A 72,089-nucleotide genomic window follows, 5' to 3' on the forward strand; every position below is an offset into this window, starting at 1 on the left:
CCGATACACTGGCCACAGCCTTTCTGCGAAAACCCGTGGGGGTTCTCCAGTTAGCTGCACAGTCCCTTCCACACGGAGGAATGGATTACCTTCATCCACTCCCAGAACCTCCAGGACCTCATCCCTGAGTTCCACATACCCTTTCTGTCCCCTCTTGCTCCCTGCTGAGAGGCACTGAAGGATTGTGCTATCCAGGGAGAATAGCAACTTCTTCGCCTGCTCAAGATCATCACAATCACTGACAGTGGCTGTCTCTTCTACCTCCCTGAAATGAACTGAGGGATCTCCCTTCTCGGTGAGTTTTGGAAGGTGGCTCACCATCGCCCTGAGTTGTTGGGCACCGTGGGGCAGCACGATCTGGTTCATGTGGGGTCCGTCCGCGCCATTGGCGGTGGTGGGACCATACCTCTGGTGCCGAGTGGGACACGTTGGTGCCGGCTCCGGCTGTACTACCAGGGGTTGTTCCTCCTCCTGTTCCACCTCGGCTTCCTTTTCTTCCACCACCCCTCCTTCGGGCCAAACCTCACTATAGCTCGGCGGTGCTGCGGGCTCAGTGGCTGGCGCCACAACTACTTTGCATGGAATCGGGGTTTTGGATTCCTTCAAAAAGTCTATTTGATTTGCTTTTGTGCTTACGAGGCATACCATGCCTTTTGCATTAACCAAGGCCGTTCTTAGGTCTTCTATCGTCTTTTGGCAGGGGCCATGGTCTGCGCTCTCAAACCCATGCTCGACGGCCAGCTTGTAAGCTGCCTTAACCTCTACTATTCTCTCCTCCTGCGCTCTTAGCTGTTGTGCAAGGCGGGCGTTTTTCTCCCATATCCTCGCTTCATGAATCTTTGCCTCAGTAACCTGGCATTCCAGGTATTCTATTCTAGCCTGATGTTGGCTGGCTACAACTTGGCGTTCCTGATTCAGCACTTGAAGCGCTGTGATGAGTTTTTCCCCACCCATGGCCTTTTCCTCTATCTCTGAAGCCTGGGTTTTGATCTTGGCTGCCTGCGCTGCAACGACTTTGTCCAAAATCTGGACTTGTCTTTTGTAGCACATCAGCCACACTGCCTTCTCGACTGACTTCTTATGTTCTTTGCTCTCTGTCCACCTGATGGCTGCGTCTACCGAACGCCCATCCTGTAACAGATCGGAAATCCACTGCTAAGTGAGATTTACCTTTCCAAAGACATAATCCGCTATCCACCCATCCATAACATTTCGTCCATTCAAACCTGGGTCTAATACATTGCAAGCCTGCTGCCAGTGTCCTGTCGCGGTCGCCATTTTCTGTAAGGGGTTCTTAGATCGCAGAGGTCTCTCTCTCTCTCCAGAAGCCTCTCTCTCTTGCACAGTAAGCTTTTGAGTGGTTCGACCCACTCCCCCTTCGATTCGATACCCTGGACTTTGAGGCAGGAACTACAATGCAGAGAATACTCTATAGACCAGGTCATAGTTAATATGTTTTAAACTACTTTGGGATGGCCGGCAACGGCCATCTCTGGTCTGGAATGACCCTGTATTGTTTTTAATGTCCTCTTGATGTCTTTAACTGTTCTTGATGTTCCCCCTATGAATTTGAAACTGTTTTCCTTTGGGTAAACATCCAGATGGCATTTATCTACAGGCCGATCTGACTGGATCTGCATCCAATCCATATCGATGTGGTTCTGCCTGGTTTCGTTTTCTCCGAAATGGCCTTCCAGAACTTACTGTGGGCTGAATCCACAAAGGCTGTCTGGGGACTGCAGGAACCATTTTAAAGTGTCCCAAAAAGCTGGTCACGGGGTCTGGTGGCCATTTTGTATGCCCCTTTTTCTGGGCTTCTTTTAAAACAGTCTTTAAAATTAAGGCCTCTTCTGCCAATAGACCCTTATAGGACAATGTTCAAATTTTGCGAATCTTACAAGGTGCTGTATTGAGCAAAGTGCACTGTATTAAAGGTGTGTTACACTAGTTAAAGGTGCTGTATTGAAGTAAAACCACTAAGCAAAAAGAGTGCTGCAGTAAACGATAAATGAACTGTGTTAAGCAAAAGTGCTGTACCAGGCATAGGTGTGTTGTATCGATTATTTTTAAGATTGTTTCTTTCTTTTGTTTCAATAAATACTGGTCTGTTTTGCACCCGAACCACGAGTCACATTTTTCTGTCTACATCGTTACCGAATAAGTCCGGCGGTCAGAACCAGGAATAGGGGAGCGCTTCGAAACCGCACGGGGGTCCCTGGAGCAGCTCAGAGGCTTCTGACTGGCCAGAGACAATAACCATAACCCCAACCCCGCTTGTGTTAATTCCTACAGGGGCTAAAGCTACCCCTGCACTCCCTTGGGTCCTGACCCTACCTCTGACTGCTGCCGTGGGTCTGGACCCATATGGGTCCCAGAAAGTGCCTGCGCGGGCACCCTCCTTGGCGAGCATGTCCGACTGCTGTTTGCCTTGACTGCGGGGTTCTGTGGAGGAATGGGCCTTCACCTTGTGAATGAAAACCTCCCCTTCCTCCCCCACTGCTGCCGGGATTTTCTCCAGCAGGGGTTTTACTGTGAGGGGTCTCCCATCGGCAGAGGTGTATCCGCGGCGGGACCAGATGGCCAGGTACTCTTTACACGAATTGCACATAAACATGCTGTCCGAGCAAATCGTGTATGGGGTAGGGAAGATTTCGGGGTGTGTAACGACGTACACTACCGCGGACAGTTCAGCCTGCTGGGCGCTCATGGTGCTGGGGAGCTTAATTGCCAGGGCAATGTTTGCCGCTGGGTCGTAAACTCCATACCCCGTGAGACGCTTGCCAGCAGATACCGTGCTGGACCCCTTTAATGGAACACCGGTGGGCTGTTCCAGGATATACCAGGTTGGCTGTGAGCTTTGGCTCACAGGGCCCTTCAACTTAAGATCCATCTGTGAGAGGAGCAGGGTCCAGTGGGCAATGCGGGCACTGCTCACTGTTCCATCCTTGATCCTCCCATCCAGAAGCATCTGGGTGGGTGTGTGATGGGTGAGGAGTGTGATGAGAGAGGTGCCTGTGAAGATCTGTGATCTCTTCACAGCCCAATGTGTGGCCAAGAGGTGCCGCTTACAGTTGGAGTAGCTCCTATCCACATCCGTGCGTATCCTGAAGGAGTAGACCACTGGCCTTAGCCTGCCATGCCGCTCTTGGAGCAGCACAGCACTCAGGCTTTCCCCGCTGGCTGCTACCTCCAGGAAAAACTCTTTCCCCTATCTATGGCCCCTGGAGCTTGTGCGGACTGCAAGTCCTTCTTGAGCCTGACAAATGCTGCCTGGCAGCCCTCATCCCAAACCCATTCCACTCCCTTGTGTAGGAGTCGGAGCAGAGGGGCTGCTGTGGCTGCATAATCTTCAATGAAGTCTCTGCAGTACCCGGTTAGCCCTAAAAATGACCTCACACCCGTGACCGTGTTGAGGACTGGTAACTCTTGTACCGCTTCTCTCCTAGCCTTATCTATGGCCCTTTCTTCAGCGCGTACGGTCAGGCCTAGGAATTTCACCTCCTGCTGGCCGATCTGCGCTTTCTTGGGGTTTATCTTAAAACCCTTTTGCCCGAGCAGCTCCAGCAGTTCGGCAAATAGTGGGCCATGCTCCTCTCGAATCGGTGAACAGAAGCAGGTCATCCACATAATGTACCAACTGTCTGGGCTGACTGAAATCCTTTAAACTGTTTGCCATGCACTGATGGAAAATGCTGGGGCTGTTATGAAAGCCCTGAGGCAAACAGTTCCACGTGTACTGTTGCCCTTTAAATATAAAGGCAAACTTGTACTGATCCTCCCTCCTTAAAGGGCAGGACCAAAACCTGTTGGAAATATCCAGCACCGTGAAAGTGGTCGCAGATACTGAGATACTTCCACATACCGTGGGTGCACAGGCTGGGATGTTACTGTTGAGCACTCGATAGTCCACCGTGGCCCTCCAGGAATTGTTCCGCTTTCTAACCGGCCACAGTGGAGAGTTTACGTAGGTGGCTATCGGTCTCAGAACCCCCTGCTGTCCAAAGAAGGACATGGCTGCTTCCACGTCTGGCTCTGCTTCCCTGGGGAAGTTGTACTGTTTCTGTGGTCGGGCCATGGGGCCCCCATCAACGCTGACCTCAAACCCGTTGACCCTCCCGCAGTCGTGTTTGTGTGTGGCAAATGTGGCTAGGTGGGCTTGCACAAATGCCTGGAACTCCTTTGGGGTATTACTGACCATGAGCTTGAGGTTATAACCGTCTTTGGGCTTCATGGTGCACAGGGCCCCTTCCCTTCCTTTCCCTGGGATTATTACTACCTCGCCGTCCTTTCCTGTACTTGCCCCCCATAGGCAATGATTTCTTAAATCGACCAGGATCCCGTGGCCTACAATAAAGTCAGCTCCCAGGACCCCTCTTCCACCTTCCACTTCCCATTTCATCAGGACACAGGTCCACTTAGAGTGGAGCGGTCCTAAACGAATGGAGAGCGGGATAGAAAAGGAACCGGCCTGTTCTTTGCCTGTGAATCCCGACAGACTGTATGGGACGCCGTTAGATAGAGGTGAGGTGGTAGGGTTAGCTGAATGGACTACGGTGCAAGATGCCCCTGTGTCCAACAGATAGGTCCCCTTCACCTTTTCCACCTCCATCTCCACGAGGGGTCTTTTCCAGTCATCGTATCGAAGGGAACACAGGTAAACAGGCTGCACTGGCTCTAGTCATGGCTGTGGATTGGATGGGGCTGATGGGGTCAGAGCACCGGTAGCGGCTGCTACTCTCCCGTGGCCAGTCAATAAGGATCTCATGGTGTCCAAGAATGACTTGACCGCTGCGGGAGGGATTCCCGCCTCCGGCTTTTGGGCTGGGGCTGTGGAATTCTTTCCCTTGTTGTCTTTCCAAGGGTTTTTGCACTCCTTCCGCCAATGACCATCCTTCCCACACCCGTAACAATTTGTCTTTGTGTTGGCGGGCTGGGAGCACAACGGGGTAGTTATTATATTTTAAACTGTTCTTGGATGGCCGGTAATGGGCCATCTCTGGTCTGGAATGACCTTCATTGTTTCTAATGTCCTGGTGATGTCATTAACGGGTCCTTGATGCTCTTCTCATGAATATGAAACTGTTCCCTTTTGTCTGGGTAAGCATTTAGATGGCCTTTATCTGCAGGCCGATCTTGACTGGATCTGCATCCAATCTATATGTATATGTGGGTGTCCGGTTTCGTTCTCTCAAAAACGGCTTCCAGAACTTACTGTGGGCTGAACCCACAAAGCTGTCTGAGGACTGCAGGAACCATTTTAAAGTGTCCCAATAAGTTGGTCACGGGGTCTGGCAGGCATTTTGAATGCCCCTTTTTCCTGGGCTTCTTTTAAAACAGTCTTTAAAATCATGGCCTCTTCTGCCATTCGACCCTTTATAATATAAAGTTCAATTTTGCGAATCCTACACTCCCCCCTGATGATACTGTAACTTGCTTGAAGTATCATAATTCTGGGTGAGCAACATTTTCTGACTTTCCATAATCAAACCATCCCCAGTATTTACCTATCTTTGACCCCACGACACATGCACTTCCCATTTCAGAAAAACCTAGAGTACATTAAGCATCTATAGATGGCAATACTTCAGATGTGAAATTTGACATACTCACTTCCAGGCGTGGAGGGGGGCCTAATATCCTTACATCACCTGGTGCATACACACTATCTTTTAATAATAACACATCTAATAAACTTCAAGAATAAAAATAAAGTACCCGCACAAAAAATCAAATACACATGAATACATATCAAAATAATACAGAGGAGGGAGGGAAAACTTTAACTTTATACAGAGCAGCAAAAATCTAAACGGGTGTCTCTTCTTCTACCCGCACATAATGCTCTCTCCATTCCCCTCTGTTCTCATACTTTTGCGAATGTTTGACCTTTTTACAGTGTACAAACAGTAAATAAACTACAATGATAACCTGGCACACTACAAGAATGTGGGAGGCTATCCTAATCCAAGAAGGGACTTCTATATTAGTGAACAGCTCCCACCACGGTGGAGTCACTATATCCAATATGCCTGCCCCTATCTCTAAAGTCTTCTGCTCCAGTGTATAGAAATGTTTCTGTGAAACAACAACGGCTTTTAATATCTTGGTGAGGTGTTCAGGGAGAGGGGGAATGAGATATCCAAAATGTGCAACGAATCACGATAGATCGGTGAAATTCTCTTTAACAGTGATGTGAACAGTGGAAGGTTCAGGAATGGGGACAATTCGCTCTTGGGCCACTTGAACTTCTGCCCTGGGCTTGAAACAGAAGCTGCTGTCATTAACCGGACACCAACCATGCTGTCCATGTTGGTAGTGGGGCGCTGCAGTGGTGACACAGTATGTCCCACCTCCTATATATGCCACCTGCGGGGGCACATGATCTTGTGCCATTGCCTCCATGGTGCAATTTATAGGCTTCGCGCCAGCAGTTCTGAACCCGCACTGTGGTTTTGAATGGTCATTCAAGTGCTGGGGACACAGGATGATGTGTGATCCCCGGCTCCGGCACCGCGAGAGGTCGGTACCCGTCATTGCATGATCCCATCGAATGACGTAAGGTGGGACCCCTGTGTAGCGAATGTGCGCAACCCCTGAATGACTCCAATGTTCTCCACCCTGTATACCGGGGTCGGTTTAGCTTTCTTTCCCATCACCGGCATTCTTACCACTATACCCATAATGGTGTAGTTAGACCGTCCACAGTCCACTGGGACTGGGTAGGCTTCTGAAGCTAGTCTGAGCTGGCACGGGCTCAATGCATTCTCAAAAGGGTGGAGGGCTGGGAGGTGCTTGTTGCTGATCCAGGAGGGGACTAAACCTTGTTTCAAATCCTCCAGGTTACTGCGGCCCTCGCCCAGTAACCACGCCCCGTATAGCACACAAGCTTCGTTCTGCGCAGCCTGATCGGATGCATTCCGATCCTCCCTGATGAGAGCATTTACCATTCTGGCGTGTTTCTCCAGCTCAGCTATAATTTCTTTTAAGTGTAGTGTCATGGCCTGGTCCTCATGTAACTCAGCACCCACTATCTTATTCTCATCCATCAGTATCTTTCTTAACTGTGTTTTCAAACCATTGATTTGGGTTTGCAGCTCCATATCATCCAGTGTGTTGATGACGGAAGTTTCTGTATTAAAAGCTGTGAAAATATCATTTACTGCACCCCTTCTTTGCCTCCCTATCCTGTCCAAGACCTCATGTGGTGTGGTGTGGTGTACAATTCGGCTCTGTCGACATCGGCAAAGTCGAATTCATAAAACTGTCTGAACATGTTTGTTAACAGGACCTGGTACAATTTTTCCGTTTCCTTGGGGCACCACTCAGGTAAGCGCACCTCGGTGAGGTTTAAAATCACTGAAGCCACCGCGTAGTGTATCCCTTGGTACAGCACCTGACCTGTGGGTAATAATACCAATTCGTTCCTGGGTCCCTTGGTAGTGGTGGGGCACCCTTCCTTGCGGGCTTTGGCTACCGGAATCGTGGGCAGGGGTTTGCGGGGGCAGGTGATGAGTTCAGTGGTGTTTACTGGGATCTCAGAGTATGGGACTCCGCACACCCATGAACTGACGTCCCACCTCATTCCTCTCCCAGCACCTTGCCACTGCCTTTGGAAAAAGATGGAGACGCCTGTGGGGCAAGCGCGTTCTGAACCCCACATACAGATGTAGATCCCCTCATCTGGTTCCCACCATTTGTCCCAGCAGACACTCAACCCCCCATGAGTCCTCGTAATAGTCCGATGGGTGTTGTTACCCAATCTCTCCCACTCGACCGTGGAGTTCTTCATGGTGCTGCTCAACTTGCACAGCCACCACCAGCGATTCAAAGGTACATGTCCATTGCAAACCAGGCAAATCTTCTTCCCGACGGTCACACTTATTCTGGGTGCAATGATCCGCACCCCGGGGCACATCAGAGATGTCTCTCTGTATGCAAACCCCGTCTGGCTGGAGTATTCAGTAGAGTTCGACCACAGCCAGCCTGGCCATTTTCCTTCATGGAAGTAGGCAGCAGTCTCTTCAGCGTCCCGCGGGTCGGTTCCGTCGATCGCGATGGAGCCTCTGTTGCCAGAGCACTCATAGATCGTGGAGTCCTTGGTGCGGCCCCGATAGGCCCAGCTCCACCCGATTACCATGACCACGATGAGAATTCCTCTCGTCATCTTTTTGGTTCCTGTAACAAAATTAAACGATACAGCCAGGCTCCCGAGAGATTCTGGCTGAGGTGAAGGCATGATCGGGTCTTTCAACCTCAATCCAAAACAACACACATACTGGGCAGATTCCAAAACTACTTAACACTACTCACTTTAATATTTACACAACTTAAACTTAAAACTTAAACTTATGTACAGCGCCGCCCGTCCCCGGGCGGCTTGCCTAATCCCTGATTGGACTGCAGCTTGCCACTCCCTGTGGTGGGGCTGCAGTGACCTGTGGCTTGGGTTCCTCGCAGCCTTTTGCTGTCAACTGGGGACTGCGTTCTGCCAGGGGTTTCCCTAGCCTGCATTTGCTGACGGTGGGGGAATCGGGCCAGGGCTTCCTTGGCTGGGGCGCCCGAGGCGACCTGCGAGGGGGTGCCTTTGGTGAGGCTCCCATAGTGAGTGGACCTTTGGGTGGGACCTTGGCTCTCACAGACCGTGGCTCCTCCACGACTGCCGGCTTCGGCTCCCTTCCCTCAGGCTCTGCCCCTTTGGGATTTGGGTCTGTGGCAGACAACTCCTCCTCACCTGTCCCTACAGGTGGAGGATCTCTTCCCCCAATTTCTACCTCCCGCAAACTTGAGTCGAGGACGGGATCTCCGTCTTCTGACTCCACCTCCTCCAGAATCGTATCAAGGGTGTGGCCCAGCTGTTCGGGCTCCTCGGCTCTGATAGCGTTCGGATCAGGGGGAGGGCCTTGATCTTCGGGCTCCTCCTCGTCCGAGTCCCAGGCCATTGGGGAAACCTTCCACGTGGGCGGGACAGTTTCTCCCCTCAAGCAGGCTGCTGTTCCAGCTTGTGTGGCCTGTGACTCATCGCACGCCTCAGGCTGAGGATCTTTACCCTCAGACAGGCTTCGGTTGCTGGCTCTTTTGCACCCGGCTTAAACAGTTTGCACTGACTGATGAGAAACCATTTCTTGCGCCGGGGTGTTTTTACTGTGCGAGTGGCGGGGACCAGTGAGCCTTGCACTGATTCCTGTCCACCCCGGTCTATGGTTCCCTCTCCAGCGCGGATGGTCAGACCCAAGAATTTTACTTCTCGCCGGCTGACCCGTGCTTTCGGTGGGTTCGCCTTGACTTCCCCTACTCCTTGTTCCCCCATACCCGCTCCCCAGAGACAGTGATTTCTCAGATCCACGAGGATCCCGTGTGCTACCAAAAAATCGGCCCCAAGGACCCCTATTCCACTTCCCACCTCCCACTTCATTAGCGTACACTTCCACATGGTGCGAAGTGGTCCTAAACGAATGGAGAGGGGAATGGAATATGCGCCAGCCTGTTCTTCGCCTGTGAAGCCTGATAGAAGATAGGGAACCCCGGTGGACAGAGGTGAGGTGACAGGGTCATCTGTATGGATCACGGTGCACGATGCCCCCGTATCCAACAGATAGAGCCCCTTTACCTCCTCCACTTCCATCTCCACGAGGGGTCGCCTCCATACATCATATCGCAGAGCACACAAGTAGACAGGCTGCGCCGGCTCTAGTCATTTGGGCACAGCCGTCAGGGTTTCGGGAATGACAAGACCAGTAGCGACGGCTATCTTCCCCTGCGCGATCATCAGAGACCGCATTGTCTCTATGATTGATTCTATTGCAGCGGGATCCATAGCCGCACCAGCTCCCTTAGCTGAGACAGGAGCTATGGCTTGGGTTTGGGCTGGTGCTGGGGCGGCGGTCTGGGCTTGGGCTTGGGCTGCGGGAAATTTTCCCTTATTATCCTTCCACGGATTTCTACAGTCCTTGCCCCAATGTCCATCCTTCCCACACCCGTAGCAATTGAGCTTGGCTTGGGCAGGGCGATTCCCCTCCTGACGCCACTCCTTCTTTCTTGGGGCTGCGGGTTTTGCCTCATGCACCTTTCCCTTCTGGGGAGGTGTTTCCTGACCTCTACAATTCTTATACGCAACGTTGAGCTGGCGGAGCACCGTCTCCTCCGTGACACCGGGACCTTGGGGATCAAACCAAGATCTGGCTAGGGTCCGTATCTGCGGCAAGCTGTTGTTAACCAAGCAATGGAGCCAATGAACCCACTGTTCGCCGCTCATTGCAACCCGTTCAGGCACACCCGGACAACTGCGTCGATACACTGGCCACAGCCTTTCTGCGAAAACCCGTGGGGGTTCTCCAGATAGCTGCACGGTCCCTTCCGCACGGTCGAACGGACTACCGTCATCCACTCCCATTACTTCTAAAACTTCCTCCCTGAGACCCACATACCCTTTCCGTCCCCTCTTACTCTCATCTGAGAGGCACTGAAGGATTGTGCAATCCAGGGAGAAGAGCAACATTTTCGCCTTGTCTTGATCGTCACAGTCATTAATGGCGGCTGTCTCCTCTATCTCCCTGAAATGAACTGAGGGATCTCCCTTTACTGTGAGTCTTGGGAGGTGGGCCACCATGGATCTTATTTGTTGGGCACTGTAGGGCACCACGAGCTGGTTCAGGTGGGGTCCGTCATCGCCGTTTGCGGCGTTGGGACCGAACCTCTGGTGCTGAGCAGGACACATTGGTGCCGATCCCAGCTTTGCTACCAGTGGCTGTTCTTCCTCACATTCCACCTCGGCTACCTCCTCTTTTACCACCCCCGTGTTTTTCCGGCCAAGCCTCACTATAGCTCGGCGGTGCTGAGGGCTCGGTGGCTGGTGCCACAATTACTTCGGCTGGAAACGGCTGTTTCGATTCCTTTAAAAACTCTATGTGACTGGCATTTGGGCTGATGAGATACACCATGCCTTTTGCCTTAACCAGGGCCGTTCTTAGGTCCTCTATGGTCTTTTGGCAGAGGCCGTGGTCTATGGTCTCAAACCTGTGCTCGAGGGCTAGCTTTTAAGCTGCCTTATCCTCCACTACTCTCTCCTCCTGCGCTCTTAGCTGTTGTGCGAGGCGGGCGTTTTTCTCCCGTATCCTCATTTCATTGATCTTTGCCTCAGTAACCTGGCACTCCAGGTACTCTATCCTAGCCTGATGTTGACTAGCTACCACTTGGCGTTCCTGATTCAGCGCGTGAAGTGCTGTGATGAGTTTTTCCCCACCCATGGCCTTTTCCTCTATCTCTGCTGCCTGGGTTGTGATCCTGGCTGCCTGTGCTGCAACGACTCTGTCCAAAATCTGGACCTGTTTCTTGTAGCACGTCAGCCACACTGCCTTCTCCACTGACTTCTTATGCTCTTTGCTCTCTGTCCATCTGTTGGCTGCGTCCACCGGACGCCCATCCAGTAAGAGATTGGAAATCCACTGCTTAGTGAGATTTACCTTGCCAAAGGCATAATCCGCTATCCTCTCATCCATACCATTTCGTCGATTCAAACTTGGATCTAGTACATTGCAATCCTGCTGCCAGAGTCCTGCCGCGGTCGTCATTTTCTGTAAGGGGTTTTAGATCGCAGAGGTTTCTCTCTCTAGAGGCCTCTTTCTCTTGCACAGTAAAACCGTGAGTGGTTCGACCCACTCGCCCCTTAGATCCTGTACTCTGGACTTTGGGGCAGGAACTACAATGTAGAGAAAACTCTTATAGACCAAGTTTGATGAAACAAAATGGAATTTTATTGCATAATGTAAAACAAATCAAATGCAAGCAAATAAGAGGGTACATGGGAGGGAAAAACACAAACAAATCATAACAACACAATACTAACTAAGGCAAATACAGGCATATTGTACTCTACAAAGATCATCATGAAATGGGGAAACACACGGAACATCGAGGGACAACAACTCATGTTAATTATACCCAAAAATGACCACCCCCTTTAACCTATCTAGATCCGATTATGAAGGGCCAGAAACATGCTCACCAGTCCAATGGGAAAAGTATAGAGTTTTGAAGTCTTGTGTTTTGATCCTTTCAGGCGTCCTGTCTCCACGTGGTTAGTGGAGCCCCAGCGAGCTGTGCCACATCCCTCTCCTGAGGTGGGGGTCGGGGACAGCTGGACACCGGCTGGCCTGGATGTCAGCGGGGTCGGGGATCATCTGCTCGACCCCGGTCAGAGGAGCCTCGGGCCGGCCCCCATAGTTTCTTCAGTTTTTTGTTGTCTCTTCTCCCGAGCCGGAGTGGGTTGATGGCCTCCCGTTTCGTCAACAGCCCAGGGTTGGTCGATGATCTCCCGATGTTTTACCCCGAGGCGGGACGCCGGCTCGAACCGTCTTCTTCTCCTTCTTCTAGTGATGACGCCACTGATATGATGGTAACACCACTGTTACTGCCGAATTGGAGCCTGAACGGACCCAGTGATATACAGGGTCGACGTATACCCAACTTCGACTTATAGAGCAATAAACTCAGACGACTGCGGACCTTGCTGGAATGTGCGAGTACACTTTTATTTACAGAGCACTCTGGGAGAAGTGCTATACACCCCCTTGGTGCAATCACCAGCTTCTCAGCTTTACAATAGCAGCCGCGCTCCTTTTATACAATTTAAAAACAGGAAAGATACCATATTACATTAATTCCTTGGCCAATCTGGTACTTTAGCATCCTTTAACTTTGGCCAATCTGATACCTTAGCAACCCTTAATCACATTCTGTCAAAAACAAGTTGATTATATTATTATACCGTTAGCAAACAACTTAATTATATTACTGTTCTGTACAAGTGACATCACACGTTTGGTGTAAGCAGATCAAGTCAGCTGTCTGTTATGCCAGTGTCCGCAAAATGTCAATGAATGTCAAGTATTTCAGCAGGCACTACGGTGCCATTTTAAAATTTCCTCCAACAGCCCCTCCTTTTGGTCCTGGAGCACGATCCTCTTGCTCCCAGATGACCATCGTTCTTCGTTTCTTCACAGGGTTGGTTTACAACCACTGACTCATCTCATGAGAACCGGCTGTTCTGGCCACGTCATCATACGTTACGGGGTTACGGGGATAGGGCTTGGGTGGGATGGCTGTCGGTGTAGGGACCGGGTGCTAGGGTTTGGATGATCAGCCATGATCTCGTTGAATGGCGGAGCAGGCTCGAAGGGCCGAATGGCCTACTCCTGCTCCTATCTTCTATGTTTCTATGTTTCTTCTTCACCCATATTTCTGGGCAGGAGGTCGGTGTTTTCTTCGACAGAAGCTACTGGCAGCACAGCTTTCACAGCAGTTTGACAGCACATTTTAATGATACTCAATGCACAGCACAGCAGTATACATATCACAACCATGATCAATATCATTTGCACTAGCCAAGCACCCCAGCCTGATCCTCCCAGTAACCAATCAAACCATCCGCCTCCAATATTGGATTGATGGAGCAAAGCTACTTGTTTTTGAATATGGTCCGCTAGGTTGGTAATATTTTCAGAACTGTCTGGGATGTATGTACAGCATTCTGCTCCGATCATGGCACGTGTACCTCCCTGTGCAGCTAGTAGGTAATCTAGTGCCATTCTATTTTGTAGGGTGACAGTTCTTAGGGCTACCATTTCGGCACTCATCTCTCTCAGGGATTCAGCCATGTCATTGGCTACTCCCTCAATTATGGTTGCCAATAACCATATTTCTTGAGAAGTAAACACTATTCCAGCCGTGGGGAACATAGCTCCTAGTACCACCTGCCAGGTGGGAAGTTCTCTTTTAGTACGACTATGCTTGTGGTGGTCTTTCAATTCCTTTATGTGGTGTATATATGGTACTACATACCCCAAATAGCATGATCCTGCCCAATTCTCTGGTAGCCAGGGGTATGCTCTATGACCGCATATGAAGTATGTCCCATTATAGGCTGTCATTATCTGTCCCGGTTGTTCGGGGTTTATGTTGGCGCGGAAGACGGTAAAACCCATCTGGTTGTCAGTATTTGTTTGCCTGGTCCCATTCCATGGTTTATTATTGGTCAAATTCATCAAATTGGTGGTATTGAACCACCAGCTTTCCATGGAATTTCCTGCATTATATGTGGTAAAATTTTGTATACAATGACTTTTCCCCACATCAATTCTGATCCCTTCAGTCTGTTCTGTACTGCGCTCCCAACATATCTCCCCAATCGGCTGGCCCTTTCCTGACGTATTGGTAAGAACTAAAAAGGGGGGTTCTTTCGTATAATTAAATGTTGGCTTATACCATTCTTTAAAATTTTCTAACGAATATCCTCCCCCCCGGAACTCATTCCTTAGGCTAGTCCATTTCTGTTCCCAAGTTTTTCCGAAGGTGGATAAAGTGGTATTTTTCTGTTTTGTATGATTTCTATTAATTATCCATTCTGCCATATCTGTGAGGTTCAAGGGTATTGGTCGCAAGGGTATCCCTCCTTTCGCATGAGTGGGAGTATGGCTACATACCCAACAGGCATCTATCACACTCCGTTTGGCATACTTATATGACATATATAAAAACGTATTTACATGCAATCCCCGTTTTCTATGCGGTCCTGTCGCCGCATCTCCCGTGACAATACGTATCAACGCAACTATACACAGTAACTTATACATGTTTTTGATGCAATATTCTTCTTCCAGTTATTGCCGAAGGGGTCTCCCTTTTTTCTCTGTGGAACAGATTCAGAACAGTGGGGGTAATTATTCACATTCATGTCCTTTATATAACTTCAACTGAGTCCAATGTTTCCATATGCCCTATCCCCTTATGTCCAGACAGGCACAGGTGTCCCCACTGATTATGATCTCATAGGGTCCGCTCCATTTTGGCGCGAACCCCGGTTTGCCAGGTAGATTTCTTACCATGACCCGCGCTCTGGCGGGGGGAACATCCGGGAGCGTGTTAAGTTCTAGCTCCTTGTCCCTTTCCCGCTGTTGGTCACGGATATTTTTATGCATCTCCTTTAATTGAGTGCTGAGTTCCAAAACGTATCGTTTTAATTTATCTTTTAGGGGACCTACATCGGCCCCACCTGTTATGATGCCTTCGGGTAATTGCATCGCCCTTCCTGTCATTAGTTCATAAGGGGTAAGGCCAGTCGTTCGGTTTGTAGTGGCCCGAAGTTTCATCAGGATGATGGGCAGCACTTCAGTCCATGTTTTTCCCGATGTTTGCATCGCCTTGGCCAATGCATTTTTAAGGGTACGGTTTTTATGACACTACCAGTAAAGTAAGTGCCTTGATCGGAGTCGATTTGAAGGGGCACTCCCCATCGGGGAATTACTTCTTCTGCTAGGATTCTGGCAACCGTCAGGGCGGTGCAGTTCCGTGTTGGAAAAGCCTCCACCCATCGAGTGAATTGGTCTATGATTACCAGGCAGTATGTTTTACCATGGGACGGGGGTAGAGGGCCGGTAAAATCAATTTGCAAATGTTCCCATGGGCCTCGCGGCCTGGGTTGATGTCCCATATTAACCTTTATTGGCCTGCCTGGATTGTACTGTGCACACATAACACACCGGTGGCAGTGTTTAGCAATATCTCTTCCCATCCCTTTCCACCACCATTCTGTACCGAGACTTCCTGTCATTGCCTCTCATCCTGAGTGAGAGAGCCCGTGGTGAATTTCCAACAGAGTGTTTTGTATGCACTCTGGGGCCATCACCTTATCATCCTTTCGCCAGATATTATCGCTTCCTCGTATAGCACCTTGTTTCTCCCACGTACCTTTCTCAACATCTGGTGTGTCCTCGTGCAGTTCTTCAATACTTATCTCATCTCCTGGGTTACTTATGCTAGCCACTGGTGTGTCGCTAATCTCCTCTTGTTCTAACACGAATTGTGCAGCTTTGTCCACTGCTTGGTTCCCCTTTCACTAGCCGCTGTATGGGTTCTGCTATTTTAGCGAACCCTGGGATAAAATTTCTACGATAATTAAAGAGGCCGAATACCTTCCTTACTCCCCTCACTGTTACGGGCCTGGGCATACTCTGGACAGCGTCCTTTCTGTCCGGTGGAATTTATTTAAGTCCCTGGGAGATAAGGTGTCCCAGATACAATACCTGGGTTTTTCCTATCTGTGCCTTTTTGGGGCTCACCTTTAGGCCAGCCATCTCCAATGTTTTTAATACTAGGTACAGGGTCGTCTGGTGCCCTTCTTTCGTTTCCGAAGCTATAAGTATGTCATCAATGTTGTGTATGTACCTTTAAGGGAATAACTGGTCTCAGACTGCAGTACCGGCAGTGACCACCCCTGTATAAAAGACCCTAGCAGGCTTCTGTAGTTTCAGTTTCCAGGTTGTCTCCATTCAGTTAAGACTATTTATAATCAATTCCTGCAGTACGTGTCTCAATTATACACGGACATAATACTGGCAACGAGTAAGAAACGAATTTGCCTGCAACTCGGCAGCACCTCAGACGACGTTATTGAAGGTCGAAGCCAGAGGAAAGAAAAAATAATAATCCAAAGAAACTCGAGAAACGGGCGTCGACCGTGGGCAACCGCCCTCCAAATCATCGAATTGAAAAGTGCAGGAGAGACTGTCGAGAGCCAGGCTTGGTCTCCAGTCTGTGGTATCCCAGCTAATCGGGCTGGTGGCAGGTAGTGCACTGATCCTTCCTGGGCTGCGGCGGGCTAGAGCTCGATCGGGTGGCTCTGCAACGGGGCCGGGCAGCGAGTCGGGAAGCAAAGAGAGAGAGAGAGGGTGGAGCACACAGGGCGTGGCTGGTGCTTCGCAGCCGGGCAGCGTTCGGACCTAAAAAGAGGAAGGGAAGTGTCCCAGAGGGTCTGCTCCATGACGGGAATGGTTCTTCAATTAACGGAGCAAATATTGAAGCGCGATAGAAAAATAAAAATACCGTGGAAAGTGGCGTTGGCAGCGGCGGGAAAGCACGGGAGGCGCCATCTTAACTTGGCGGGGAAGAAGTAAAAGTGGGGAGGCGTAATTTTGATCCATTGGGGACGAAGGCAAAGCGCGGGAGGCGCCATCATAGATTTTCAAGATGCCAAAGACTGGCGATATCACTGCCTTCGATAATGCAATAGAAGACTGGACCACGTATGTGGAAAGAGTCGAGGTATATTGCGAGGCAAACGAAATAGCCGATGAGAAAAAGGCATCGGTATTGCTAAATTTAATGGGCGCAAGAACGTACGGCCTATTGCGGGACCTGATTACTCCAGCCAAACCGAAGGCGAAGAGTTTTAACGAAATTGTTGCTATCCTACAGGAACACCTAAATCCTACACTGCTGCTGATAGCAGAAAGATTTAAATTCCACAGGAGAAATCAGCATAAAAATGAGAGCAATGCTGATTACCTTACGGAACTACGCAAGCTATCAAAGCACTGCCAGTTCGGAGCAGGACTGGCAGATACCTTACGGGACAAATTTGTCTGTGGACTCCTGAGTGAAGGAACCCAGAAGAGGTTACTCTCAGAGAAAAAGCTGACGCTAGATAAGGCTTTCAGCATGGCAGTATCGTACGAAGCAGCAGCAAGGGGAGCTGCGGAAATACAACAAAAGCCACAGGAATACGGCACCCACGAAATGACACGGGGATTTGCAAAATGTTATCGCTGCGGCAGAACAAACCATGACCAGAAGGACTGCTGGTCCAAGGACAAAATATGCAGGCAATGCGGAAAGATGGGACACATTGCATGAGTTTGCAGGTCTGGGAAGAAGACCAACGACAACAAAAAGGCTACTAAGGAACCGTACAGGAAAGTACAAAAGATGACGGACAGTAGTTCCGAAGACCAGATGAGCGATAGTGAATCCGGGAACAAGAGACTAAGCTGTCTCAAACTTCACAACGTAATCGCAAAAGAGGATCACCGAACCATTTGGGTCACCCTCACGACAGCAGGGTCCCAAGTCAAAATGGAATTGGATACAGGATCAACTCTAACCATCATGAATCGACGAGACTACGAGCGGCTATTCTCACACATACCCTTGGCAGAGACATCCACTGTCTTGAGGATGTATACGGGGCAAAAAGTATACCCCAGAGGAAAAATAAGGGTGCCTGTCGAATACAACGGCAAGAAAATACGGAAATTGTATCTCTACATTCTGCAAGATGGTGGACCACCGTTATTGGGACGTGAATGCATCAGAAAGATAAGTTTAGGCTGGCACTCCATTCAGGCACTGACGGTGGCTATAAAAAGGATGACGACGTCACTCCTGGACGATTGTCAACAATCTTAGCTGGCGCCAAAGAGGTATTTCAACAAGAACTGGGCACTCTTAAAGGCGCAACCGCCTCGATAAAAATAGAGGAGAATGCAATTCCCAAGTTTTTCAAAGCAAGACCGGTACCATATGCAATTCGCCCAGCCGTCGAGGCAGAGCTGGAGAATCTGGAGAAGGCAGGCGTGTTATCTAAGGTAGACTGGAGTGAGTGGGCGACACCCATCGTTCCTGTCATGAAGAAAACGTTAAACAATAAGTCTGAGGAGCCAAGGAAGGTTCGCATCTGTGGGGACTTCAAGGTGATGGTGAACCCAGTCCTTCACAAAGTACAATATCCTCTTCCAAGGATAGAAGATATCTTCGCATCACTATCTGGAGGGAAGCGTTTTACAAAAATTAACCTAGTACAAGCATATTTGCAGATGGAGGTTGAAGAATCCTCTAGGAAGTATCTCACGATAAACACTCACAAAGGTCTTTACCAGTATAATCGACTGGTATTCGGAGTAGCGTCAGCTCCGGCGATATGGCAAAGAGCGATGGAACAAGTCCTGCAAGGGATTCCGGGGACTCAGTGATACTTGGACGACATCCTAGTGACAGGTGAAGATGACAGTGAACACCTTGCCAACCTAGAGCAGGTGCTCAGTAGACTACATGAACATGGGCTACGAGCCAATCGCCCTAAGTGCGAGTTTTTTAAGAAACAGATATCGTATTGTGGCCACGTGATTGATGAAGAGGGGTTGCATAAGTCCCCTGACAAAATTGAAGTGGTAGTTAAGGCTCCAGCGCCTGAAAATGTGTCACAACTGAGGTCATTCCTCAGACTGGTGAATTACTACCATAAGTTTTTGCTGAATTTGTCCACAATTCTGCATCCACTGAACGCCCTACTACGAACGGGAGTAGCATGGAAATGGAGCGATGAATGTAAGTGGGCCTTTCAGAAGAGTAAGAACCTAATCTCTTCAAGAGAAGTATTGGCTCAATACAACCCATCACTACCAATAAGACTGGCGTGTGATTCGTCTCCCTACGGTGTTGGGGCGGTACTGTCACATAAATTCCTTGATGGTTCAGAGAGGCCAATAGCTTTTGCGTCACGCTCGTTAACTTCAGCCGAGCATAACTGCGCCCAGATTGACAGAGAGGCCCTCAGCCTGGTGTGGGGGGTGAAGAAGTTCAATCACTACCTGCACGGTCAGAAATTTACTCTACTAACTGATCATCAACCTCTCGTCTCCATTTTCAACCCTCAGAAGGGCGTACTGATAATGACGGCACAACGGCTACAGAGGTGGTCCCTTTTCCTAGGGGCACACCAATATGACATCGAGTACAAAGGAACTAAACAGCATGGGAATGCTGATGGATTGTCGCGCCTACCGTTGCCGACAGTGGAAGAAGAACTGGCAGTGGATCCAGTGGAGATATTCCACTCGACTATAGTCGAATGTCTCCCTGTGACGAATGCAAACATAGAAAAGGAAACACGAAATGACCCGACACTCTCCTGGGTCTATGATTTAATGGTGAAGGGATGGCCCGCACATGGCGAACCATTGCTGCCAGCATTCTCGCCGAGAAGAGAACAGCTGTCAGTGTGCAGAGGAACCTTGATGTGTGGATCCAGAGTAGTAATTCCATCCAAATTGAAGGATAGAGTGCTCAATGAGCTTCATGAGGGTCATCTGGGAGGGGTAAAAATGAAGAACTTAGCCAGAGCGTTTGTGTGGTGGCCGGGAATCGATAGAGAAATCGAAGAGATGACCAAGAGCTGTACAGGATGCCAGAAGGTCCAAAACGCCCCACCACAAGCCCCTCTACATCCATGGGAGTGGCCCTCATCTCCATGGCAAAGAGTGCACATTGATTTTGCTGGTCCCTTTATGGACTCGATGTTTTTAATTGCGGTGGATGCACATTCAATGTGGCTAGAGGTAATAAAAATGTCCTCAACCACCACAGAAAAAACTATCACAGTCTTACGAACCATATTCGCCAAGAATGGGCTGCCTGAACAGATTTGCTCTGACAATGGACCACAGTTTGTGTCTGAAGAGTTCCGGAGGTTCTTAAAGAACAATGGTGTTAAGCATTACACATCCGCCCCATATCATCCAGCCACTAATGGATTGGCCGAGAGGTTTGTTCAAACATTCAAGAAGGCTATCAAGGCAATGTGTAATGAAGATATACCCCTACAACACAAGGTGGATAACTTCTTGTTTGCCTACCAGAATGCGACACATGCGGTTACCAACCAAACTCCAGCCATGATGTTCTTCAATCGAAGACTACGATGCCGCTTGGATTTGGTTAAGCCAAACGTCAGAAGAGATGTGGAGAACAGGCAGTTTCAGAATATGAATGAAAGGCCGACCAGGAGTTTTAAGATAGGTCAGCCAGTTTTGGCCCGGGACTACCGCACAGAGAAATGGCAGCCAGGAACGATCTGTACACGGCAAGGACCTCTAATGTATACTGTGGACGTTGGAGAGAGCATTGTAAGACGCCATGCTGACCAGATTCTAGAGTCACTGGAAAACGTCAACTCCACACCACGATCTGATACACCTGGCGATGAAACCGAAGTACCAATTGCATCTACCGCAGAATCGGTGATATTGGAAACAGACGAACCAAACAACGACATTGATCCCGACGCAACCTTGCCAGAAGAACCTGATATCCCAAAGAGGCGTTATCCAGACAGAATCAGGAAGCCTCCTCAAAGACTGAACTTATAATTGCTTAACTTCAACTAATGTATCAAGCAACCGTAATTGTAATTAGTTATTATTTAGTTGTTAAATGAATGTTATGTACTGTTTATCTAAAAGGGGAGGAATTGTTGTGTATGTACCTTTAAGGGAATAACTGGTCTCAGACTGCAGTACCGGCAGTGACCACCCCTGTATAAAAGGCCCTAGCAGGCTTCTGTAGTTTCAGTTTCCAGGTTGTCTCCATTCAGTAAAGACTTGTTATAATCAACTCCTGCAGTCCGTGTCTCAATTATACACGGACATAATACTCAACATACTGGAGAATCGTACTCCCGCTGGGCAGTTCTACCCTTTTTAAGATGTTGCTCATGACTCGTTGAAAGATAGCCGGGCTATTGTGAAACCCCTGTGGGAGCCGGGTCCAGGTATACTGTTTGTCCCCTACCGTAAACGCAAATTTTTCCTGTGATTCTGGGTCCAAGGGTATGGCCCAGAATCCGTTGGCTATGTCCAGGACCGTGAAGATTTGGTGTTCTGGGGCTAGACCGTTTAAGATGGTTGAGGGGCTGGCGATGATAGGGTATAACCTAGGGGTGACCTTGTTGAGGGCAGTGTAATCTATAGTTAACCTATAGCTTCCGTCAGATTTTCCTACTGGCCATGTAGGGGAATTGATGGTACTTGTTGTTTCTCTCAGGATGCCTTTCTCTACAAGTCCTTTTACTATGTCTATGACTGCCTTTCTTGCCTCGGTTTTTATGGGGTACTGGCGGTCTGCCTTATGTTCTGGTCCAGGGATCTTGATAGGGTCAATACCAGCTTTTCCTGTGTCTAGTTTTGTTTCTGCCCAAACTCCAGGGACGGAGGCGCAAATGGCCCCGTAATCACCTGTATCTAATTGTCAGTTTCTTTTGGTTACTGTGGCTACTCCAATCGTGCCGGTATTATTTGCGAGTCATCCTACCTTTGCTATGTGGCCGTCTGCTTTTGGCCACATTAGTTTTCCCTTGCCACAATCGATTAATATTTCGTATTCTTTCATAAGATCATTACCCATTATTGTGCCCTCGTTATTTTTACATACGTAGAATCTTATCGGGATGTAAAGATTGTCTATTTCTACCATTTGGGTGGTACTTAGGAAGGCGGGCACCTTGGTGCCACCGATCCCAGTTAAATATATCATCTTACTGGTTGTAGGGAGGGGAAGGTCGGTTACGGATATTGACGCTCCCGTGTCCACTAGCATTTCACACTGTTGGCCCCCTACTAGTGCAGACACAGAAATCCTACCCTCCTTTTTGCTTTTTACGGGGGCCGCTGGATGTCACTTATTCTGTTGCTGTTGTTTATACTCCTGCCACTCCCTGTAGTCTTCGGTGGACATTGTATTTTGCCCGCTAGTTGGCCGGCCATGTTTGCTATAACAAGTGGCTTCCAAGTGTCCCCTTTTTCCACAATAGTTACATTGTCTCTCATTCTTTTTGCCCTTGCATTCTTTTGCAAAGTGACCCATCTTTCCACAATTATGGCATGGTCCCTTTTTAGGTCTTGCTCCAGTTTCCAATTGGCCGACCGCTGCTATTTTTTCTTGTTTAACTTTTGTCACTATCTCATCCTTCATCCCGTTTCCGTCTATTTCACATGCCCATTCTACCAGGTCATTATAATTTCTTGCGGTCACTACTCCCATTTTTATGATTGTTTGGTGTGCCGGTGATAAGTCATCCTTAAATGCTTGTATAAATGCCGGATCTGTCCTGACTGCGTTTGGTTGGCCCGAACTTTCCTGGTAAACACTAAATAGTCGCTCGCCATATTCTGAGGCCCCTTCTCCCTTTTGTTGTTTAGTCACTGTAATTTTACTCCAATTAGTGGGGGAGTCACCTAAAACCCGTTGGACTTCAGTTTTAAAGAGAACAAAGGGTGCCTGTTGGGCGTCTACTTTGGCAGTGAGGGCTATTGCATGTGTCCAGCGTCCCCCACTGTAATCCCTTGCGGCTGCGGCGGTGCCCGCACCGGGATTGCCCGCCACAAGTCGCCACCTGTCCGCCGGACAGGCTGCCCGAACTAACTGATGGATGTCTCTTAGATGTAACTGATGCCCCACCCAAACGGTGTTGAGTTCTGCCCAAAACTTTGCGTTCAGGCTACGGGTCTGGAGTTTTCCCAGGACTGTCATGATTTGTTGTCTCTCCCTGGGGGTAAAGGGTTTATAACTCCCTGTTGGTGCAGCAGCGGTTCCACCCTGGGTTACTGGGGCCATGTCGACACTTTCGACCTTTTCCTCAAACATGGGAGCCGTTGGATCTAGTGTCTCGTATGGGGGAAGGGAAGTAGTATCCGTCCAACCATTCATTCGTCCGCCCTCACATGTAGCCCTCTTTTCTAAATCCTTAATTACCTTATCTTGGCAAGTTATCTTTGTTTCGAGAGTTTTAATGTCCTGTGTTTTATCTTTAACAATTTTCTTAATTACATTTACTTGTTCTATCAGTCCTGACAATTGGTGTACTAGTTACACGCCTGCCTTTTTAGTTTTATCCTTTTTCTGTTTACTCAGCCAATTTCTCTGAAGTTCTAATGTCTGTGATACGTCCCATCCGTCCTTCTGCATTTTTTAAATTAGTGAATGCCTGTCTGTCATATAAGAATCGATGAGGGAGCCCGGGGGCCCCCTCTTAATCTCCTTAACTGACATCAGTAGTCCACCGACCTTTCGTCTTTGTCTGGAGTCACGTTTTTGAAAGCCCCCTATCCTTTTCTTCTAAGAATACCCGGGCGTTTTAACGTACTCGAAACGGCGTTCTCAGAGGTCTGGGTTTCTCTGTCTTTCAAGAGTGCCCGGACGTGTAACGTTTTACCCCGCTCCACAAGTTCCAAACATCAGTCTGTTAGTCCCGAATAAGACCTGAGGATTAAAATTTTGTCAATACAGATACGAGTATAAGTTCATCACAGACAAATCTCAAGTGTAGTCCCACACTCCACTAGTCCACTTACTTATTCTTTGATCACTCAGCGTCCTTATACTTGATCAGAGTACTAAAACACCGGTGACCCTGCTCGCAGCGCCAATTTGTTACCGCCGAATTGGAGCCTGAACGGACCCAGTGATATACAGGGTCGACGTATACCCAACTTCGACTTATAGAGCAATAAACTCAGACTACTGCGGACCTTGCTGGAATGTGCGAGTGCACTTTTATTTACAGAGCGCTCTGGGAGAAGTGCTATTACACCCCCTTGGTGCAATCGCCAGCTTCTCAGCTTTACAATAGCAGCCGCGCTCCTTTTATACAATTTAAAAACAGGAAAGATACCATATTACATTAATTCCTTGGCCAATCTGGTACTTTAGCATCCTTTAACTTTGGCCAATCTGATACCTTAGCAACCCTTAATCACATTCTGTCAAAAACAAGTTGATTATATTATTATACCGTTAGCAAACAACTTAATTATATTACTGTTCTGTACAAGTGACATCACACGTTTGGTGTAAGCAGATCAAGTCAGCTGTCTGTTATGCCAGTGTCCGCAAAATGTCAGTGAATGTCAAGTATTTCAGCAGGCACTACGGTGCCATTTTAAAATTTCCTCCAACACCACGATGACTGCTTTTTCTTTCTGCCCCTGGGTTCCCACATATACTTCTCATCAGAAGCCCTTATCTCGCGCCAAATCAGGTTAGTCTTTTGTTTTAATTTTGGTGGGCTGGGAGCACAACGGGGTAGTTAGTATATTTTAAACTGTTCTTGGATGGCCAGCAATGGGCCATCTCTGGTCTGGAATGACCTTCATTGTTTCTAATGTCCTGGTGATGTCCTTAACGGGTCCTTGATGCTCTTCTCATCAATATGAAACTGTTCCCTTTTGTCTGGGTAAACATTTAGATGGCCTTTATCTGCAGGCTGATCGTGACTGGATCTGCATCCAATCTATATGCATATGTGGGTGTCTGGTTTCGTTCTCTCAGAAACGGCTTCCAGAACTTACTGTGGGCTGAATCCACAAAGCTGTCTGAGGACTGCAGGAACCATTTTAAAGTGTCCCAATAAGTTGGTCACGGGGTCTGGCAGCCATTTTGAATGCCCCTTTTTCCTGGGCTTCTTTTAAAACAGTCTTTAAAATCATGGCCTCTTCTGCCATTCGACCCTTTATAATATAAAGTTCAATTTTGTGAATCCTACATCCCTTCCTGATGCCACTCTTTCCTACCTTGTCCGGTTTTACCTCATGCACCTTCCCCTTGGGTGGGTGTGCATCGGTTCCCCTACCGTTCTTATAGGCTAGGGTCAACTGTCTGATCACCGTAAGTTCGGTGGTCTGGGGAATCTTGGGGTCGAACCAGACTTCCGCCTTGGCCCGGACCTGTGGCATGCTGTTTGCCACCAGGCAACGGAGCCAGTGGGCCAGTGGATCCCCGTTCAGGAATGCCCAGTTGGGTGCCCCCGGACAGGCACTCCGGTACTCCGGCCATAACCTGTCCGCGAAGGCTTGCGGGGTTTCCCCTGCAAGCTGCAACGTCTTCCCCACACGGGAGAAAGGACTTCCCTCATTCAACCCCATGGCCTCCAGAACTTCATCCCTGAGCTCCTCATACCTGCACTGCCCCTGCTTACACTCCCCAGAGAGGGATTGGAGGAGCCTACTCTCCAGGGAGAATAGAAGCATTTTGGCCTGCTCAGCGCCATCGCAGTCATTGACGCTGGCTGCCTGCTCTAATTCCCTGAAGTGGATCAAGGGGTCCCCTTTTTCGGAGAGCTTTGGGATATGGCTCACCATAGCATTAAGCTGTTGGGTGCTATAGGGTAATATGAATTGGTTTTGGAGGGGTTCCTCATCATCGCCATTGACGGGTGGGCTGAAACTCCGATGCCGGGCTGGGCACATCGGTCCCGGCTCCGGCCTCTCTGCCAGGGGTTGCTCCACCTCCGCTCCCACCTCGGGCTCCACCCCCCCTTGCTGCCAGACCTCGCTGAAACCTGGCGCTACGGGTGGTGGTCGTGAGACCTCCTGGTCCTCAACTGGGTCGTCCCTAGGCACTACCAGTGATGTTTGAACTGTCCTCCCCTCGTTCCCCATAAAATCCACCTGGCCTGCCTTCGGGCTTATGAGGCACACCATGCCTTTTGCCTTCCTCAAGGCCAGGCTCAGATTTTCTATCTGCTCCTTGCAGGGGCCATGATCTGCATCTTCAAACCCATGTTCACTCGCTAGCTTGTAAGCTGCCTATACCTCTTTCACTTTCCCCTCCTGCTCTCTAACTTGCCTTGCTAGGCGGGCGTTCTTTTCCCGCAACATTAACTCATTACCCTTGGCTTCGGTGACTTGGCACTGTAGGTATTCCAACTGGGCCTTGTGTTCTCCCATTAAAAGCAACCTCTCCTGATTCAGGGCCTGCAATGCTACCAGTAACTTTTCCCCTGCTAGAGCCTTATCCTGGATCTCCAGGGCTGACTCCTTTAACCTGGCTGCCTGTGCTGCAACGAGCCTGTCCAAAAGCTGGACCTGCTTTTTGAAATTCCATCAGCCAGACTGTCTTCTCTAAGGACATCTTGTGTTCCCTCCCCTCTGTCCACTTAGCTGCCGCATCTACCGGACGCCCAGCCCTTAACAGAGTGGTGATCCGCTTCTTTGTGATATTCACCTTGCTAAACACATAATCAGAAATCCTTTCCTCCATCATGGTTTGCTCATCCGAACCATTGTCTGCTGTATCGTACCCCTGTTGCCGGAGTCCTGCCATGGTTGCCATTTCTGTAGGGGGTGGTGTGTGCCCAGTCAGCTTTGCCTCTGACTCTCCTTTGAGCAGTTCGAATCGCTCCCACACCCCTTGGTTCTAGACACCGGACTTAGGTACAGGCGGCGATACAGAAAAACGAGTAGACAAGTGGTTTGGTGTAAGAAAACCAAAATTTTATTAAAAGCAGAATAAAATAATCTTATGAAAATTACTGGTATGAAAAATACAGACGTAAAAAATTACACTTATATGGGAATGGGGAACACATGGCACATTGAGGGAAAACAACTACATTAAACAATCTGCTTATCCTTATCCCACCCCCTATACCATACTAGATTAAGCTATGCAGGGCCAGGAATTCATGCTCACCGATCCAAAACCTGTTGCTTAAACGGTTGTGAGTTTTGAGGTCCGCTCCCGCTGTCCTTTGGGATACCCCGTCACCACATGGTCTCAGGGCGCGGCGCTGAAGTTGTTGATGTGAAGCACCCTCCCTTTTCCTCAGCTACCGTCGTCGTCTCATCGCGATGGGTTTTCTTCTTCTTCTCCCTCGGGTGGTCGTCGGCGGTAATGTTACGGTTGGGGGTCGATTGGCGGTCTTTATCGTCTAAAAGGTTTTACTACCCATGCTTGGAATGCTAGTTTATTCATCACAGGCGCTGCCACCCACTCTTCGAACGCCAGCTTATTCGTACTGTCCACGCATGCAACGCCAACTTATTCACCAAACGCCAGCTTATAACTAGGCGTTTGGTTTTTCCCAATGCGTCTTTCGCTGCCCTTCTCTGCTTTTAACGGTTTACCTTCTTCTTCATCTCATCTCGTCTCGTCTGCCCGTTTATGGCCTGTGTGTCCTGTGTGGTTTTGAACTCGGGTCTCGTTCTCCTCCCGCGCTTGGCCCCGGTGTAATGGGCGTGCTTGGTTGTTCAGCGGCGCGGGGAGCGAGAAGAGAGCCCGCCACGAGGCCAGAGCGCGAGTACGAGCGGCAGCAGGCCAAAAGCCAAACAATGAGAGGCCAGAGCAAGAGAGCTAAGCGCCCGATTACCACTGATGGGCCTACAATTATACCCATTCTTCAACTCCTTATCTGCGTGCCAAATCAGGTCAGTCCATTGTTTAACTTTTGGCGGGCTTGTTTAAATGAATGCAGCCATTTACTTTAACGACTTTTGGAATGGTTGTCTCCGGGTCTAATGGCCCTGATGTCCTGGTTGTTTGTCCCCATCCTGACTTGATGGCTACTGTGAGCTGTTACCGATTAAATATGCAGAAACCTAATGGCCTCGATTCTAGGCCCATTCTAGCTTGAACTATTTCAAGTGGAATGAATGCGTATTCTGTGTTTACTTTGCCTGGCTGGCTCCAGCGAGTCCTTTTTCACAGGTTCCTGCATATTAAGTTTTGTCTCTGGGCCTGCCTGTCTGCAGAACCCTGCTTTAAAAATCCTGTCGGTTTTGGTCACGAGGTTACAGAAGCCATTTTGGGTACCCTGTTTTTAATAATTTGTCCAAACAGGGTCCCCTGATCCATAATTTCGGGGAATGTAGGAATTTTGAGAACCCTACACAGGGTAGATGCAGAGAGGATGTTTCCCTTTGTTGTCGAATCTAGAACTAGCGAGCATAGTTTCAGAATAAGGTGTTGCCCATTTAAAACGGAGGTGAGGAGGAATTTCTTCTCTCAGGGGGTCATGAATCTGTGGAATTCTCTGCCTCAGAGGACTGTGGAGGCTGGGTCATTGAATATATTTAAGGTGGTGATAGACTGATTTTTGAACAATAAGGGAGTCAAGGGTTCTGGGGAGCGGGCAGGGAAGTGGAGTTGAGGCCAAGATCAGATCAGCCATGATCTTATTGAATGGCGAAGAAGGCTCGAGGGGCCAAATGGCCTACTCCTGCTCCTAGTTCTTATGTTGTTATGAAATAGTGGTCCTATAGAATCATAAGAAATAGGCTTCTCTAGTTAAGTGAAATTCTTCAGCAGTCTGCCTGAGCTGATACAGAATAATTCTAATCATGTTTGATACGGGTTTTCACAATGGCTCGTTATGAGGCCAAGGACGTAACGTAGAAACAGGCCTTTGTGTAGGCATGACTGGGCCTGATAAGAGGTTGGGGAAGGAGCCTCATGATCTGCATATCTAAAACAAACTGTCTGGGAGAAGGCAGCAAGATGTCCATACAAGAGGTAAGCGAAGGACTAATCTTACAGGACTGGTTCCTAGGTTAGGATGGATCTGCCTTGGGTATCTATTCCCCTATAATTGAACAATGGAATGGGTAAATGTAATTAAACGAATGATTAACATGAGGTATCCACCAGCCACTAAAATAACGTATATAAACGAGTAGTCGAGAAGGGAAGAAAGGGACAGACGACAGAGAGCTCCCCGAGGTGGAACTATGCTAACTTCGGCTTAACACCTCAGCCAGCTTGAGAGACGACCGAAGAAGAAGAGATCATTACCGCAGGCTGCAAAGATCAAGTCACCCTGCCTCATCTGTCTGTCTGTCCGATCTGGGCCCGGTAAATCGTTCTCACCTGTTACCGGTCTTATGTTGACGGGTGTCTATCCTGATTATGTGTTGTATTTGAACTGACACTCCTCAATAAACCGCTTGTGATTCCTCGGCCCTTTTGGGTAATCTGTGACCCTTGACTTACACTAAGCAACTGCAACACATGCCTCATGAACAAATTGCAACAACATGAGAGGGCACTGCAATTTTTCCAAATGACAGGATTCCCCAAAGTATAGAGTGTAATTGACTGCACTCATATGGCCACATGGGCTCTTGCACACAAGAGCTGCACATTTGGAAATTAGAAGGATTACCAATTCAGCAATATTCAGTTAACCTATGACCATCAGCACAGGACAATGCAGGTCAATGTTTGTTTCACAGACAGCAATCATGATGCCTTTATTTTAACCATCATACACCAATTATTTGACCAGCAAAACAGAGTGCAAGGTGGTTCCTAAGAGAACAGATAGCCTTTTGAACCCTAGCTCATGACTCCATTTACAGTTGCTGAGCACAGATACAATGAGGTGCATGCAGCTACCAGATTGATTATTGAATCAGATGCCATTAGCATCTTGAAGCAGTGCTTTAGGTTCCTCGACAGGAAGAGATGTTCTACAATATGGCCTGATCAAAGTCTTCAGGATCATCATGACTGCTGCATCTTCCACAACCTTGTGATTTAATTGGCATAACTATGGAGAACCCAGAGGAGGATGACTACTAACCTCAGCAAGACCAAGTTAAACAGGAAGCAGCTCCTCAAGTTGAAGCCCACAAGCAGGCTGCGAGAGCTGCACAGCAAGGCCTCATTGACACCTTTCCTAAACCCTTCAACTACCCATTACAGCAACAGTACTAACTCCAACTTCATCATGCCATGACCAAGTAAATTTGCACATATATTGCCTTTGGTTCCAATGCAACTTCCAAGGATTTCATTCTTGTCAACTGCTAATTTATTATCCAACACCATAGCAATAACACTGGACACATTTGAACTTCAATGCAATCAAATTTTTATGCACTAAAAGTGATGTCTGTGGGCTTAGTGTTTATCACTCTGTTGCTTTCCTTTAGTGACACTGTACGGCATATATATCCTAACTCATTGCTACTTCAAGGTGTTTTACTGAGGCTGGAGTGAGAGAAGTAGCTGGGTGTTATGTGTCAGTAAGACTCTCTTGGAGTGACGTGGCCAAAATACATTCTTGAGCTAGCCCAGCTACTGACACCACTGCAATTGTAGCTGTGGGGGCTGTTTGGCCCTGCACATTTTCTGTCACATCTGGACATTTGAGTGGGGTGGCATGAGGGGCTGAATGTGTTATTGTCCAGAGAGACAGCACCTTGATCTGTGTCAAACCCAACTATACCCTTAATACTTAGCATTTCCTCATTATGCATACTATTCTTCAAGACTGCAGTCATGATGGCACTCATAAGATCTGTGAAGATCTAATATGACTTGATTAATGGCTCTCTGAGTGTAATCCCCAAGTGTGTAAAAACCAGGACAGAGCTCATTCCATAATGCAGCTCTAGGCCTCTATAGCAGCAGTCAGACTATTCACAAGAGGTGCTACGACCAGCATTAGGGCCTCTGCTGCTGGGAGTTCTACTGCAGATGTCTGTGGAGTTGTCACAGATTCCATGGTGGCCTTCAGTTCTGCAAATCTGTCCATGTTCTATGATCCAATCACATCCTATCCTCTGCTTATTGTGGTGTCCTGAAGAACGTAAATGGTATTAGTCATTTGGCAACTTTTCTCTGGATTATACCTATCCCACAAACAATAACAATTTTTAAATATGTATATTATATTTGTACAGAAAATATGTTCAGTTAATTTTGACCATTGTAAGCAGTCACATTTACATGGGATAACCCTTTCACCCACAAACATGTGGTAAAGTTATGTATGGGAGGTCAAAATTTATATTTTTGTAGATCATTTTATGTGGATGCTCCATTATTAAGATGGCAGTGCCATTCCTTTACAAAGAAAAACATGTTACCCACTCTTCCTTTTGTAATATCTCTGATTTTGACTAAATAAGGACATTTAACATGACATTACATAATGGTGTAAGTGTAACTGCGCTTTTCACTTTTGGTTTTACAATTATAATTTAGCACTTAATTCTATATACAAAAGAAACTCCTTTAAAGAATGAATGGTAGCAATTCCAGTGAAAGACCTAGGTAAACTGTATTGGAATGAACAATCTTTAATAAATGTTTCTTCCGCAAATTTTCTTCAAATTGTAACATTTTTCAAAATTAAGGAACAAAGCTTAGCATCACAGACTATTTTTCTGTTGGGAATATTAAGGTCATTCAGCCCCTCAAGCCCGTTTTGCCATTCAATGAGATCATAGCTGATCTGTATCCTAACTCCATCCACCCGTCTTGGCTCCATATTCGTTAATACCCTTGGATAGCAAAAATCTAGCGATCTCAGTTTTAAAATTATTAATTGAGCTAGCATCTACTGCTTTTTGTGGGAGAGAGTTCCACACTTCTACCATCCTTTATATGAAGAAGTGTTTCCTAATTTCTCTCCTGAATGGCCTGGCTCTGATTTTTGGTCATGTCCCCTTGTCCTAGACTCCCCCACCAGATGAAAAAGTTTCTCCCAATCTACCTTGCGAATTCCTTTCATAGAAACATAGAAGATAGGAGCAGGAGTAGGCCATTCAGCCCCTCGAGCCTGCTCCGCCATTCAACGCGATCATGGCTGCTCATTCAAGTTCAGTACCCGGTCCCTGCTTTCTCCCCATACCCCTTGATCCCCCGAGCCTTAAGAAATATATCCAACTCCTTCTTGAATACATTTAATGTATTGGCCTCTACTGCCTTCTGAGGGAGAGAATTCCACAGGTTCACCACTCTCTGGGTGAAGAAATACCTCCTCATTTCTGTCCTAAAAGGCCTACCCCTTATCCTTAGACTGTGACCCCTGGTTCTGGACTCCCCGACCATCGGGAACATCCTTCCAGCATCTAGTCTCTCTAGTCCTGTTAGAATGTTATAAGTTTCAATGAGATCCCCTCTCATTCTTGTAAACTCCAGCGAGTACAAGCCCAATCGACCCAATCTCTCCTCATACGTCATTCCTGCCATCCCAGGTATCAGCCTGGTGAATCTTCGCTGAACTCCTTCCATGGCAAGAATATCCTTCCTCAGATAAGGCAAACAAAACTGCACACAATACTCAAGATGTGGTCTCACCAAGGCCCTGTACAACTGCAGTAAGACATCCTTGTTCCTGTACTCGAACCCTCTCGCTACGAAGGCCAACATGCCATTTGCCTTCTTAACCGCCTACTGCACCTGCATGCTTACCTTCAGCGACTGGTGCACAAGGACACCCAGGTCTCGTTGCACTTCCCCTTCTCCCAATCTATTGCCATTCAGATAATAATCTGCCTTCCTGTTTTTGCCACCAAAGTGGATAACCTCACATTTATCCACGTTATATTGCATCTGCCATGCTTCTGCCCAATCACCCAACCTGTCCAAATCATCCTGTAGTTTCTTGGCATCCTCCTCACAGCACACACGCCCACCCAGCTTTGTGTCGTCTGCAAATTTGGAGATATTACTTCTAGTTCCCTTTTCTAGATCATTAATATATATTGTGAATAGCTGGGGTCCAAGGACTGATCCCTGCGGTACCCCACTAGTCACTGCCTGCCACTCAGAAAAAGACCCATTTATTTCAACTCTTTGCTTTCTATCTGCCAACCAGTTCTCTATCCAAGTCAATACCTTGCTCCCAATCCCATGTGCCTTAACTTTACATGCTAATCTCTTATGCGGGACCTTATCAAAAGCCTTCTGAAAGTCCAAATACACCACATCCACTGGTTCTCCCTTATCTATTTTACTAGTTACATCCTCAAAAAATTCCAGTAGATTAGTCAAGCATGATTTACCTTTTGTAAATCCATGGTGACTTTGTCCGATCCTGTCACTGTTTTCCAAGTGCTCTGCTATTACATCTTTTATAATGGACTCTAGCATTTCCCCACTACTGATGTAAGGCTTACCGGTCTGTAATTCCCCGTTTTCTCTCTATCACCTTTTTTGAATAGTGGGGTAACATTAGCTACCCTCCAATCCATGGGTACTGTTCCAGATTCCATCGAATGTTGGAAGATGATAAGCAATGCATCTACTATTTCTAGGGCTACTTCCTTAAGTACCCTAGGATGTAGATTATCAGGCCCTGGGGATTTATCGGCTTTCAATCCCATCAATTTCCCTAACACCATTTCCCTACAAATACTGATTTCTTTCCGTTCCTCCCTTTCATCAGACCCTATGTTCCCTGACATCTCTGGGAGGTTATTTGTGTCCTCCTTTGTGAAGACAGAACCAAAATATGTATTTAATTGGTCAGCCATTTCTTTGTTCCCCATTATAAATTCCCCTGATTCTGACTGCAAGGGACCTACACTTGACTTCATCAATCTTTTTCTCTTCACATACCTATAAAAGCTTTTACAGTCAGTTTTTATGGTCCCTGCAAGCTTATTCTCATATTCTATTTTCCCTTTTTTAATTAATCCCTTTTTCCTCCTTTGTTGATTCCTAAACTGCTCCCAATCCTCTGGATTGCTGCTTTTTCTGGCCAATTTATATGCCCTCTCCTTGGATCTTATGCTATCCCTAATTTCAAAATCCAAAGGCCTAGAAATTCAGTTGTTTGCGCCAGCTGCTAGCGTCTTAGGAGGAGGAGAAGTGGGGCGCTAAGCGGCTAGCGCCCGGGCACGGCGCGATCTGCGCCTCTCAGGAACTTCACTTAAGATTTGGCGGCGGCGCAAAACCTTTGCGCGTGCTCAGCTGCGTGCGCAGATCCTGACGTCATTTCATGGTGCAACGCCCTTTGTGCGCCCCGAACCGGAAATTCAGTGGTGCCGGCCTATTGTGCGCCTGGCGCCCCTAGCGACTGGTAAAAGGGAACAGTTCCCAGTTGCTGCGGGGTGTGGGGGGTGCTAATTAAAGGGGACTCCTCCTGCAGTATAAATGGCAGCCATTTTGCACCACTCCTTCTTTGTGAGAGACGGATCTTTGGAGAGAGACAAATGTAGAGAGCTTTCTGGTTTGGCTCAACACTCGCACAGGTACTTGTGGCTTCAGGCCACAGCTTTGCACTTGTCTTTAACTTCAGTGTCATAGCATTGATTAGAAACATATAATGGGGGCTACAATGGATGAAAATGTTGGGTTTCTCCATTGCATTCAAAGGGCTCAGAGACGCCGTGAGAGAGTGCCAGTCATGGCCAGACGGAGTAGGGCCAACAGGCGTCGGCAAAGGAGGCCTTACCCACCCAGGGTATACCGCCAGCAGTTCTCATATCTGAACATGTCTGAGGAGCAGTGTGTTCGGAGGCTGCGATTCAGAAGGGCGGTGGTCACTGAGATCTGCCACCTGCTTCACGGAGATCTGCAGCCACAGCTGAGGAGCAGGATGTCTCTGTCGGTGGCAGTGAAGGTGACGGTGGCTCTCAACTTCTATGCCACCGGCTCCTTCCAATCCGCTACTGGGGACATTTCCAATATCTCCCAGTTTGCGGTACATTGCTGCATCCGGCAGGTGACCAATGCCCTTTTCAGAAGGAGACGTCAGTTCATCTCCTTCCCCATGACCGTTGACAAGCAGTAAGAGCGCGCAATGGGCTTTGCAGCATTAGCAGGCTTCCCCATGGTGCAGGGTGCCATTGACTGCACGCATGTGGCTTTGCGGGCACCTCTAGAGAATGCCGAGGATTACCGCAACTGGAAGGGCTACCATTCGCTCAACATGCAGTTGGTGTGTGACCACAGGCAGCACATCCTAGCTGTCAATGCCCACTTTCCAGGCAGCAGCCACGATGCCTTCATCCTGCACCAGACTTCTGTGGCAGACATGTTCGAGGCCCAGCCTCGCCCACGAGGATGGCTTCTCGGGGACAAAGGCTATCCTTTGTGCACCTGGCTGATGACCCCGCTCCGTGCGCCTAGCACCCCTGCTGAAGAAGGATACAATGACAGCCATCAAGCAACTAGGGACATCATTGAGCAAACAATCGGTGTGCTGAAGCAACAGTTCCGCTATCTGGATTGTTCCGGGGGAACCCTACAGTACTCGCCTGAGCGAATCTCCCATTTCGTTGTTGTGTGCTGCATGCTGCACAACCTGGCTATCCGCAGGACTCAGCCACTGCCAGCAGACATTGGAGGACCACCAGAGGAGGAGGAGGAGGAGGACCAGCACAGGGGGGAGGCAGAAAGTCGGCGGCTTATTGCAAGCCGGTTCTAAGCCCCCTCTCAGTGAATGGCTTGTGCCAATGGCAGAAGATGAATGTAGCCACTCCACAAGCCCTCAGCCGAGCAGGGCAACCAGGACTTCCAAAAGAAAGCATGGACAGTGCGATTTAAGAACATTTTTTACTGTGATACCTCTGTGCCCTTCCCACATGACAATCTAATGGAGAGAAACCCCCCCCCATAAACAAAAATACACCAGTCTCGGCATTTACAAGTAAAACAAATATACCAGTCTCGGCCTTTAAATATGAAACAAATACAGCAGTCTCGGCCTTTATAAGTAAAACAAATATACCCGTCTCGGCCTTTAAATATGAGACAAATACAGCAGTCTCGGCCTTTATAAGTAAAACAAATATACCAGTCTCGGCCTTTAAATATGAGACAAATACAGCAGTCTCGGCCTTTATATATGGAACAAATACACCAGTCTCGGCCTTTATATATAAAACAAAACATTTGGCCACACCCTCTACTTTTTCCCCTGCGAGGGTGATCCATTTCGCTTCCGTGACTGGCCCCTACCCACCCTGCAGCTCCTCCTCAATGGGACCCCAGTGGCTGCAGCAAGGCTGGGAGAAGGCTGCTGAGGGTCAGATGGTGAGACGGCAGATGCCCTTGGGGGTCGGCCTGGACCAGCCCTGGGCCTGGAGGGGCCTGCTGCTGACTGCTCCAACTCTGCTTGGGCGGCAGCAGTCTGTCCAACAGCTGGTGGCAGCTGCAATGGAAGAGTGACAGTGTTGGCTGCAGGAATGCTGCCAACCTGACAGATCACAGGCACTCCCTGGTCGGCTAATACATTGGCATGCGCACGGGCCAGCACTGCAGCATGCGCAGCAATCTGCTGAGGCACAGACTGCTGGGCTGCTGTGGCACGGCGAGTGCCCCGGCGATGCCTGGCTGATCCAGTGAGTGTGGCAGCAGTTAGTGCCCGTGTGGCCCTGGTCTGTGTCTGCATGACAGCAGCCAGTGAATGCATTGCACGACTGAGCACTTGGCTAGAAGCCGCCTGTGAAGCAGCGAAGTCCTGCTGACTCCTAGCCTGTGCTGTCGCGACGTCCTGCAGACTCCTGGCCTGTGCTGCACTGAATTGTTGCAGACTCCTGGCCTGTGCGGCACTGAATTGTTGCAGACTCCTGGCCTGTGCTGCCGCTACGTCCTGCAGACTCCTGGCCTGTGCTGCCCCGAATTCCTGCACACTCCTTGCCAGTGACTCTATGGAGTCAGGCATCCTTGCCACTGCAGCCATGAGCTCAGTGTGCCTGCACTCAGCCTGGGCGCCCATTTCCGCTAGGAGCCGCACCTCCTCTGCGCTCACCGTAGCAGGACTGGAGGCCGCACTCACCCTCCGGGTAGAAGGCCGCTGAGCTTCCCCACCCCTCCCGCGTTGCTGCAGCCCGCTGGTCCCCGGAGCTTCACTATCCTCTGACCCTTCCCCCCTGCTCCCCTCCAGGGAAGATGTGTCACCATCATGGCCATGGGCTGCCTCGGCTGAGGGTGTCCCTGATGGGCTGGCTTCCTCTTCCTCCTCCTCTATGTTTGACTCGGACACAGTGCCAGCTTGAGGGGCCGCCTCCTCACCTGGCGAGTCACCATCTGAAAGCAGGGAGGCACAAGAGTTGCTTTAGAGTGAGGGCAGGGCGGCAGCAAGGGAGGCATGAGTGCTGCTGTGCACTGCATTGGTTCGATAGTGGCAAAGGATGCTGGTGTAAGGCGCAAGTGGAAAGGGAGAGGTCAAAAGGTGATGACCTTACCATTGGTGCCCAGAACAGGGTCAGCATCTCCAGTGGTGACGGGGCCACTCAGCCGGCCTGCCATGATCCGCTCCACTCATTGCTCGAGGTCGCTCAGCTGTTTCAGGTCAGGACGGCCTCCCCCGGTCTGTCGCTGCTGTCTTCTGTTATGTGCCAGCTTGGCCTGCAAGAGAAAGGACAGCCTCTAAGTACAGTGTCAAGCCCTGATCTTGCCCGCACTGCCTCCCATGGTCGATTAGCCCTGACAGTGTCAAGCCCTGATCTTGCCCGCACTGCCTCCCATGGTCGAATAGCCCTGACAGTGTCTAAAGTCCTGAATGCACAAGTGCTTTTCATGACAGTCCCATAGCTGCTGGATGAGGGCTGGCCATTAGGGCTTTCAGACCCGTTTGGCCATAAAGTGAGGTGCACATGCAGGGATGAGGAGGATACTGGAAAGGGTACTCACCCTGACAACCCGAGTGAGGTCGTTGAATTTTTCCCGGCATTGGGTTGGTGTCCTGCCAACCACGCTGTTGGATGTGACCCTGTTCGTCACATCCCTCCATGCTTTCTGATATTCGGCGGGCAGCGGCCTCCTGCCACCCTCAGGGAAGAGGATATGGCGCCTGCGGTCCACTGCGCCAACCAGCAGCCTCAGGTCACCCTCGCCAAAGCGCTGCGCTCTCTCCCTGGCCTTCTCCTTTCTCCTGGGCATGGAGCTGTTCCAGAAGCAGTGTTCAGGCCTTGACTTAGGGCTGCAGTGTGCAGGGCGTGGCAGCCAAGCAATTCCACCCTCCCCCTTTAAGTGCTGACTGTCTGCCCTCAATGAGCAACTTGCCGCACCTGCGCTGCGCCCGCCTTCGGTGTTTGCGCGCCGGATCGCCGGCTTAGCGCCTAATGATAGTCATGCATCGCCTGCTTTAGCGCAGCAGCAACCTCTTGGGGCGATGCAACTGAATATCGGCGAAGGTGGCGCTAAGTTGCGCCGGGCACAAAAGTTAGCGAACGCCATGCTGTAGCGCCCCAAACGTGGCTATACTGAATTTCTAGTCCAAAAAGCCTTAATTAAATCAACCCTTTACCTTCTGTATTCCAGGAATGCAAGCCTAATTTATGCAACCTTTCCTCATAATTTAACCCTTGGTGCCCTAGTAATATTCTGGTGAATGCCAATATATGCTTTCGAAAGTGTCAGTCCAGAACTGTACACAATGCTCCAAATGTGGTCTAACCAAGGCTTTGTATGGCTGTAGCAAAACTTCCTCTCCTTTATATTCTAGTCCTCTTGATATAAAGGTTAACATTCCATTAGCCTTTTTGATTATTTTTTATACCTGACCACTAGGTTTTAGCGATCTGGATACATGGACCCCTAAATCTCTTTGGACCTCCACTGTTCCTAGTTTTTCACTATTTAAAAAATTCTCAGATCTATCTTATTTGGTCCAAAATGGATAACCTCACACTTACCTGCGTTCAAATCCATCTGCCACAGTTTTGCCCATTCATTGACTCCATCAATGTCTCTGTAATTTTTGCTCCCGTCTACACTACTTATTATGTCACCAATCTTTGTGTAATCGGCAAACTTGGACACGTGGCTCTCTATTGTGTAATCTGTCATTGATAAATATAGTGAATAATTGAGTACCCCAGGACAGATCATTGTGGGACACCACTAGTCACTTCCTTCCAATTCGAGTACGTACCCATTATCCCTGTCTTCGACCGCCTAACCAATCACCTAACCACGTCAATAATTTGCCCTCAATTCTATGAGTTTTCATTTTAGCTAACAGTCTCTTATTGGAATTTTATCGAATGCGAGTATTAATTGAATTAATGAAGACTCTCCTTATTTGCATACAGGAATTCATCGCAATTCTGTTTTTGTTTTATTGAGTGGACAATGACATAAATGTTCACACTATTGTTTTATGAAATTGAAGTCATCATAGTGAAACTCTTAAGTGCATGGGACTAGAGTTCTACCATTTGTGATTTGGAAAAATTATGTTCCAACTCCCCATTGAAACTTTATTTTCAAGAAAGTTTTTTCTATAATTGAATAGAGCTGGGGTTCATTTCCTGGCAGGCTGCAATCCACAATGCTAAATTTAAGTGAAGTAGAATAAAATCCTCACTTTTCAAACCATCTTAGAGCTGGTACATTAAACTCTGTGACAAACAATGAAATTATAGTAAAAATATAATATTACTAGAGGTGGTGAAGGGTGGCAGAGGCCTCAATTGTGGCTTTCAAAAGGGAATTGGATAAGTACCTGAAGGAAAAACATTTGCAGGGCTATGGGGAAAGGTCAGGGGAGTGGGACTAGCTGAAGTGCTCTTGCAGCAAACTGGTGAATGGCCTCCTTCTGTGCTGTAATGATTCTACGATTCTATGATAGAGCTGTATGTGTTCTTAAGGTTTTACTTTGTTCTCTGCTAAGTGAATTGTCAAGATCGTCAACTGTAGACAGAAGTGAGAGTTAGTTAACACGACAGCAATAACATTAAAGAATTTTAGACCTTGAAATATGTTCTTTTATAATTCATCTTAAAAAGTAAGTTAAAGTTGTCACCGAAATTATTTCCTAAAATATATAAGAAAGAGTGGTGAGAGAGGGAAACCAGGGAATTATAGACCATTTAGCCTAACATCTGTTGTCAGAAAATTACTATAGTCTATCATTAAGTATAGAGTGACTGAACACCTGGAAAAAATTTCAGCTGATCAGAAAGGGCCAGCATGGATTTGTAAAGGGTAAAATAATTAAAGTTTTTTACAGGGCTAAAATTAAACACCTTTTTTAAAAGTATTTTTACATTATAAATGGGTGAAAAATTTTTTTTTTTTACTTTTTTAAACTCTTATGCTGGTAAGATTTTTAAGTGATTGCAGCGGGCGGAGATTCTGCAGAAAGCGGAACTCTCCACCCGCAGAGGCCCTTCTCCAGGGCAGGCGTGCGACCTGTCAAGAGGATTCTTGACAGATCAGAAGTGCTGGTTTTCAGCACATGCACTTCGCATGCCTGAAACCGGCACTTGCGAGGTCCCTACGGGTGTGTATACAGCTCGTACACACCCGTAGGCATCGGAAAATACTGGCCAGAGAGTGAGGATAATGGGCAGGATGTGATGAGTTGTGTCCTGCAAGGATCTGTGATGGGGCCTCAACTATTCACTGTATCTATTAATGACTTAGATGACAGGATAGAGAGCCACATATCCAAGTTTGCCAATGACACAAAGATAGGCGGCGTTGTAAGCAGTAGAGATGGAAGCATAAAATTACAAAGAGATAATAATAGATTAAGTGAATGGGCAAAACTGACAAATGGGTTTCAATATAGGCAAATATGAGGTCAGCAGTGGAGTTCTAAAGAGACTTAGGGGTCCACATGTCATAGACAGGTACAAAAACTAATCAAAAAAGCTAATGAATTGTTAGCCATTATATCTAGAGGACTAGAGTACAAGGGTTTAGAAGTCATGCTATAGCTATACAAAGCCCTGGTTATACCACACCTGAGTACTGTGTTCAGTTCTGGGCACCACACCATAGGAAGGATATATTGGCCGTGGAGGGAGTGCAGTGTAGATTTAGTAGACTGATAACCTGGACTCCAAGGGTTAAATTACGAGTAGAGATTACACAAACTAGGGTTATATTCCCTGGAATTTAGAAGATTAAGTGGTGATTTGATCAAAGTTTTCAAGATATTAAGGGGAACAGAAAGGGTAGATAGAGAGAAACTATTTCCGCTGGTTAGGGATTCTAAGACTAGGGGGGCATAGTCTAAAAATTAGAGCCAGACCTTTCAGGAGTGAAATTAAGAAACACTTCTACACACAAAGGGTGGGAGAAGTTTGGAACACTCTTGGGCAAACAGCAATTGATGTGAGATCAATTGTTAACTTTAAAGCTGAGATTGATAGATTTCTGTTAACCAGAGGTATTAAGGGATAGGGGGCAAAGGCGGGTCTATGGAGTTAGGTCACAGATCAGCCATGAACTCATTGGATGGCGGAGCAGGCTCGAGGGGCTAAATGGCCTACTCCTGTTCCTATGTTCCTAAGTGCTATAAAAGTAGTGTGTCATTTCCAGACAAGAAATTATTTAAATTCGATGCATGACACTGCTCTTAAGTCACTTGTGGCTTTGCTGCTTTTGAGGTATTCAGTTAGCATTCCTTGTGGAATATAAATCATATCCATATTTCATGGCGGGCCATGATACATCCTTTATCCAAGTGCATGTAATTTTTTGGTCCTAGTATATTTGGAAAGCTTGCTACATAGTAGCATTCTTGTTCGACTCAGCTTGCTGTGTATCTGCCTGTGAGAAGCTGTTAAACTGGGATTTTCTGCAAAATGCTACAATTTTGGTCATAAATGGTTGGTTAATTCTGATTGTATCAGTGATCTGTATTTGAATCATTTCTCCGGAAAAAAAATTAAAGCAGCTAATTCATCCGGAAGTAGTTTAATAGGAAAATGTCAGTGATTTTTAAATTCTAAGTATTCTGTCAATAAATCAGCAATTTCTAAAATTAATGGATCTTAAACAAAAATACTCTGGAATTGACACCTGCATTTTTGGATATTATCAGTGCACAACAGGCATCAACACAATCTACATAAAGCTGCTTAGACTTGGCTGCTTTTAAGGAGTTCTTGAAAAGTAGTGGTTTGTTGATTTGTTCGTCAAATAGTTTAGCTGTCTTTGCTATTCACTTCACTCCTCAGTAGTCATCAACTAGGTGGTCTCTCAACCATTAAATCTATTTCAAGAGAGACAGCAGGCCTATCCCACCATTATTATTTCCCCTAACAATACAGCAGTGGTCAATAATATACAGGTCAACTGGGATATACAGGAGAATTTAAGTTGTCAGTAAGGAACGTAATATTTCATTAAGCATGGATAGTGTCTCACTGTGGATTTGTGTCTGATTTCTATTGACTTCAAGCCTTTTCTTACAAATAGAAAAGTTTCAGTTTCAAGTCCATGCATACAGATTATTCATAGCCCACATCTCTTGTGCAAAGATAGTTAGTTCCCTAGACTGTAAGCTATCCAGGGCAATAGACTTTGCTGCTATTATCTTTACAAGGCAGAGTAAGCACTCACAAATAAATATTCCTCTCTTCATTCCATGAATCTTCCTAATGCTTCTTTTACATATCCCCAAAGTCATCTTCAAGCACTAAGACTGACTGACAGGTCTCTCAGTGGATTTGAAGTGGTAAGTGACGGCCTATTTCTCTTTGATGCATTCAGCATCCCTCAGCCCAGACTGAAGTAACACTAACAATTGCTTATTGTCTCCTCAAATGAGGTCCATGCCAGAATAGATTCATATCTCTCCAGAGGTCCATGGATTAGAGCAGAATTATCCCACTGCTGTAGTTAACTCCATTTTCCTCTACACTGTGTCAATTCCTGTCAAAGTAGGTTCTTATCGATGCATCCTGGATATATTGGCGAATAACTTTTAACTTTTGCATCCCATCCATTGTGATATATCGGGCTGTAACCCTAGTGGGGAAAAAATGGGAAGAAATTCAGTGACTTGCTTATATTGGCCCTGAATTTCTGATCGGAGGCTTCTTGCGGGAGGAATGATTCAAACACAGATCACTGATACAATTCATATTTTTGACAGGTCTGTACACACAGAACTGTCAAAAGTATGAATGGGGATCACATTTAAAAACACACTAAAACATTAAATACATTTTTTTTAAACATTACGGGCTAGATTTTCAGTATAGACAGTTTTGGGGCGCTAACCTTAGCGCCCGCCCGAAGTTAGCGCCCGCCCCAAAGTAGCGCCCCGTTGCCGGAAATTCAGTGGCTTCGCCCTAAGAGATTGGTGGAGCGCTAAAAGAGGCGTTCCACTCCTATCTTTAGGCGCTAAGCCGGCGGTCCAGAGGGATAGCGCCCAGGCGGGGCGCAGCGCGGGTGCGGTCATTTTTGGACTGACAGCAGACCCCGTGGCGCTGACCAGCTCTTAAAGGGGGAAGGGACGAATTGGTCTGCTGCCACGCCCTGCACACTGCAGCCTTGCAAAGAGGCCTCAACACTGCTGCTCAGCCCCAGGGAGTCATGGCAACGCCAGAGAAGGCCCGTCAGCGTGCCCTGCGCTTCTCAGAGGGTGATCTGGACATAATGGTCACAGCTCTGGAGGTGAGGCGCAAGATCTTGTTCCCAGAGAGTGGGAGGAAGCCAACCCACCACGACTACACCAAAGCCTGGAAGCAGATCGCCCAGAGGGTGACGTTCACCGGCGATGCCCCCAGGACCCACAAACAATGTCGTAAAAAATACAACGATCTGACCAGGATTGTGAAGGTGAGTAGCCTTTCCAGTCTCCTCCTCATTCTTGCATGTACACCTGACATGATGGGCAAAGGGAGCTGAAAGTCCTATTGGCCAGCCCTCAGCCAGCAGCATTGGGACAGTCATGAGCATCACACGGCCATTCGGCACTCTACACTTTGTCCAAGCTATTCCACCATGGGAGGCAGTGCACACTACATCAGGGCTTCACTCTGTCCACGCTATTCCACCATGGGAGGCAGTGCACACTACATCAGGGCTTCACTCTGTCCACGCTATTTCACCATGGGAGGCAGTGCACACTACATCAGGGCTTCACTCTGTCCACGCTATTCCACCATGGGAGGCAGTGCACACTACATCAGGGCTTCACTGCGCACTTACAGCCCGTCCTTTCTCTTGCAGGCTAAAGTAGCGTTTAATCGCCAGGCGCGTGCCAGGGGTGGCCGCGCCAAGCTGCAGAAGCTCACTCGGCTGGAGGAGCGCGTGCGTGTGCTCATGGGAGCCCGTGTGATTGTCCCCACAGCGTGCGGAGTATCCGACCCTCCACTGCCCGGCAATGGTAAGGACCTCGCCTTTTGGCCCTCTCGCGTCGCACTGGCCCATCCGAGCTACCTCCTTTGCCACTGTCCCACCAATGCGCTGAATGCCACCAGTCCTAACTCCCTCGCTGACGCCGTCTCCTCACTCTGAAGCTACTCTTGTGCATTCCTGCTTTCAGCTGGTGACGACCAGGACCCTGAAGCTACCAGTGACAGCACCTCCGACCAGGAGGAGGAGGAGGAGCAAGCCGGACCTTCGGGGGAACAGTCACGTCCAGCAGGAGAGGAGGAAATGCTTGACAACTCCTCACTGGACGAGTGCCTGGAGGAACTGTCGCAGGGCAATGCAGCTTCTGGGACCAGTGGCGTCCAGCCACCCAGGAGCCATGCGCGTGGCCCGCGGCCTTCCCCCCAAAGGGGGGAAGGATCAGAGGGGAGTGCTGCTGTTCGGCACACTCACCGCCACCAACGCGGCAAGGGTCCCCTAGTTCGGCCCCCTCCTCCCCAGCGGGAGAGTCGCGACTCCAGTCCGGACACCTTCACCTCGGAGGAGGTGCGGAAGCTGGATAAGATGGCCGAGGATTCGGACCGGCGCCACACGGAGCTCATGAGCGTGGTGGGGCGCATGCCTGAGGCCATCGAGTCGCTGGCGACCAGTGTGCACGAGTTCGGGGCAGCAACTGCCGCGAGTGGCCGCATGCTGACTGATGCCGTCAAGGCCCTGGCGGCTGTGATGCGCGCGCACAGCAGGACCACAGGGGCACTCACTGCTGCCACACGCGCTGTCTCAGGCAGGCATCGCCAGGGCAGCCGCCGCGCTGGACCATCCCAGCAAGCCGCCCCTCGGCTGATTGTTGCGGATCCTGCAGTGCGGGCCCGGCCGAGTGCCACCGCGCCACAGCACCAGCCAGCGCATCCCAGACGCCAGCTGGCCCACATTGCGCCATCCGTCGCCGCCATTCCCCCACTGGGGCGTCAAGGGCAAGCGGCTGCAGCTGATGGTGGCCAGGCTCAGGTGCGCCACTCAGCAGACGGCCCCTCGAGGCCCAAACGCCGTGTAGGCCGCCCCCCAGCGGCATCTGGCGGAAGGGCATCTGAGCCTCAGGCGCCTTCCCCCAGCCTCGCAGCAGCCACTGGGCAGAGCTTGCGAAGGAGCAGCAGGCCGGGCAGGGGAGGCAAAAGGCTGGGCAAGGTCTCGCCCTCGCAGGCCACTCAGTAAAGGGTGTGGGCAGCTTTCCTTTTATATGGCGGTGGCCATCTTTATTTTGCCCATGGTTGTGTTGTTGGAGGGCTTATTTTTTGTGTTAGGCCGTCGTTGAGGCCCGGTTTGAAGAAAGGTGGAGTGACTCCTCCCCAGTTTGTGGGAGTGAGTCATTTGTTGGGCTTTTTGTGGGGCCCGTTTATTGTTTTTGGGGATTCATGTGGGAAGGGCTTTTCATTTTTGTGCAATAAAAAATTATCTTTATTCATGCAGTCTCCATGGTTGTTCTTCTTAGTGTTTGTTAGCTTCGCCGGCTGAGGGCTTGCGGAGCGGCTGCATTCATCTTCCCTCATGGCCCCTGGCCATTCCCTGACAGGGGGCTTAGAAGTACCGTGCAATAAGGTGGCGTCGTGCGGCCCTTGGCCCTGGTCGCTCCCTCCTGGGAACGTACTCCTGCTCCTCCTCCTCCTCCTCCTCATGCTCCTCCTGCTCCTCCTCCTGAGGTGCTGGTCCAACGTCAGGTGGCAGTGCCTGAGTCCTGCGGATAGCCAGGTTGTGTAGCATGCAGCAAACCACCACAAATTGGGAGACCCGGTCCGGCGAATACTGGAGAGCTCCTCCGGAGCGATCAAGGCAGCGGAACCGCTGCTTGAGGACCCCAATAGTTAGCTCGATGGTGTTGCGGGTGGTTTGATGGCTCTCGTTGTAGGCCTGGGCGCGCGGAGCGGGGTCATGAGCCAGGTGCACAAAGGATAGCCTTTGTCCCCGAGTAGCCATCCTCTTGGGGGAGGCTGTGCCTGTAACATGTCATGCACAGTACTCTGCCGCAGGATAAAGGCATCGTGGCTGCTGCCTGGGAAGCTGGCATTGACTGCCATGATGCGCTGCTTGTGGTCACACACCAGCTGCACATTCAGAGAATGGTAGCCCTTCCTGTTGCGATACTGCTCGCCATGCTCCAGAGGGGCCCGCAAAGCCACATGCGTACAGTCAATGGCGCCCTGCACCAAGGGGAATTCCCCGAGCCTGGAAAATCCCAATGCGCACTGATGCTGGCTCTCCAGGGCCATGGGGAAGGAGATGAATTGGCTTCTCCTTCTGAACAGTGCTTCAGTCACCTGGCGGATGCAGCGATGCGCGCCGTACTGGGAGATGTTTGCTATGTCCCCAGCAGCGTATTGGAAGGAGCCGGTGGCATAGAAGTTCAATGCCACCGTCACCTTCACTTCCACCGACAGAGACGTCCTGCACCTGAGCTTTGGCCGCAGATCTCGGCGAAGCAGGTGGCAGATCTCTGCAATCACCTCCTTTCGGAATCGGAGCCTTCTCACACATCGCGCGGCACTCATGTTTAGGTAGGAGCGCTGCTGGCGGTATAGCCTGACTGGGTAAGGCCTACGTGGCCGACGCCTGTAGCCCCCTCTGCCTCTAGCCAGGGCTGCCCCTCTCACAATGCGTCTGCGAGCCCTACGGACATGGAGCTGCAGCTCCGCGTTGGCACCCCATGCAACCCCCATCAAATCCTGGCAAACACGCTAATTTCCAAAAGGCCACTTGCAGCGCTCTGGCCTGATTCCAAAAATACCTGGCTCTTGCTGCTTGAAACCAGTTAGCTATCCTCCTTGTTGTGTCTCCAGAAATGCGTTGCACAAGAGTGTTTTCTGCAAAAAGGCTGGCCTTTATACTGGAGAGTACGTCCCCTTTAATTTGCGCCCCCCGGGGCCCGCGCTGGTTGTGTTGCGTTCCTTTTTCCAAACGCTCCGGCCGCCAGCCGCACAATGGGGCGGTCCGACTGAAGTTTGGAATCGGGGCGCACAAAGGGCGTTGCACGAGGATGTGACGTCATTTTCTGCGCGCGCATCTGGGCGGGCGCTAAACTTTGCGCCGGCGCTAACGGGCAACTTAATTTGGGGCGGGGCGCAAACTGTGCTGCGCACGGGCGCTACACGCATAGCGCCCGAAAATCACTTCTCTTAAGGCGCTAACTGCTGGCGCAAGCGACTGAAAATCTAGCCCTACATATTTAAAATTCATTAAAATGACATTTAATTCAATATTTTAAACAAAAGTAAAACATTTTGAAAAAAAAATTAAATGTCTGTACGGGGCTAAAAATAAATTTACCTTTTTGAAAAGTATTTTTAATTTATAAATGAATAATCAAATTTCATTTTTCTATTTTTTAAAACTCATAGCTGTTAAAAGCAGGCCTTACACCTGCTTTCACCAGACGTAAGAATTTGACAGTCATTCAGCAGGCGGAAGTTGTGCAAAAAGCACAGCTCTCCACCCGCAGAGGCCCTTCTCTTGTGCAGATGGATGATCTGTCAAGAGAATTTTTAACAGATTGCAAGTGCCGGGTTTCAGCGCATGTGCTTTGCATGCCTGAAACCGGCACTTGCGCGGCCCCTACGGGTGTGTACGCACCTCGTACGCATCCGTAGGAGTCGCAAAATTCGGCCCAATTTATATTTCCAAGATTTTGGTAAAGGGTCTTTCAAGTCATAAATTATTACATATTTGAGGGTTGCAATTCTATTCTGGTGTGCCCAGATGTGACCTACTCCCTACCTTTGGGATTGAAGAACTCCTAGAAACTTTCGGCTCTGAATCCTGTCTTTGTTTATTTCTATCTGAGACTAAACTAGTTTCCTTTTTGTACTCTTCTTCTAAGCAAACAGTAAGCACCAGCCACCTTTAGGAAATTGGCTGATAAATTACTCACAAAGGAAAACTGGGAGGTGATTTGCTTTTCTGTTATAATTTTTCTATTAACAATTAATTAAGAGAGGAATAAAGGAACATTCTGCAACAAATCAACAGTTCCACTGCTGAAACTTTATTGTGCTTCAAGTATATTGAAAGGGTTTTAGCACAGAGGCTAGTCCTGCAGTCTCGGAATATAATGGACTATAATGATTGAGGTAAGTCCCACTAATCGGGCAATCATCTATCCCAAACATAGTGGAAAATTTCCTCCGATCACTATAACCTTTCCATTTTATGCTTTTATTGCACATTGCATTCAGAGGAAATCTTCCCCATTATTTGCCACCTATTGTAGCCTGTCCACTACGGCCTGGATTTTCTTTGCTGAATCCGCCTGTTTTTGGTCTGGAAAATAAATTGGGGTGGAGAGGCCTTCTGTCACAACCCTGCCCCAAAGAATAGCCTCCACCATTCCCCTCCCATGCCCCTGCCATAATGCTGAGCTGCCCGCTGGAAGTCCACCCTGATATATGTAGATGAAGGCAGAGGACGTGGCTTAGCCATTCTTAGGATTTTCATGATTTTCTGCTGATTCTTCCAGAGGCAAACATGAGTCAGAAAGGTCAAACATTGAATGCGGTAATTAATCAACTGCACTATTTTGGCAAGCCGTAACTTCCAATATATAATGACTGCAAAATCTCCATACCGAAAGGTATTTTATGAATTTTGTAGGCAATTTAAAGAGAGTCCGTTTTAGGGAAATAATGGATTCCCCTATGCAGATTCTGTGGTTCCTGTGTTTCGTGAAGAGGATCATGAGGACATGGAGGAGGCATGGATGAAAGACAGGAGAGTAGGACAGCATTCATGCAGGCAACCACTGGCCTGCATTCACAGCATTGGATCTACAGACTAAGGAAGTCCTACCTAGATTTTTTTTACAAGCAGTGTCTCAGAAGGCTGTATTTTCCCCCCAGATACAGTAAGTGAAATAGACAACCTGTTGGAACTTGCCATGCCGCCCCTTTCTATCAGGAGTAGCAATCTGTTATATCTTCAACATAGAGATATGTTCATCCAAGTTCGTGAAAACCTTTCAAAAGTGTGTGCATACTCCATACGGGTAAGGCATGGAAAAATAATGAGACTTGTGACCACTGCAAATTATAAATGATATCACATCAGATACAAAACCTCTGTCACATATTGGCCCAGAACTTGGTGTCGGGGGCTTGCCGCGCGTGCAAGCCCCCGATCTGCACTCACCCTGCGCGCTGACATCTGAAGCCCGGACCTGCTTGCATTTCCTGTCACAGGCCCGGTTCAGATGTCAGCGCGCAGTGCTTACCTGATCCAGCGGCGTAGTTAGTGCGATGTGCCGGCTGGGATCAGGTGAGCACTGTACAACCAATCAGGGGAGGGGAAGGTTCATTCATGAGTTTGAGAGTAAGAACTGTCAAACTCATGAAAACTACAGGGGCCCAAAACACTATTTAAACTTTAAATAAAAATTTAAAAAACATCCCAATCATTAAATTAAGTATAAATAAGTTTAAAAAAATAATTTAAACAACAATTTTTTTTGTTGAAAAAAATACATTTTAAATAAAAAAGGTCTAAAACTAAACTTACCTTATTGTAGATTCTTTAAAATAATAAACCTCTGGGAAAAAAAATTCTAAATTACACTAAAACACCACTTACCTGTAAAAGTAAATACTTACGTGTGCTTTTTACAAGCGTAAAGACCGGAGGCCTTTAGACATGCGCAAATCCCCCAAAACAGAGGAAATCCAAGATGCACGCGCTGCCCCCTACAGCGCACGCACTAGCCTCTTCACCTCTTGGGTTAGAGGAGAGGAAATGCCGGTTTTCAGCGCATGCGCTGTGCATGCTGAAAACCGGCATTTCCTCCGGCCAGACGCGTGAGTACCCCTTCCGTACTCACGCGTTTGGGGAGGAATTACTGCCCCAGTGTTATTAATAATGGCTTGTCTCTCACGCGACTTCATACTTGACAGGGCAGGTGATGTGAGGTTGGGGAACCTTCACGCTCTTAGCATTTTTGTTGAATTTCAAAACAGCAAGTGGGTATAATAACAAGTTTTCTTTAGTAAATCTATGCTTTGCCAAGCAGTTGAGCAAGCTGGTGAAAGTGGAATTACACATTGAAAATCGATTTATCATACATAAAGGATAATTTTGCAACTTTATGATCGTGGCAGGGAGCCTTGTCAGCAGGAAGCACAAATTGGAAATTCAGACATGCTAATAATTGCAAACCATTTAAATTAATAAATAGAAAATCATGTGGCATGTCTGCCTACATTTTCCATTCTGTGCTCCTGGTGCACAAGGGTTCCTATTGGGAGTATGAAGCTGGAAAATTACCCAAGAAGCTTTTCTTCACAGATATGTATACTAAGTTATGCAAATGATTAAAGTTCTGAGATGTTTATTATTTTGAGACGGGTTTAAACTACTGGCGAGGAAACAGTCAATCTCTAATTGTAATCCAGTGAAACTATGTTTGATCTTTCTTCTATTTAATGTTATATTTTGATAAGCATGATTGAAATACAAGTGTAGACTTCACCAATTCACACTCCTGGCACAGTGCTATCCAGCCATTAATTTTAATAGACAGAAAATCCTGCAGGCCTCTGCACGTAACTTTTTGATAATCACTCCTGGACATGTGAAGCGCTGTGTCAGGAATATGAATTCATAAAGAAAGATTTTTTTAAAAGACTTGAATTTCTATAGTGCCTTTCACGACCTCAGGACATCCCAAAGTGTTCTAAAACCAATCAATTACTTTTGAGGTGTAGTCACTATTGTATTGTAGGAAATGCAGCAGCCAATTTGCACACAACACGGTCCCATGACCAGCAGTTAGATAATAAACAGGTAATCTGTTGGTTGAGGGATATATATTGGCCAGGATATCAGGGAGAACTGCTCTGCATTTCTTTGAATAGTGTCATGGGATCATTACGTGCACCTGAGAGGGCAGTGTAACGTCTCTTCTGAAAGACAGCATCTCCGACACTGCAGTATTCCCTCAGTACTGCACTGAAGTATCAGTCAAAATTATGTGCACTAGTCTCTGGAGTGTGACTTGAATGAACAATCTTTGGACACAGAGACGAGAGTGCTCCCACTGAGCTGAGGCTGACTATCTACTCTATATAGTGGGGGGGGGGAGGGTTCAGGTGAGCAGGAATTTAAAAAGTCAATGAGAAATGAGGAAACAATAGAGCAAGATGGACATGGGGGAAATAATAACCAGAGTGTGACAGTAAGGGACAGAATGTTTAAAAATAAGAGTGCAACAGAAAATGAGGCCAAAACAAGGAGAAATGGTAAAAAGACAAAGTTAAAAGCTCTATATCTGAATGCACGCATTCGTAACAAGATAGATGAGTTGATGGCACAAATAGATAGAGAAAGAAAGATTTTAAGAGAAGGGAACACTATCCGTGGCTAACTAAGGACGTAAAGGATGGTATCAAATTGAAAACGAAGGCATACAATGTTGCCAGCTTGGTGGGAGACCAGGAGATTGGGAAATATTTAAAAACCAGCAAAGGATGACTAAAAAAATAATAAAGAGAGAGAAGATGAATTATGAGAGTAAACTGACAAGAAACATTAAAACAGATAGCAAGAGCTTCTACAGGTATTTAAAAAGGAAGAGTGTAGCTAAAGTAAATGTTGGTCCCTTAGAGGATGAGACTGGGGAATTAATAATGAGGAACGGGGAAATGGCAGGGACTCTGAACAAATATTTTGTATCTGTCTTCACGGTAGAAGACACTAACAACATCCTAATAATGGATAATCAAGGGGCCACAGGGAGGGGGATCTAAAGACAATCACTATCACTAAGGAATTAGTACTTGGTAAAATAATGGGACTAAATGATGACAAGTCCCCTGGACCAGATGGCCTGCATCCCAGGGTCTTAAAAGAAGTGGTTGCAGAGATAGTGGATGCATTGGTTGCAATATACCAAAATTCCCTGGACTCTGGAGAGGTCTCAGCAGATTGGAAAACCGTAAAAGTAACACCCCTATTTAAGAAAGGAGGGAGACAGAAAGCAGGCAACTATAGACCAGTTAGCCTAACATCTGTCATTGGGAAAATGCAGGAGTCCTTCATTAAGGAAGCAATAGCAGGGCATTTGGAAAATCATAATGTAGTCAAGCAGAATCAGCATGGTTTTATGAAAGGGAAATCATGTTTAACAAACTTGCTGGAGTTCTTTGAGGAGGTAACGAGCAGGGAGAACAAAGGTGAACCAGTGGATGTGGTGTATTTAGATATCCAGAGGCATTTGATAAGGTGCCACATAAAAGGTTATTGCATAAGATAAGAGCTCACGGAATTGGGGGTTATATATTAGCATGGATAGAGAATTGTCTAACTAACAGAAAGCAGAGAGTCTGGGTAAATGGTACATTTTCCGGTTGGCAAACGGTAACTAGTGGGGTGCCACAAGGATCGGTGCTGGGGCCTCAATGATTTACAATCTACATTAATGACTTGGATGAAGGGACCGAGTGTAATGTAGCCAAGATTGCGGATGATACAAAGATGGGTGGGAAAGCAAGTTGTGTAGAGGACTCAAAGAGCCTGCAAAGGGATATAGACAGGTTAAGTGAGTGGGCAAACATTTGGCAGATGGAGTATAATGTGGGAAAGTGCGAGGTTATACACTTTTGCAGGAAAAATAAAAAAGCAAATTATTATTTTAATGAAGAGAGATTACAAAATGATATAGTTCAAAGGAACCTGGGGGTCATTGTGCATGAAACACAAAAAGTTAGCATGCAAGTACAGCAAGTAATCAAAAAGGCAAATGGAATGTTGGCCTTTATTTCAAAGGGGTTGGAGTATAAAAGCAGGGAAGTCCTGCTACAACTGTACAGGGTATTGGTGAGACCACACCTTGAGTACTGCATACAGTTTTGGTCTCCTTATTTAAGGAAGGATATATTTGCATTGGAGGCAGTTCAGAGACGATTCACTAGGTTAATTCCAGAGATGAAGGGGTTGACTTATGAGGAAAGGTTGAGCAGGCTAGGCCAATACTCATTGGAATTTAGAAGAATGAGAGGTGATCTTATTGAAACATATAAGATACTGAGGGGGGACGACAAGGTAAATGTAGAGAGGATGTTTCCCCTCATGGGGAAATCTAGAACGCGGGGCCACAGTTTTAGAATAAAGGGTCGCCCTTTAAGAACTGAGATGAGGAGGAATTTCTTCACTCAGAGGGTCGTAAATCTGTGGAATTCTCTGCCCCAGGGAGCCGTGGAGGCTGGGACATTAAATACATTTAAGGTGGAGATAGACAGATTTTTACAAGATAAGTGAGTGAAGAGTTATGGGGAGCGGGCAGGGAAGTGGCTTTGAGCCTAAGATCAGCCATGATCTTGTTGAATGGTGGAGCAGGCTCGAGGGGCTAAGTGGCCTATTCCTGCTCCTATTTCTTATGTTCTTATGTTCTTATATTATTAGTGTTATATGTCTGTGAGTCAGAGGTACTGTTTCCAGTTTACAAATGGGTTTATTGTTTGCTTGAGGTGTGCTGTTTCCAAATTATTTCATGTATAATGGCACATTTCGGTGAATAGGTAGTGTGGGCTTGCCTGTGGCGGTTGTCCCTTGCACTGGGCACAAGTACAGGTATCTGAAGTTCTAGTAAATTGTTTAAGGCAGCAGCGGGCAAAATATGGCCTGTGGCTGTATCTGGCCCACCAACGGATTCTATCCGGCCCGCCAATGGATTCTACCCGGCCCGCCAACGGATTCTACCCGGCCCGCCAACAGATTCTATCTGGCCCGCCAATGGATTCTACCCGGCCCAGCAATGGATTCTACCCGGCCCGCCAATGGATTCTACCTGGCCAGCCAAGGGATTCTACCTGGCCAGCCAATGGATTCTACCCGGCCAGCCAATGGATTCTACCCAGCTCGCCAATGGATTCTACCCGGCCCAACAATGGATTCTACCCGGCCCACCAATGGATTCTACCCGGCCAGCCAATGGATTCTACCCGGCCAGCCAATGGATTCTACCCAGCCCGCCAATGGATTCTACCCAGCCCGCCAATGGATTCTACCCGGCCCAGCAATGGATTCTACCCGGCCCGCCATTGGATTCTACCTGGCCAGCCAATGGATTCTACCCGGCCCACCAATGGATTCTACCCGGCCCAACAATGGATTCTACCCGGCCCAGCAATGGATTCTACCTGGCCCGCCAATGGATTCTACCCAGCCTGCCAATGGATTCTACCTGGCCAGCCAATGGATTCTACCTGGCCAGCCAATGGATTCTACCCGGCCCGCCATTGGATTCTACCTGGCCCACCAATGGATTCTACCTGGCCAGCCAATGGATTCTACCCGGCCCGCCATTGGATTCTAACCGGCCAGCCAATGGATTCTACCCGGCCCGCCATTGGATTCTACCCGGCCAGCCAATGGATTCTACCCGGCCCGCCAATGGATTCTACCCGGCCCGCCAATGGATTCTACCTGGCCAGCCAATGGATTCTACCTGGCCAGCCAATGGATTCTACCCAGCCCGCCAATGGATTCTACCCAGCCCGCCAATGGATTCTACCCAGCCCGCCAATGGATTCTACCCGGCCCACCAATGGATTCTACCCGGCCCGCCAATGGATTCTACCCAGCCCGCCAATGGATTCTACCCGGCCCGCCATTGGATTCTACCTGGCCCGCCAATGGATTCTACCCAGCCCGCCAATGGATTCTACCCGGCCAGCCAATGGATTCTACCCGGCCAGCCAATGGATTCTACCTGGCCAGCCAATGGATTCTACCTGGCCAGCCAATGGATTCTACCCAGCCCGCCATTGGAATCTACCCGGCCCGCCAATGGATTCTACCCAGCCCGCCAATGGATTCTACCCGGCCCGCCATTGGATTCTACCCAGCCCACCAATGGATTCTACCCGGCCAGCCAATGGATTCTACCCAGCCCGCCATTGGATTCTACCCGGCCCGCCAATGGATTCTACCCAGCCCGCCAATGGATTCTACCCGGCCCGCCAATGGATTCTACCCGGCCAGCCAATGGATTCTACCTGGCCAGCCAATGGATTCTACCTGGCCAGCCAATGGATTCTACCCAGCCCGCCAATGGATTCTACCCAGCCTGCCAATTGATTCTACCCGGCCCAACAATGGATTCTACCCAGCCCGCCAATGGATTCTACCCAGCCAGCCAATGGATCCTACCCGGCCCACCAATGGATTCTACCCGGCCCGCCAATGGATTCTACCCGGCCAGCCAATGGATTCTACCCAGCCCGCCAATGGATTCTACCCAGCCTGCCAATGGATTCTACCCGGCCAGCCAATGGATTCTACCCGGCCAGCCAATGGATTCTACCCAGCCCGCCAATGGATTCTACCCGGCCCGCCAATGGATTCTACCCGGCCCGCCAATGGATTCTACCCGGCCCGCCAATGGATTCTACCCGGCCCGCCAATGGATTCTACCCGGCCAGCCAATGGATTCTACCCGGCCCACCAATGGATTCTACCCGGCCAGCCAATGGATTCTACCCGGCCAGCCAATGGATTCTACCCGGCCAGCCAATGGATTCTACCCAGCCCGCCAATGGATTCTACCTGGCCAGCCAATGGATTCTACCCGGCCAGCCAATGGATTCTACCCAGCCCGCCAATGGATTCTACCCGGCCCGCCAATGGATTCTACCCGGCCCGCCAATGGATTCTACCCGGCCCGCCAATGGATTCTACCCGGCCCGCCAATGGATTCTACCCGGCCAGCCAATGGATTCTACCCGGCCCACCAATGGATTCTACCCGGCCAGCCAATGGATTCTACCCGGCCAGCCAATGGATTCTACCCGGCCCGCCAATGGATTCTACCCGGCCCACCAATGGATTCTACCCGGCCCACCATTGGATTCTACCCGGCCAGCCAATGGATTCTACCCGGCCAGCCAATGGATTCTACCCAGCCTGCCAATGGATTCTACCTGGCCCGCCAATGGATTCTACCCGGCCCGCCAATGGATTCTACCCGGCCCACCAATGGATTCTACCCGGCCCACCAATGGATTCTACCCGGCCAGCCAATGGATTCTACCCGGCCAGCCAATGGATTCTACCCAGCCTGCCAATGGATTCTACCCGGCCAGCCAATGGATTCTACCCGGCCCACCAATGGATTCTACCCGGCCAGCCAATGGATTCTACCCGGCCAGCCAATGGATTCTACCCGGCCCACCAATGGATTCTCGAACTAAACAGCAAAAACTCATGATTTTTGATTTTGCTGTCTTCATCTTTTGCTGTTGCTGGGTCACGTGCATCCTGAACTGGGGATCTGGGGATCCGGGGATCTGCAGCCCCATAGGGGTCTGCAAGTCTGGTTTCTTCCATCAGTAGTCTCCCAAGAGTAGATTTTGCCATCAGAAGTCTCCCTTGCTCCCCTGTGTATTTGAGACTATTGGAATTCAGCTTGATTGCGCCTGTCATTAGCACCTCCGAGGGGCGCTAATGGGGCGTAAATGACTTATCACCCGAGGGGGGGGGCGGAAAAAACGCCTCCCAAGAAATTCGGCGTGCTTTGCTGAGGTACTACCCAATAGCGCCGCGCCCCTTGGGGTAGCGCCCCGGGCTGCTGCGCCTCCGGCGATGACATCATCAGCATGCGCCGCAACCCCTTAGCTCCCCTTACTGCCCCATGGCAAAAATTTAGCTGCACTCTGCAAGGCTGCTGCTCGCAATGTCAGCGCCAGCCTCGAGGCTCGTGAACCGGGCCGACCTCCGCTCATGGGGCAGTATTTAAAGGGGAGGTGCAGCCGCGACCCGTACCGACATTTTCTTTTTTTGGCCGACCTCAAGGTTGGCCCTCTGTAGTGGGCCGTGTCATGGCCCTGGCCACCATCGTGCAGCCCGGCACCGCGTCTCGGCGGCGGGCTGCAGCCGCGGCGCCACGCTGCCCTGGTGGCCTAGTGTGGGTCATCAGAGGCCCTACAGTGTGCACAGCGGCCCTCCCCTTTAACTGAAAGGGTGGGGCGTTGAAATGCGGTAGTGTTTTGCAGAGCCTGCGCGGAGCGCTGGTGATCGCGCCCTGACATCGCCTCGGGTACTGCCCCACCAGGAAGTGGAGCACCCGACATTGCGCTCCACTTCCTGAGCGGGGCAGTAAGCCTAATTTAGCGGCCAGGGCAGTACACCCGCGCCGGGCACTAAATGTTCGGCCTTAACTCGGTTACCGCCCCCAAACGGGGCATAACCGAATTTAGCACCTAAAGACCGTGCATGCGCAATGTTGAACTCTGTTTGCAATGTGTGTTGGGTGAGTTCACTGCTGGAGGAGATTATCTTGGTAAGTTTTTTTTGATTGTCACACATTGAAACCTGAGGGCCGGGTGGGAAAATCACTGTACCTCCCTTTATTCATCCTGGTGCCATGATTTTCAGAGCTTGGGGCCCGGCTGTTTTAATAAATCCTTACAAGATCTGGCTCTCTGACCGGGGTCTGTCTCCTCCTGGGATTGACATATTTTATACTTTCCTGGGAAGTGCAACCGGGAGGGAGAGGTCTGAGCACCTGGAGAGACTGGTCCAAAGTTTCATAATTTGTGGAGAGTCTCGGCCAGAGTTGACGGAGATAGATGGCGACCGGGTTCTTTTCCATTTTCGCCGGGAATGGCAGTCTGGAGCGGGCGGGGAACTGCGTTGGTGTCGGCGGCCTCGGGTTTTGGGTCTTCTTGGAAGCAGCAGCCAACGGCTGCTCGACTCCTCGCAGTGCGGCGAACAGGATCGGACTGGCGCCATCTGCTCCGGTAATTTGTACGTGGCCTTTAAGGAGCAGGTGAAGGGGAGTGAAAGAAAGAGACTTGGCAGTCTCTGGGCCTGCAGCAAGCATTCGCCTCCTCCCGGGTTTATTCCGGTGGCCTCGTTTGTGGCGTAAACATACAGGAATTGGCTCAGCAGTGATTCCTGTCAACCCTTGCGAAGAATAGCCACTTGGGTAATGTATCGGAGGGACAGAACTGGATCCCAGTACCCTTGGGAGAAGGGCGTGAGAAATCTGATCTCTGGTATCTCTTTTGTAACACTGCAATACTTTTGTGTGTCCACAATAATTTATAAACTGTTTTTACTGAGACTTTAGCGATTTGGGTCTCGCTGGGGTTCGTCGATTTTGTTGTGACTACGTTAAAATATTGCCCAGTCCGACCAGAAAAAAACACTCGAACCCTAACCACAATTCGGAAATTAGCTCATCAAAGAGAAAGGTAGGCGCTGAATGCTGAACAAAGAATGGACTTCCTGTTCTAAATATTTTTTTACCGATGCAGGTGGAAAAGTTGTGTGCTTAATTTGCAAAGAAAGTGTGGCTTGCTCAAAGAATACAATGTGAATCAGCATTTTGAGAGTAAACATGCATCCAAATATAAAAACTTGTCCGCCGAAGAAAAATCAAAGAAATCTGATGACATGGTTGCTTTTATGCAAAAAGACCAAAGCTTTTTCACAAAACTATCAGTGGCACAGGATGGAATTACGAGAACGAGCTACGTTATTGCACACAAAATTGCCAAGTACAGCAAACCAATCTCTGAAGGAGAATTTATTAAGGAATGTATGGTTTGAATCTGCTGCAATTTTGTACCCAGACTAGAAAAAGCAGCTTGAGAACATTTGCTTGTCGAGGCGAACTATTGTGAGACGTGTCGAGGATATCTCTGAGAACCTGGACCTGCAGTTGAAAAGTGAGGTAAATAATTGCTCCTGTTTTGCATTGGCACTCGATGAGAGTTGTGATGTCAAAGACACAGCCCAGTTGTTGCCTTTCATTCAAGGTATCACCGAAAATTTTGAACTCACAGAAGAATTGGCATCAATGCAGTCAATGAATGTGACAAAAGGAAAAACATTATTGGAGGCTGTGGGGGAAAAATTCAGTATCGCCCCATTTGGGGCGCAATTAATGGCCGGGCGCAAAGATTAGCACCTGGCGCTAATTATTGCCTCCGACTACAAACTTGGCTTTTATCGCCCCTGGAGGTGATTGGAGCACTAAATCAAGTGCTTCACAACTGCCTTAAGGCGCAAAGGCCGAGGAGCGAGGCGCTACCTCAGAGCGCTGGCGAAGCTCATGTGATGTCAGTCAGCAATGGAACACAGACACACTGGCGCCGGCCAGTTCTTAAAGGGGAGGGTTGATCTTGTTCTCCATCCACATCCTGCTCATTGCAGCCTTGATTCTCGGCCTGGAAAGACCTGTACATCAAATCTGCTGGAAAGAACAATGAAGAGAACCAGGGAAAGAGCTCAGAGTGCATCCCCCACAGTCTCTTCTAAATTGATACAAGGAAGGGCAAATCAAAATGAACCTGCAAAGTGCTGCTCAGTACCCAAAACTCCTTCACACAGCATTGAATCTCTCCAGAAGTCTCTCTTTCTTGCTCTCACAATGCGTGGTGCAAAAATGTCACCAACAAAAAAAGGCAGGAAGCATTCACCTTTAAATAGCGCTCCCCCAGTCCCTTTCTGACTGCAAAACGCTCCCCTCAACCTGTCATTGCTAGCAGCAGGCAGTAAGGCAGGTGGAGCCACTCAATATCCGGTCCGGGGCGCTACCGGGGTGCTGCACACTCAACTGACTTCACGATCTGCTGGCGCAGGAGATCGTGGTGGTAGTGTTTAGCACCGCCGCAAAATGTCTAGTTAATTTTGTGAGCGGTATAAACACCGTCGCGCCCGGGTGCTAGTTGCTTTGCACCCAATTAGCGCCCTCTTAAGGCGCTAATGGGAGGCGCAAACCAATTGAATTTTTTCCCCTGTAAATCAGTGCATGTCAAAATTAGGAGCGGAGTGGAAACTATTGGTGAGTTTGATCACCGATGAAAGCCCAAATCTGACAGGCAAACATGTTGGATTACTGAAAAGAATTCAAGGCCAAGTCAGAGAAACAAATCCAGAACAGAAAATTATTTTTCTACATTGCATCCATTATCAAGAAGTAAAAGTGTTCTAAAACTAAGCAATGTCATGGACACAGTTACTTAAGTGTCAACTATATTTGAGCAAAAGGATTAAATCACAGGTAATTTGTAACTTTGCTTGAGGAATCTGAATCCGAGCTCACAGATCTTCTGTATCATATCAACATAAGATGCCTTAGTCTGGGTAAATCTTAGAAAAGAGTGTGGGGACTGAGAGCCGAGATTAGTTTGTTTTTGAAAATGAAAGAAAAAGATTTGCATTATCCACAATTGAACGAAACAGATTGGCTCTCTGATTTTGCATTCGCTGTTGATATCATGGGCCACATGAACACTGAATTTAAAGCTGCAAGGGAAGGGGCTTTTTGCTCATGATTTGCAGTTCAGTGTCAAGTCGTTCATGACAAAGTTACTCCTTTTCTCCCGTCAGATAGAAAACCAGCAGTTCTGCCATTTTCCCACTTTGCGACAGATTACTGTTTGAAAAAGTACACGTCGTCACTACTCGACTTGCTTGCTGAAATTTCTCGCTGATTCCAGGATTTTAGAATGATAGAAAATGACCGGTCTCTGGTATCCTCGCCGTTCACATTTGACGTTGACAACGCTCCATGTGACCTCTGACTCGAGCTCATCGACCTGCAATGTGGCGCATTGCTTGCGGAGCAATTCAAATCGGTGCCGCTTCCTGGGTTTTCCGCCTCTCTCAATGAACAGAGCTTTCCAAAGACCAAGGCTCATACCCGGAAGATGCTCGTGCTGTTTGGATCAACATACATATGCGAGCTGACATTTTCTGTGATGAAATTCAATAAATCAAGACATAGATCTTCGAAGAGCGATGACAACCTTGCAGTAGTGCTCAGCATTGCAACAATGGAGATGATGCCTGACTTCTAGTCTCTTGTTAACGCACATTGGAGGCTTCATTCTTCCCATTGAGTGAGTTTATTTGGTTTTCTTTAACCCGATTTTCAATAAAAGAAACTAAGACTATATTTTGTGCTGTTATGCAATCGCTTCTATACTCAATACTCAAAAAAAATCAGGACAAAATTATCTTTTGCAATAAAATTTAAATATTTTATAGTAGCTGTTTTACTAGTATATGATTTGTTTCTTCTCTACAATTGTTAAAATGATATCTTCTGCAAGTTTCTAAGTGCTTAAAGTTTTTCTCTTTTTTAACAAAATTTTGCAGCAGTTGTCGAGTAATTATGGCATAATAATATCAATGGCTAAGGTAAGTTTTGGGTAAACCTGTATCATGTTCGTTAGCATGTTAATAAGTGTTGTTATGTTTATTAAGTGTGGAAACAACATGACGGGTTCTTTATACAATAAATGCCATAACAAATCTTAATGGTAGCTGTTAACGCAATTCATTTTATGTGTGCGGCCCTCAATAGCTCACCAAAACTTGTTAAGTGGCCCTCCAGCCCAAATAATTCCACACCCCAGTTTAAGGCACGTAGTTACTTCCCAACAGGCCCCTGCAAACATCTGTGCTCCATATCAGCTTTGTCGCCATGACAGAAATAAACACAAAGCCTGAAGGGACTGTCTGAATAGATGTAATGTATGGCGACAAATGCTCACAGACAATATATCCAACAAAATATCATGTGCAGACCAACTGAACATCATGCAATTTGCAAATTGTATGTCACAAAAAATTCACTAATTCTATACTTCCCAGACAATGACTACTACAGGGTTGTACAGCCTCTGATGGGTGTGGGCTCTATGTCCAAGGCAAGCAGATGGATCAACATTTGTATTTCATGGATTGCAGATTGGTTAACGGACAGAAAACAGAGTAGGAATAAACGGGTCATTTTCGGGATGGTAGGGTGTAACTAGTGGAGTGCCGGAAGGATCAGTGCTTGGGCCTCAGCTATTTACAATCTGTATCAATGACCTAGATGAAGGGACCGAGTGCAATGTAACCAAGTTTGCTGACGATACAAATCTAGGTGGGAAAGTAAGCTGTGAGAAAGATGCAAAGAGGCTACAAAGGGATATAGACAGGTTAAGTGATTGGGCATGAAGGTGGCAGATGGAGTACAATGTGGAGAAGTGTGAAATTATCCACTTTGGCAAGAAGAATGGAAAAGCAGAATATTTTTTAAAAGTTGAGAAACTTGTAAATGTTGGTATTTAGACGGATTTGAGGGTCCTTGTACATGAATCATAGAAAGTTAACAAGCAGGTACAGCAAGCAATTAGGAAGGCAAATGGTATGTTAGCCTTTATTTCAAGGAGGTTGGAGTATAAGAGTAAGGAAGTCTTGCTACAATTATATAAGGATTTGGTGAGACCATACCTGGAGTAGTGTGCGCAGTTTTGGTCTCCTTACCTAAGGAAGGATATACTTGCCTTGGAAGGGATGCAATGACAGTTCACTTGATTGATTCCTGGGATGAGAAGGCTGTCCTATGAGGAGAGATTGAGTAGAATGAGCCTATATTCTCCTGAGTTTAGTAAAATGAGAGGTGATCTCATTGAAACATATAAAATTCTTAGAGGGTTTGACAGGGTCGATGCTGAGAGGCTGTTTTCCCTGACTGGAAAGTCTAGATCTAGGGGTCATAGTCTCAGGACAAGGGGTTGGATATTTAGGACTTAGATGAGGAGAAATCTCTTCACTCGGAGGGTTGTGAATCTTTTGAATTCTCGACCCCAGTGGGCTGTATATTCTCAGTCGATGAGTATATTCAAGACTGAGATTGATAGATTTTTGGGCACGAAGGGAATCAAGGGATTTGGGAATAGGCCGGGATAGTGGAGTTGATATAGAAGTTTAGCCATGATGTTATTGAATGGCGAAGCAAGATTGATGGGCAGTTTGGCCTACTCACACTCCTATTTCTTATGCCTCATGTGGGATCTGCAGCCTTCTCAAGCATGGGCAAGTCATAAGGTTCAGGCCAGACTTCCTGGGGATGTGGTCGTGGAGCTGTGAGTGATAGATGCTGCCAATGGTGCGTGATGAGCCCAGTGTTCTGAAAGAGCTTTTCCTCATCCTCCTTTTGTTTCTTGATATAATAGAAAAAAAGGGAATGCATAAGGGAAAGGCTACGTTCTCATATCGTGAATAGATTCAGAACATTAAAGTGTAGAGGGTGACTTTCGCCAGATACCTTAGGCTCTAAAGAGGTAAAGAGGTGGCCAGGGTGGAGTCTCAAGCTGAAACGCCGGTTCATCCCGCATTTAGCGCAAGGCGCCATCTTGCTAAAGGAGTTGAATGAAGCCAGCGCTAGGAATGGCCACCCGGAGGCTTGTTAAACATCTGATTGCCACTTAAAATGCCTGCTAGTGCTCATTGAAGAGGTTGCACGTCATTTTGGTGGCTATCACTTCAACTAATGCTCTCTCCTAACAGCGACCAGCTGTTTGGGAGTAAACATGGCATTGATGTCGATCTCAAGGGCTACTTAAAGGGATACTCACCACTTAAAGGGATACTCGCCATTTCATGGTCATTGCTGCTGGAGCCATCAAGAGGACCTCTGAAACACATCTGTAGACTTTCTGGGACATTTTGTCAAAACTTCACCCACACTCGAGCAACATTTATTTGGGAAATTCTCTGAGGACTTCACCTAAAAAGAGTGAGTGATGTGTACTCCACTTTATTGGACACCTTATAGGAGTCACCAGGAGCAAGGGAGTGCTTGGTCATGGGCATCTTGCGAGGGGTCCCCCTTGGTCTGGATGAGGAATGGGAGGAGGACATGAGGCCAGGCAGAGCAGCATCAGCTGCTGCAGGAGAGAGGGACAGGAGGGCAAGGTAGTGTACTTCCCCCTGGCGGGTACAGGACATCCCTTCTCCTCTGGACCTCCTCCACAAGGACCTCCAGTGTCGCATCTGAGAACCTGTGCGCCCTCTCCCTCGGTCCCTGAGGTATCTTGCAATGTGCCGCTGTGTGTCAGCCAGCCAGAGCACTCCACACCTTCGGTGGAAGTGGGTGCATGGAGCCCACATATACTGCTCCACGAAAATTGTGTTTATTCAGCACTTGAGTGCTAAACCTGCAAGTTTCTGGTTAGCATCTCCAGGCAAGTTCAAATTATGGTAATAAGCAATTAGGACGAAAATTGTTTGCTAAATCCAGACGTTCAAACTGGCGTGTCTTATTAGCACAGCACAGCCTGTTTACACCCTGTGGCCAAAATAACCCCCGAAGTATGTAGCCCCAGAAGCAATACTGAATCTATTAGCAAGGTTGAAGTGAAAAAGATAACAAAAAACAAGTATTGAGCGGAACTGTTTTAACAGTCAAAAATCTTCAGAAGGGGGCCTAGAACTACATTTCTGCCTGGCTACTGCTGCTTAGCAACCAGCAACACTGCTTTTATACAGGCATTGATTTTTTGAAGTGGGCCACAGACAATATGGTAAGGAAATCCAGCGTTGCACATCACTATCTAATTTCACTTCAACTTGCATGTGGCGGGAAGGATTGTGGCGGGGGATGTGGGCCCAAGAAACTGAATGGGATTTTTGACTGGTGGGCAATTGGTACTCGGACTCCCCAGCCCATTTTCCTCCACTATTCAGCTGAAATCCGCCACAAAATAGGAAGTATACGGAGGAAAGTCCAAGCCCAGTACTCTTCTTCATACGGTTGAGTATTATAGTTGTTAATGAAAGTGAACAACTGTAGCTAACCATGTTGATCAAATAACAAAACATACAAACATATTAATGCAAGGCTTAATGTAAAGACAAATGCAGATTAAAAATGTATTTTAAAGAAATGAATGTAGATTTTATTCTAGTTATCAGTGAAAAATGGTTTGTTCTGTTACTTGTATTTGATGCATTGCATTTAGTTTTTCCAGTTTGTGATGTTCTGCTAACCTAATTATGAGCACAGCACTGCTGTTGGATACAGTGCGAATCACAATTACTGCCATGTTCCGTGGCACAATTATTATTTTATTACTCACTTAAGAGGTGCTACCATGTTGATTTCTATGCTATGATTATCACTACTTTCCAGGAGTGTTAATCACTCTGAAAACCCATTTATTGAAGAAGCCATTTCAACTTCCAAAATGGTTGATGTCTGTGTCGGATTTGCAGTGATTGGTTTTATACGCACACAGGGTGAGATTTTCACTGGCTCCACCAGATGGAACCGAAAATTGCGGGGGATAACATAGAAAGATAGAAACATAGAAGATAGGAGCAGGAGTAGGCCATTCGGCCCTTCGAGCCTGCTCCGCCATTCAATGAGATCATGGCTGATCATCCAAATTCAGTACCCTGTCCATGCCTTCTCCCCATATCCCTTGATCCCTTTAGCCTTAAGAAATATATCCAACTCTCTCTTGAATATATTTAATGAACTGGCCTCCACCGCCCTCTGTGGCAGAGAATTCCACAGGTTCACCACTCTCTGGGTGAAGAAATTCCTCCTCATTTCAGTCCTAAATGGCTTACCCCTTATCCTTAGACTATGACCCCTGGTTCTGGACTCCCCGGCCATCAGAAACATCCTTCCTGCTTCTAGCCTGTCCAGGCCTGACAGAATTTTATTGGTTTCGATGAGATCCCCTCTCAATCTTCTAAACTCCAGTGAGTATAAGCCCAATCGACACAATCTCTCCTCATACGTCATTCCTGCCATCCCAGGTATCAGCCTGGTGAATCTTCGATGCACGCCTTCCATGGCAAGAACATCCTTCCTCAGGTAAGGTGACCAAAACTGCACACAATACCCAAGGTGTGGTCTCACCAAGCCTCTGTACAACTGTAGCAAGACATCCTTGTTCCTGTACTCGAACCCTCTTGCTACGAAGGCTAACATACCATTTGCCTTCTTAACCGCCTGCTGCACCTGCATGCTTACCTTCAGCGACTGGTGCACAAGAACACCCAGGTCTCTTTGCACTTCCCCTTCTCCCAATCTATTGCCATTCAAATAATAATCTGCCTTCTTGTTTTTGTCACCAAAGTGGATAACCTCACATTTATCCACATTATAGTGCATTTGCCATGTTTCTGCCCAATCACCCAACCTGTCCAAATCGTACTGGAGTTTCACGACATCCTCCTCACAACTTACCCTCCCACCCAGCTTTGTGTCATCTGCAAATTTGGAGATATTACATCCAATTCCCTCGTCCAGATCATTAATATATATTGTGAACAGCTGAGGTTCTAGGACTGATCCTTGCGGTACCTGTTGTGTATGTACCTTTAAGGGACTAACTGGTCTCAGACTGCAGTACCGCAGTGACCACCCCTGTATAAAAGGCCCTAGCAGGCTTCTGTAGTTTCAGTTTCCAGGTTGTCTCCATTCAGTAAAGACTTGTTATAATCAACTCCTGCAGTCCGTGTCTCAATTATACACGGACATAATACTGGCGACGAGTAAGAAACGAACTTACCTGCAACTCGGCAGCACCTCAGATGACGTTATTGAAAGTCGAAGCCAGAAGAAAGAAAAAAAAAATAATCCAAAGAAACTCGAGAAACGGGCGTCGACCGTGGGCAACCGCCCTCCAAATCATCGAATTGAAAAGTGCAGGAGAGACTGTCGAGAGCCAGGCTTGGTCTCCATTCTGTGGTTTCCCAGCTAATCGGGCTGGTGGCAGGTAGTGCACTGATCCTTCCTGGGCTGCGGCGGGCTAGAGCTCGATCGGGTGGCTCTGCAACGGGGCCGGGCAGCGAGTCGGGAAGCAAAGAGAGAGAGAGAGGGTGGAGCACACAGGGCGCGGCCAGTGCTTCGCAGCCGGGCAGCGTTCGGAAGTAAGAAGAGGGAGGGAAGTGTCCCAGAGGGTCCGCTCCACGACAGGAACGGTTCTTCAAATAACGGAGCAAATATTGAAGCGCGATAGAAAAATAAAAATACCGCGGAGAGCGGCGTTGGCAGCAGCGATCGGGGAGGCACGAAGACCATAGGGCGTCACCATTACAGGATAGTAAAATAAATATAATCGCCAGCAACAGCGTTGGCAGCAGCGGCAGCGGCGGGACAGCGCAGGAGGCGCCATCTTAACTCGGCGGGGAAGAAGTAAAAGCGCGGCAGGCGCCATTTTAATCCATCGGGGACAAAGGCAAAGCACGGGAGGCGCCATCTTAGATTTTCAAGATACCAAAGACTGGCGATATCACTGCCTTCGATACTGCAATAGAAGACTGGACCACGTATGTGGAAAGAGTCGAGATATATTGCGAGGCAAACGAAATAGCCAATGAGAAAAAGGCATCGGTATTGCTAAATTTAATGGGCGCAAGAACGTACGGCCTATTGCGGGACCTGATTACTCCAGCCAAACCGAAGGCGAAGAGTTTTAACGAAATTGTTGCTATCCTACAGGAACACCTAAATCCTACACCGCTGCTGATAGCAGAAAGATTTAAGTTCCACAGGAGAAATCAGCATAAAAATGAGAGCAATGCTGATTACCTTACGGAACTACATAAGCTATCAAAGCACTGCCAGTTCGGAGCAGGACTGGCAGATACCTTACGGGACGAATTTGTCTGTGGACTCCTGAGTGAAGGAACCCAGAAGAGGTTACTCTCAGAGAAAGAGCTGATGCTAGATAAGGCTTTCAGCGTGGCAGTATCGTACGAAGCAGCAGCAAGGGGAGCTGTGGAAATACAACAAAAGCCACAGGAATACGGCACCCCCGAAATGACACGGAGATTTGCAAAATGTTATCGCTGCAGCAGAATAAACCATGACCAGAAGGACTGCTGGTCCAAGGAGAAAAAATGCAGGCAACGCAGAAAGATGGGACACATTGCACGAGTTTGCAGGTCTGGGAAGAAGACCAATGACAACAAAAAGGCTACTAAGGAACCGTACAGGAAAGTACAAAAGATGACGGACAGTAGTTCCGAAGACCAGATGAGCGATAGTGAATCCGGGAACAAGAGACTAAGCTGTCTCAAACTTCACAACGTAATCGCAAAAGAGGATCACCGAACCATTTGGGTCACCCTCACGATAGCAGGGTCCCAAGTCAAAATGGAATTGGATACAGGATCAACTCTAACCGTCATGAATCGACGAGACTACGAGCGGCTATTCTCACACATACATTTGAGAGAGACATCCATTGTCTTGAGGACGTATACAGGGCAAAAAGTATACCCCAGAGGAAAAATAAGGGTGCCTGTCGAATACAACGGCAAGAAAATACGGAAATTGTATCTCTACATTCTGCAAGATGGTGGACCACCGTTATTGGGATGTGAATGGATCAGAAAGATAAGTTTACACTGGCACTCCATTCAGGCACTGACGGTGGCTGGTAAAAAGGATGATGACGTCACTCCTGGACGATTGTCAACAAGCTTAGCTGACGCCAAAGAGGTATTTCAACAAGAACTGGGCACTCTTAAAGGCGTAACCGCCTCGATAAAAATAGAGGAGAATGCAATTCTCAAGTTTTTCAAAGCAAGACCGGTACCATATGCAATTCGCCCAGCCGTCGAGGCAGAGCTGGAGAATCTGGAGAAGGCAGGCGTGTTATCTAAGGTAGACTGGAGCGAGTGGGCGACACCCATCATTCCTGTCATGAAAAAAACGTTAAACAATAAGTCTGAGGTGCCAAGGAAGGTTCGCATCTGTGGGGACTTCAGGGTGACGGTGAACCCAATCCTTCACACAGTACAATATCCTCTTCCAAGGATAGAAGATATCTTCGCCTCACTATCTGGAGGGAAGCGTTTTACAAAAATTAACCTAGTACAAGCATATTTGCAGATGGAGGTTGAAGAATCCTCTAGGAAGTATCTCACGATAAACACTCACAAAGGTCTTTACCAGTATAATCGACTGGTATTCGGAGTAGCATCAGCTCCGGCGATATGGCAAAGAATGATGGAACAAGTCCTGCAAGGGATTCCGGGGACTCAGTGTTACTTGGACGACATCCTAGTGACAGGTGAAGATGACAGTGAACACCTTGCCAACCTAGAGCAGGTGCTCACTAGACTATGTGAACATGGGCTACGAGCCAACCGCCCTAAGTGCGAGTTTTATAAGAAACAGATATCGTATTGTGGCCACGTGATTGATGAAGAGGGGTTGCATAAGTCCCCTGACAAAATTGAAGCGGTAGTTAAGGCTCCAGCGCCTGAAAATGTGTCGCAACTGAGGTCATTCCTCGGATTGGTGAATTACTACCATAAGTTTTTGCCGAATTTGTCCACAATTCTGCATCCACTGAAAGCCCTACTACGAACGGGAGCAGCATGGAAATGGAGTGATGAATGTAAGCGGGCCTTTCAGAAGATTAAGGACCTAATCACTTCAAGAGAAGTATTGGCTCACTACAACCCATCACTACCGATAAGACTGGCGTGTGATGCGTCTCCCTACGGTGTTGGGGCGGTACTGTCACATAAATTCCTTGATGGTTCAGAGAGGCCGATAGCTTTTGCGTCACGCTCGTTAACTTCAGCCGAGCGTAACTACGCCCAGATTGACAGAGAGGCCCTCAGCCTGGTGTGGGGGGTGAAGAAGTTCAATCACTACCTGCACGGTCAGAAATTTACTCTACTAACTGATCATCAACCTCTCGTCTTCATTTTCAACCCTCAGAAGGGCGTACCGATAATGACAGCACAACGGCTACAGAGGTGGTCCCTTTTCCTAGGGGCACACCAATATGACATCGAGTACAAAGGAACTAAACAGCATGGGAATGCTGATGGATTGTCACACCTACCATTGCCGACGGTGGAAGAAGAACTGGCAGTGGATCCAGTGGAGTTATTCCACTCGACTATAGTCGAATGTCTCCCTGTGACGAATGCAAACATAGAAAAGGAAACACGAAATGACCCGACACTCTCCTGGGTCTATGATTTAACGGTGAAGGGATGGCCTGCACATGGCGAACCACTGCTGCCAGCATTCTCGCCGAGAAGAGAACAGCTGTCAGTGTGCAGAGGAACCTTGATGTGTGGATCCAGATTAGTAATTCCACCCAAATTGAAGGATAGAGTGCTCAATGAGCTTCATGAGGGTCATCTGGGAGGGGTAAAAATGAAGAACTTAGCCAGAGCGTTTGTGTGGTGGCCGGGAATCGATAGAGAAATCGAAGAGATGACCAAGAGCTGTACAGGATGCCAGAAGGTCCAAAACGCCCCACCACAAGCCCCTCTACATCCATGGGAGTGGCCCTCATCTCCATGGCAAAGGGTGCACATTGATTTTGCTGGTCCCTTTATGGACTCGATGTTTTTAATTGCGGTGGATGCACATTCAAAGTGGCCAGAGGTAATAAAAATGTCCTCAACCACCACAGAAAAAACTATCACAGTCTTACGAACCATATTCGCCAGGAATGGGCTGCCTGAACAGATTTGCTCTGACAATGGACCACAGTTTGTGTCTGAAGAGTTCCGGAGGTTCTTAAAGAACAATGGTGTTAAGCATTACACATCCGCCCCATATTATCCAGCCACTAATGGATTGGCCGAGAGGTTTGTTCAAACATTCAAGAAGGCTATCAAGGCAATGTGTAATGAAGATATACCCCTACAACACAAGATGGATAACTTCTTGTTTGCCTACCAGAATGCGACACATGCGGTTACCAACCAAACTCCAGCCATGATGTTCTTCAATCGAAGACTACGATGCCGCTTGGATTTGGTTAAGCCAAACGTCAGAAGAGATGTGGAGAACAGGCAGTTTCAGAATATGAATGAAAGGCCGACCAGGAGTTTTAAGATAGGTCAACCAGTTTTGGCCCGGGACTACCGCACAGAGAAATGGCAGCCAGGAACGATCTGTACACGGCAAGGACCTCTAATGTATACTGTGGACGTTGGAGAGAGCATTGTAAGACGCCATGCTGACCAGATTCTAGAGTCACTGGAAAACGTCAACTCCACACCACGATCTGATACACCTGGCGATGGAACCGAAGTACCAATTGCATCTACCGCAGAATCGGTGATATTGGAAACAGACGAACCAAACAACGACATTGATCCCGACGCAACCTTGCCAGAAGAACCTAATATCCCAAAGAGGCGTTATCCAGACAAAATCAGGAAGCCTCCTCAAAGACTGAACTTATAATTGCTTAACTTCAACCAATGTATCTAGCAATCGTAATTGTAATTGTAATTAGTTATTATTTAGTTGTTAAGTGAATGTTATGTACTGTTTATCTAAAAGGGGAGGAATTGTTGTGTATGTACCTTTAAGGGAATAACTGTCTCAGACTGCAGTACCGGCAGTGACCACCCCTGTATAAAAGGCCCTAGCAGGCTTCTGTAGTTTCAGTTTCCAGGTTGTCTCCATTCAGTAAAGACTTGTTATAATCAACTCCTGCAGTCCGTGTCTCAATTATACACGGACATAATAGTACCCCACTAGTCACTGCCTGCCACTTGGAAAACGACCCATTTATTCCAACTCTTCGCTACTTCCCGCTCCCAATCTGGTTGACTTCATCCTGAAAGGGGCCTGCTGCTGGGCGGCCAGACCACCCACCTGCATCAATTGATAGGCTGCCATCCAGTCACTGCCACCTTCAAAGGGATTTACAGCTGGGTGGCCATAGCGACCACCTGTTTCAAGGGCTAGACCCTTTTATTATGCAAATCAGGGTCCTATGATGTATCAGTTTAGATAGACATGGTAGACTATTTCCCAGGTTGTCTGTTCCACTCAGGAGGATATCTCCAGCATATCACTGATACATGTTCTCTCATCCCCAAACAGCAGGTGAAAACCAAATAGTGCCTTTTTTTTAGCCATTATGAGCTTTCCTAATGTACTGCACTATGGCTGTGCACATACTGGAAATAGGCATTTACTAAAATAGGAAATAATTCTAATCAGTGGCTGTGCAGGCAATGTGTGGAGTCAAACATAACAATGTAGCATTCCTGGATTCAGTCATGAGTATTCATTCCTCCACAATCAGGCTATGCAGAAGTATTACGTTGCCGTGCTGTGGGCTTGCTATTCATTAAATACT

The sequence above is a fragment of the Somniosus microcephalus genome, chromosome 8 (assembly GCF_052327205.1).
Source record: "Somniosus microcephalus isolate GS21.2 chromosome 8, FLI_Smic_1.0, whole genome shotgun sequence".
Lineage (NCBI taxonomy): Eukaryota > Metazoa > Chordata > Chondrichthyes > Squaliformes > Somniosidae > Somniosus > Somniosus microcephalus.